The sequence below is a fragment of the Rana temporaria genome, chromosome 1, assembly GCF_905171775.1.
Source record: "Rana temporaria chromosome 1, aRanTem1.1, whole genome shotgun sequence".
In the NCBI taxonomy this organism is placed as follows: Eukaryota; Metazoa; Chordata; class Amphibia; order Anura; family Ranidae; genus Rana; species Rana temporaria.
In genome coordinates this window covers 206,001,778-206,062,725 of record NC_053489.1, presented here as the reverse complement: position 1 = coordinate 206,062,725, position 60,948 = coordinate 206,001,778, and the positions used below count along the sequence as shown (strand labels likewise).

Genomic DNA, 60,948 nt, shown 5'->3' with positions numbered 1-60,948 from the left:
CTCTATCTTTATCTTATCTATATACTCTTTTCCTCCTTTTTGTGTCTCCCCTTCTTTTTTTTTACCTACTATTTTCCTCTCTCTTATCTACACTTTCACCTCTGTTTAACGTAACCTCATCCTGGTAATACCAGTATTCTAATTATCTACCTGTGAACACGTGTTCCACCAGCCTATGCCACACAGTATGCTTCCACTGGGGTGTCTGGGCTGACAGGAATCACGCATGGAACGCTACAAGAGCTATACACTGAACCACAGGGCATTGAATTGTTCTCCTAGTACTCATGTATAAAATTTTGAATACATTTTTGACTATACAATCCAAGCTTGTTACACCAGAGTGCCCACTGACCTGCACCTGCCAGACGAAGGGGCCCTGCGTGGCTCCGAAACATTGCACTTTCTTTGTGTTGTGATCATGCAATAAATCATCTGCTTGGACGCTATTTACGTCGTTCCATGGTGTGATGGCAAATATCTTTACTACTACTGACCTGCACCTGGTCACGTCTTTGTTTATTTTGTGTTGATAAGACAATAAAAACCTATTGAATCTAAAATTATTGCAATGTACATTGATCATCCAGAGGGGATTTTTTCCTTTCTCAACAAAAATGGATTTACTCTTTAACATCAATAAAGTGCTACGTCAGGCCATTATCTTCTAACATTTCTAGAGACTGAGCCATTAGGAACCACTAATTAGCTACTCCATAGTTCTAACACCACCTGTAGGCCTCATTGACTGTCTCCAAAGCACTCCAATAGTTAATGAGCACCAACATTTTAGCCGGCTGAAGAGTCAGGACTAAAGACTGCTTATAACCATGTGCAAGCTATAAACCAGTTGCAAACCAGTGCAATGTTGTCACTTATAGTGCATTTAAAGGGTAAGTTAACCTTTACAGAAAAATCTGAAAGGTGAACTTACACAGGACCCCCACCTCTGACACCAGCCACCACCCATATGCAATGCGCACTCGCCAACTGATGCTGCCAGGCAAGTGTGCAGCCAAAAAGCAGATCAGTTGCAAACATGGGATGTCCCAAAGCAATGCCATCTGAGGGGAGGGAGACACAAAAACAAAGCAGACCTCCTTCAGACATGAGGACCTATACTGCCGCCTGCAAAACACTGTGCCCAAAGGCAGCATCTTCTTGTTGACCCACATCCACCTGGTAAAACTTTGTAAATATATGAACTGATGACCAATATGCGGCCTTGCACACCTGAGCTATGGAGGCTTGGTGACGTACTGCCCAAGAAGCAATAACTTCCCTGGTGGAAAGGCGGAACTTTTCCCTTTTAAATCGTAAGCCCGGGTAATGATCTGATGAACCCATCTAGAGATGGTCGATTTTGATGCTGCCGGTCTCCTCCTGGGGGCCCTTGGCAACACAAATAAAGCATCAGTTTTCCGTATCTGAGCAGTTGCTTCCAGATAGAAGCTAACTGCTCTCACTACAACAAGAGAATGTAATGACTCTTCCACTGCAGAACTTGGTTCTGGAAAAAATGAAGGCAGCAAAATATCCTAGTTCAAATGAAAACTGGATACTACCTTAGGCAGAAAAGACGAATGGGGACATAGCACCACCTTGTCCCTGTGAACCACCAGAAATGGTTCTTTACAAGATAAAGCTGCCAATTCCGAGACTCTTCTTGCGGAAGTTACCGCAACCAAAATACCAGTTTCCTTGTGACCATGGCCAACAGGGCATCACACCGGCTCAAAATGAGGCCCTTGAAGTACTGCCAAAACCAGGTTCAGATCCCATGGGCACAGAGGTGACTTAATCTGTGGATTCATATGTGTTACGCCTGGTATAAAGGCCTGAACTAGGGAATGTGAAGCAAGAGGCTTTTGGGAAAAAAAACTGACAAAGCCGAGACTTGACCCTTAATAGTACTCAAGGCTAGTTTCATCTTTACTCCCGACTGTAGGAAGTCTAAAATCCTGCTTGTTCTATACTTGCGAGGATGCCAACCCTTGTTTTCACACCAGGAAACATAGGCCTTCCTAACCCTATAGTAGATATCTCTAGAGGTCGGCTTCCTTACATTAATCAGGGTGGTTACCACTGAGCCTGAAAGCCCCTGACCTTTTAGAAGAAGGGCCTCAACAGCCAAACCGTCAAATTCAGCGTTTGTAAGGCAGGATGGAATACTGGGCCTTGTGACAGCAGATCCTGGCGGAACGATAGAGACCAAGGATCTGTTTCTGCCATCTTCACGATCTCTGCATACCAGGACCTCCTGGGCCACTCCGGGGCAACTAGGATTACCATTTTCTGTTCCCCTCTGATCCTGCTCAGCAGGCGCGGAAGCAACTGAACTGGAGGTAATGCATAAATCAGTGAAAACTGATCCCAAGGAGTTACCAAGGCATCTGTCCCGCAAGCGAGCGGGTCCCTTGTCCTGGACACAAATTTGTCCAACTTCATGTTGAACTTGGATGCAAAAAGACCTACATCCGGTGTACCCCACCTCTGGCAAATGGCCAGAAAGACATCTGGATGTAGGGACCGCTCCCCTGAGAGCAATGGCTGGCGGCTTAAGAAGTCTGCCTGCCAATTTTCTACCCCTGGGATGAACACTGCAGATAGGCAAGGAACATGTTTCTCTGCCCAAGCCAGAATATGGTTTACCTCTTTCTGGGCAGCCAGGATCCAGTCCGACAATGCCACAGCGGTGGCCTATATCAACCACCAAGGTGGCACCAAGAGACGCCACCTTGGTGGTTGATATAGGCCACCGCCGTGGCATTGTCGGACTGGATCCTGACAGAATATCCCCGCAGTCTGCCTGTCCAGGCCCTTAGGGCCAGACGAGCTGCCCGAATCTCTAAAATGGTGATGGGTAAGACCTTCTCGGACTCTGTCCACTCCCCCTGAACAATATTCACCTCTAGTATTGCTCCCCAGCTTAACCCTTTCCCGCCGAGCGTACGCATATATGCGTCCTTGGCTTTCGGGGGTTATACCGGGATGATGCCCGCAGCTGCAGGCATCATCCCGGTACCGTTGTTTAGAGCCGGCGATTGGCTATCCAGGCATAACAACCGATGTGGCTAAAAGCTGCTCGGTTGTTAAGCCGGAGGAGCGGGAGTGGACATCCCCCCTCCCACCACCTCTCGCCGCTCTGACCGGTCCTCCCATCCCACCGGGAGACCCGATCCTCGATCCGGCACCTCCAGTGTCCAGGCGCAGACTTCAGTCTCCTCAATGTAAACACGGAAGCGACGTCATGACGTCACTTCCGGGGTTCTAGGCTGCCAATGGCACCGGATTTAAAAAAATACACAGTATTCAGAATCGCTGTTTTTTTCTTTTAGACCCCCGATCCCTCCATAAAGAGTACCTGTCACTACCTGTTACTGTCACAAGGGATGTTTACATTCCTTGTGACAGCAATAAAAGTGATCAAAATGTAAAAAAAAAAAAAAAACACAATTTTAATATTATAAAAAAAATAATAATAAGAAAAAATAAAAAATTTAAAGCGCCCCCCTCCCCACAACAAAGAAAGCGCATACGGAAGTTCAAATCACACATGTGAGGTATCGTCAGAGCGAGAGCAATAATTCTAGAACTAGACCTCCTCTGTAACTCTAACCTGGTAACCTTAAAAAAAGTTTAAAGCGTTGTCGCCTATGAAGAATTTTAGGTATCGTAGTTTGTCGCCATTCCACGAGTGCGTGCAATTATAAAGCGTGACATCTTTGGTATCTATTTACTCGGCGTAACTTTTACTTTCACATTATATAAAAAAATTGGGTAACTTTACTTTTTCATTTTCTTTAAATTCATGAAAGTTCATTTTTCCCAAAAAGTTGCGTTTAAAACCCCGCCGCACAAATACCGTCCAACATAAAATATTGCAACAATCGCCATTTTATTCTGTAGATTCTCTGCTAAAATATATATATATATATATATATATATATATATATATAATGTTTGGGGGTTCTAAGTAATTTTCTAGCAAAAAATATGGAATGTAACTTGTAAACACCAAGGGCCAGATTCACAAAGGAGATACGACGGAGTATCTCAGATACTCCGTTGTATCTCAGATACTCCGTCGTATCTCAGATACTCCGTCGTATCTCAGATACTCCGTCGTATCTCTCAGAGTATCTATGCGACTGATTCATAGAATCAGTTACACATAGATATCCCTAAGATCCGACAGGTGTAATTGTTTTACACTGTCAGATCTTAGAATGCAGTACCGCGGCCGCCGCTGGGGGGAGTTCACGTCGTAAACCAGCGTCGGGTATGCAAATTAGGAGTTACGGCGATCCACAACGGATTTTCGCGTTCGCTACGTCGCCGCTAGTCTAGTTTCCCGTCGCAAAGTTAGTCGTCGTTTTTGGTGCCTTAACTTTACACAGCAATCGTATTGCTGTATAAAGTATGGCCGTCGTTCCCGCGTCGAAATTTAAAAATTAACGTCGTTTGCGTAAGCCGTCCGGGAATACGGAATTACGCTACGCGCGTCGCTGTTCTAAAAAATGACGTCACTGCGCTCAAAGCACGGTGGGAATTCCGAAACGGAGCATGCGCAGTAGGTCGGGCGCGGGAGCGCGCCTAATTTAAATGGCACACGCCCATTTAAATTCCACGGGCTTACGCCGGAGGCCACCGGCGTAGTTTTCATCGCAAGTGCTTTGTGAATCAGGCACTTGCGATGAAAACTTGCGGCGGTGTAACGTATCTACGATACGTTACGCCACCGCACTTCTACCTGAATCTGGCCCCAAATGTCAGAAATAGACTTATTCATGAAAGGGTTAAAAGACTGGCATCGTTGTTACTATCTTCCAAGTGATCGGTACGAAGGTTTTCCCCTTCTGTAAATTCTCGGTTATTAACCACCAATTGAGACTCTGGCGTATGCTTGGAGTTAAACGCATTGAACTATCCAAGTCCTGGCTTCTCTTGCTCCAGGCAGACAGGATACTGTTTTGCAACAGTCTTGAATGGAACTGAGCATAGGGAACTGCTTCGAATGCTACCATCTTCCCTAACAATCTCATACACAGGCGGACGGGAGACCTCTGCCTTGTCCCGACCATGTGAACCAGATCTCTTATCATGCAGAACTTTGCTTGGGGTAAGAACACCTTCTTGTGGGCTGTGTTAACAACCAGACCCAAGTTCTCCAGCCTTTTCACTGGTGGCAAGGATGATTTTTCTAGGTTGATTATCCAACCCAGATGCTCCAGATATCTGACCGTGCTGGCTACACTCAGGTCTAGCCCCATTACGGACTGGTCAATCAGTAATAGGTCGTCTAGTTATGCCCTTACCGCTATACCCTAGGCTCTCAGTCTTGCTAAAAGTAGAGCCAGGACTTTTGTAAACACTCGTGGTGTGGTGGTGTGATGGATCTGGATAAAATTTATATTTTGTTTCCCAGGTGGTAGAAGATATCATGGCCTGTTTATATGTATGTTAAATCTGATGTTGCCTGCCCGGCACAGGGCCTTTTATGTATCAAATGTGTGATTTGTACTTTGGTGGTCCCCGCGGACTGGCCTTTTTGATGATAAATAAAAAAAAAAAAAAAAAAAATTATATTTTGAATTCTTTTATTAGAACCACTAAAATGTTTTAATGTCTTTTATATTTTCATATTGTTTCTATATTGTTGTTTTTTTATATTTCTTTTTATATATGCATATGTATGTATGAGAATGATCAATATTGCTTATTTTCCTTGATAAGATTAGTCAGATATGTTTTTAAAGTATATTTCAACTAAGATGGACATACAAAAGGACTTTTATCAAGAGCAGATGTCATCCTCCATTTTCCCCTCATGTTACAAATGTGTTCAAGCCTTCCCCTCGCCCTCCTTCTCACTCGGACCTCTTGGAAAGGAGCTGAATGAACTTGTTTACACTGGATGATGTGGGCAGCATGCCCAAACATGGACTTCCATTTCTTTCCCTTTGCTCCTGGAGTTTGGAATGTGTGTGTCATATGCTACAGACGTCACAAGGGGGTGGGTGACACTGAGGATGGAGTAGGTGTATCTGTATGATGTGAACCAATCAATGTATGCTTTGTGATTTCATATGGTTAATAAAACTAAAGTGAGGAGGGCTTCCTCTTGCTGTTGGGACTGAGCTGAGAAAAGGTGAGGATGTGAATCTTTGTCTGGTCCACATATTTCACCATATTAATTTGAATCAAATGGCAGAATGGAGTTAACCCTGAGGTTGTATCAGGGGCCTCATCTACATCAGTGGCTAACCCGAAGGGCAAGGCCACAAACTGAAAGTGTTGCTGCTTTACCACGAATCGCAGGAATTTAGGATGAGCAGGGAATATTGGAACATGGAGATATGTGTCCTTGATGACTATTGACGCTACGAATTCTCCTCCCTGAAGGGAGGACACCACTGACCGAATTGATTCCATGCAAAAGGAGCGGATGTTTAGAAATTGGTTCAGACCCCTGAGATCTAAAATGGGTCTAACATCTCCATTTGGTTTGGATACTGTAAAGAGATTTGAATAAAATCTCATTCCCCGTTCCCCTAAGAGGGTCTCTATGATCACCCCTTGAGACAGTAACCGGTCTAGTGCCTGAACTGCAGAAGCCTTCCCCCCACTCGCGCAAGCGGGGGTGCCCCTTCATAAGGAGGCCTTGGGACTCTTGCTTTGCAGATTTTTGCCCCAGGACTTCTTTTGGCCCTGAGCCTGGCTTTGGGGCCTTCCTCTTGGGGCTGATGGCGCTGGCTGTCACGACTGCCTGGAGGCTGATGCTCCAGGCGATGGAGAGGCAGAATGTTTAAATGAAGGATGCTTACTTCTTCTCTTTACTGGTAGAAGGGTACTCTTTCCCCCCGAGATCTTCTTGATGTACTTATCAAAGTCATCCCCAAATAAACATTCTCCATGAAAGGGAAACCCAGTCAGCAGTTTCTTACAAGGGAATTCTGCTGACCAATGCTTAAGCCATAGCACTCTTCGCATGTGTACCAACAGACGAGCGAGACGTGACGTCTGATGAATGGAATCCTTAATGGCGTCAACTGCAAAACAAAAAGCCTTGGGAAGCTCCAGAAGGTCTGGGAACTCTTCCCCTCTGATGGCCTGTTTCACCTTATTTTAAGGGGTTGTAAAGGTACAATTTGTTTTCCTGAATAGCTTCCTTTACCTTAGTGCAGTCCTCCTTCACTTACCTCATCCTTCGATTTTGCTTTTAAATGTCCTTATTTCTTCTGAGAAATCCTCACTTTATGTTCTTCTGTCTGTAACTCCACACAGTAATGCAAGGCTTTCTCCCTGGTGTGGAGTGTCATGCTCGCCCCCTCCCTTGGACTACAGGAGAGTCACGACGCCAACTAACACACAGCTCCTTTCTCTATCAGCAATGTAGAGAGCGTAGTGTAACGTAGAGAACGTAGTGTACACTGCTGGCACACTCCATTTCTTAGTGAATTTCGCCTCCAAATCTGAGAGAATCTCTTAGGAGGAATAAAATGCCTGTCTGGGTATTCCCAGTCAGCATAAATAAGCTGTTCCAGCAATGGGTGCATAGGAAAAGCATGTGCCCCTTGAGGAGGTCTTAGAGAACCCAGAGAGGAAAAGGGGGCCTCAGCCAACTCAGTTAGGGGCAACTTATAACCAATACGCACTGTCTCAGTGAGTGATTGAATTAACAACCTTTGAGACTGTGAGGTTGTGAAGGCCTCCTCCGGGGCTGAGTCCTCTAATCAAGAACCATCCTCATGCCCTTCCTATGGGTCCTCTAAAGGCACCTTCAAATCTTCTACCCACTCCTGATCCACAGACGACGAGCCAGGAGCAGGGGAAGGGGACCTGTCGCATTTTTTCCCAGTCTGGGAGGAGGACGCGATCAAACTAGCCAATTTCCGCTCCAAACCAGCCAGAGCCCTAGCCAAGTCATCTTTAGTGACATATGCAGAGGCTGGAGTGTTGGTGGTAGCTACAATGCCAGACAAAGGTTCAGCTTGATCAACTGTATCAGGTCTTACAGGGGAAGAAGGTGCCGTGGAGGCGAGACTAGGGTTCCCAGGACCTGACTGCTGTGCTTTTGTGCCTCTTCTCCCTGTTTTTGCCCCTCTGCTTTGGAAATACATAGTCCTAGGCACAAAACAAAGTTACTAATTACTATGCATCTATTGCTGAGCTCAGTCTTAGCAATTTAATATGCCGCTATCAAATGCCACAGCTAGATGCTGAACAGATGAGTTTTGCAAATGCCTGTCCCCAGCACTGCAATGCTTATGTGCTCTGTAAATAGTGTCTGTGTCTCTCTGCCAGCACCATAAGGTAATGTGCACGCTGATCAACATGCATGTGACGTCCTCTCATGTGCATGAAAGAGGATTATCCTCGCGCGCACAACGATCCACGACGATCCCGGGGGGAGGGGGGAAACGGGTCCCACTCACAGCAGGTGGAATCTCCCAAACCCATCCCCCCTTTTGGAGAGGGAGAGGCAGAACTCCTCCACAAGTGCTGCTGACAGACATCTACCCAGGCAGGCATGGGATGCTGACACCAGGTATGTTACTTTACACCCTCTAGTGGTAGGAGAAAATACAGGCAAGACATTACTATTCATTAAAAAAAGCCCACTTCTTAACTTACCATTCCCGCCGCAGGGTACTACTGGAATTAACACAGTGACCCATCATGGTGGGCTTGGAGTCATGCCAGATCTTCAAGGACAGGGTCCCCTTTAATTTATTAGGGTACACTGCCTTGGACTTGTATAGCGACCCCCCCCCCCCCAGAGAAAACCTGTAGTATAGCAATGTGACCAAGGTGCTGGATACCAGGGCCCCTCTCCTAAGAGAAGCTTTACTGGAAAAACCATGTTCCTCCATATCGAGGCTCGGGTACCATCCACTTTTGTCTTTGTTTTCTGGCTTTTTGAATGGATCCGATTGTATGGCTCTTTGGCCCTGGCTAGGGTCATCTAAGAAGCGTAATCTTAAACGTGACAAACACCTTAGACACTGGCGAAAAAACTGAGGTATGCCCCATGTGGGAGGGGTTATATAGAGAGGGACTTTCGGTCTTTGATTATGTCAGTGTCCATCACCTAAAGGTGACCTATAACCCATGTAGTAATTACTAGTGCTCTGTGTCCTGTGATGTACAGTAAAGAAACAAGACTTTAGAATCACAAGAGGAACTGCAGTCTGCTTTCATAATTTGTAATAAAAACATATTTGCCAATCTGAAGCTTCCCTCCAACCACTTTGCATAATATTTTAAATATACTGTGATTCTGTACTTGCCAGATATGCTGCAGAAATCTCCCTCCACTGAGTCTGGCTGCAACCATTTTAACTGTGGGCAGCTGAAGCTGCTGCCGGGTTCACTTCCTGGATTTACACAGCCACACAGAGGCACACTTCCAGAGGCACACCTCCAGCCCTGCAGCTTTCATTTTCCTTCTTATGACTCATCCTCCCTTCCTTCTTGGCAAACTCTCACAAGAGTGAGAGAAAGCTGTGCATGATGTCATACGCCTAGGCTAATGACCAAACAAGTAAGAGGAAGTGGGAACTTACATGAAGTTCAGGGGTCAATATTGAGTAATGCATTTGGTTCAGGGGTCAGGATAAAGTAATGCAGGGAGTTCAGGGGTCAGGACCAGGGGCATCATTAGGCCTGGGCTTAGGGGGCTGGAGCCCCAAATGGTTCCCGGTAAAGCCCCGAATCCCGGGCATTTAGCTAGCCGTTGCTAGCCCCGAGTCCTGCCGAGTGCGATCTCAGGCTGTTGGTCCCGCCTTCTGGAGCCCAAGCCTATGATGGACGTCCCACTGATCCAATGCCGAGACCGCAGGACCTGTGACGTCCATCATAGGCGCCTCAAGCTTAGAAGGCGGGAATTACAATGCCGCCCGGCGCCATCCCCGCTCCCTGCTTGGTTCGGCCGGCGGCTCTCCACGGTAGGGCTCCTGACCTGAGCCTCCTATCATGGCCACGCCAGTGCCGCTCACCACGGCTGCCTGCCGCATCCCCCGCTGCTCCCTGCGGCTCTCCTCAGCGCCTAAGGGGAGGGCATATTCAACCAGGTAAAAATATATTGGATTGTCTAGGCAGGTCCTCACATTTTATAGCTGTTTTTGAAGCTAAGAGATTGTAAAGTTGGATTGTAATGTCAATTCTACAACTTACTGCAGAGCACTGGGATCATACCAAGGACATTTTCTGCATTGAGTTTGTAAACTTTCTTTGTGTTTGTATGAGTTTCCTCACACATTTCAAAAACATACTGGTAAATTTGACTTCCTCTTAAATCTGGCCCTAATGTGTATGCATATGTATTAAATTGTTCTGCTATTTTTTACATTTCTTGGAGGCGACTTAGCCAGGACAGGACAGTGTATGTTAGTCAGGACAGGTCAGTGTATGTTGGTCAGGACAGGTTTGTGTATGTTGATCAGGATAGGTCAGTGTATGTTAGTCAGGACAGGTCAGTGTATGTTGGTCAGGACAGGTTAATGTATGTTGGTCAGGATAGGTCAGTGTATGTTAGTCAGGACAGGTCGGTGTATGTTGGTCAGGACAGGTCGGTGTATGTTGGTCAGGACAGGTCGGTGTATGTAGGACAGGACAGGTCGGTTTATGTAGGACAGGACAGGTCGGTGTATGTAGGACAGGACAGGACGGTGTATGTAGGACAGGACGGTGTATGTAGGACAGGACAGGACGGTGTATGTAGGACAGGACGGTGTATGTAGGACAGGACAGGACGGTGTATGTAGGACAGGAAAGGACGGTGTATGTAGGACATGTGTCAGAAACAACCCTGAAAGACATGCTAGTGTGCCTAAGAGCTTCCTTGCATGCTGATCTCATGGAGTGTGTAACTGACTGACATACATACACACACTGATTGATTGATTGATTGATTTTAATATTTCTTTACAGCGCCACATACACCCTGAAGGGTGTGTCTAAGCGCTGGAAGGAGGTCCGCTGGTCTATTCTGGACCAAAAAGCAATCCAAGAGAAGAAAGAAAAAAGACTTCGTAGACGAACTGATGGCTCGTGTACATAAATAAAAAGAGAAACCATATAAAATATCAACAATAAAAACAAACAGTAGCAAGGGGGTTTGGAGTGAGGGGGACATAGGGTGAGGGAAGGAGGGGCCAGGTCAGTTTAATTAGGCGTGGTCATAATCAACTTGCCCCAAAGAGGAAGGTTTTTAGAGCGTGTTAGGACACACAGACTTGCATGTCTGTGTGTCCTAACACACACACGTTAGTGTGTGTACTGACACAAACAGGCGCGCGTAGGTCAGGGTATGTGTGTCAGGTAAGTTGCGTCGCCCCTGGTCTTTTTGCCACCTAGCAACGCCCCTGGTCAGGACTGAGTAATACATATTGGTTCAGTCATCAGGATAAAGTAGTGCAGGGAGTTCAGGAGTCAGGACTGAGTAATGCATATGGTTCAGGGGTCAGCAAGGCTTCACTTCCTGATTCCCTCACCGATTATGGCGGCGGCAGCATCCGAGGACCGAGCGATTGCTCGTCCTCGTCTGCCGACTTCGTGGGCGCACTAGACAGGTAAGTGTTCATTTTTTAAAAGTCAGCAGCTGCAGTGTAGCTGCTGGCTTTTTTAAAAAAAATTGGGGGTCCTCTGCTTTAAACAATTGCAGCAAAGAGGGATTTTTTAAATTAAGCATATACTGTACAGTACATTAAGTACATAAATTAAGCATATACTGTACAGCTCATAACATTTATCACTTTCCTGTTTTGCACATCCATGTTGTGCAGCAAATTTGGTGAACATCTCCCAGAGATTATACTAGTATGCAAAAACTAAATTAGTATTTGTTTAATACAACAATTGTACTGTAATGTGCCAATAAGATCTTCAAATATATGTTCACTTCTATTTACTACAACACATTCACTTTCCTGTTATACTGCATGCTTTCATCGGTGACCTGCTTAGTGACTTACTTAACATAGTAATTATAATAAATAGGTGGAGATTCAACTGTGCCCCAGGCCCCCAAAAAGAAAGTCTTGCTGCATACCAATGAGTTCACACCCAATGAGGCATGTGTAATTTAACACTGTGCTAGCATCACCCTGAAGGTTTAAGGATAGGTGTTATATCACATTTTCATTGGGGTCTACACTTCCAGAAGTGCACGTGGCTGCTTGGGTGAGTAATGAAACTGTGATCTTTTCTGTAATGTTTTTATTTGTATTATTTATTGCAGGTATTTGTATAAAACCAACCATGTATACAGCAATTTACATACATTCATATCATTACCTGTCCTCAGAGAGCTTACAATCTAAGGTCCCGGTCTCACATACATACACACACATACTAGGGCCAAGTTGGACAGGAGTCAATTGACCTACCAGACTATCTTTAAAACCCACACAAGCACAGAAAGATTAAGATCTTGTCTGTAAGAGGTAAGCTATCTATAATAAAAAAAAACAAAAAAACATGCACTGCAGAAAAACACTGAACAGCCAGGGTTGCTGTATTTTGTGCATCTACGATGCTAGCTGACAATTCCAGAAGCAGACTGATTAACACTATAGCTACAGTGCTGTACATTTACCTCACTTGACCTCATTTAGTATTTGTCTTACATAAGAACTGCTCTGTGCTACCCACAGCCACCAATCAGGCTCAATCTGACCTTGGAAAATGATAATATATTTGATTTTCAGAGTTTAAATGGTTTAATGTGGCTAAAATGTATATGGTATTTGCACAAAGAACACTGTGGTTGCTAAAGAAATAAAGGTTAATATCCATATTGAGAATCGGAAGCAGCAAAAGATTTACATGACACTGTACTTACTGTATGAAGGAAACTGAGGGACTGATGAATTAACTGTGCAGACATTGTCGGGATGGGACATATTTTGACTGTATTTACAAAGAGTTAACGGTATATTTTGTATGCAGTAAAGTAATATTTTTTTTGAAGAATAATCTAGATCAGGCATGGCAGATAGTTTTTTGTGGGCCACGTGCGTTCCTCTCACTTCTTCTCTGTGGCCTGTAATTTGAGGACAAACAATATAAATGTATCCACAGCTATTCTACACCTCATACATACTTTTGTAGCGTAAATGTTTCAGGAAATGTGTTATGGCCTCTTTCTATGTGATTAAATATTGTATGAATGTGTGTTAGGGGCCTTAGGTTGTAAGCTCCTTGAGGGTAGTGACTGATGTGAATGTACAATGTATATGTAAAGCTCTGCGTAAATTGACGGGGCTATATAAGTACCTGAAATAAATAAATAAATACACAATTGTAATTTTTACTATAATGTTAAACCCTTGTTTTTTTGTTGTTGTTTGTTTAAAATAACAAACATATCATACTTACCTTCATTGCGCAGTTTGTTTTGAACTCCACCGTGGGAACGAATGGGCTCAGGTGAGTAAAACGGGGGGGGGGGGGGGGGCTGCTCAGTGTCAGAAGCCTTTTCACCTGATGCATTAAAGTGAAAAAATAAAGGCGAAAATATTCCAAAGTGGCATAGGGGGGAGATTTACTAAAACAGGTGCACTCTGAATCTGGTGCAGCTTTGCATGCTAGCCAATCAGCTTCTAATTTCAGCTTGTACAGTTAAGCTTTGACAATAAAACCTGGACGCTGATTGGTTTTTATCAAGAGCTGATCCAGGTTTTGCACTCTTTAGTTTTAGTAAATAACCCGCATAGTGTTTTTCTGACATTAAGAAGGTGCAGCCCACAACAGGCAAAAGATTGAGCATTTAGGACCAGATCCACAGCCAGCCGCCGTAACTTATCTTTTCCCATTTAAGTTACACTGCCGGAAAATTTCTACCTAAGTGCCCGATCCACAAAGCACTTACCTAGAAATTTTCGGGTGTGTAACTTAAATTCCGCCGGCGCAAGGCGTTCCTATTCAAATGGGGGCGAGTCCCATTTAAATTAGGCGCGCTCCCGTGCCGGACGTACTGCGCATGCTCGTGACGTAATTTTGCCGACGTGCATAGCGCAAAATTACGTTACGCCGAGCTTCGTGAATCGCGCCGGGTCAAAAAAGTTGCGTCGGGGAAAAAACAAGATACGGCGGGAAAAAAAAAATTAAAAAATAACAGCGTCGCGGGTAAGAAGGGTCTACTTTTACAAGGTGTAAACAGTTTACACTTTGTAAAAGCAGCCCTAATTTTACACATGCAACTTAATACTTACGGAGAAAAAACGAAGCGTAAAAGCTTTGTGGATCTCCGTAAGTGCTAATTTGCATACCCGAAGCGGCATTTCGACTCAAAATGCCCCCAGCGGCGGATGCGGTACTGCATCCTAAGATCCGGCAGTGTAAGTCCCTTACACATGTCGGATCTTCTGCCTATCTTTTGGAAACTGATTCTGTGGATCAGTTCCAAAGATAGAAACAGGGATACGACAGCGTATCAGTAGATACGCCGGCGTATCCCTTTTGACGATCTGGCCCTAAGTCCTCTCAATTCATCCCACTGATTTATCAGAATTTGACATGCCTGCCCTTGATGGACTGGCATCCATCTCTCAGTCACTCAGAGACATAGAACAGTTCATAGCTTTGATTTGTTTTTTATTTGAGGGGATTCAACTTGGATGAGAAATTGGGAATTATGGGATGCCCAGGAATATTCAGTGAAAACTTGCTTGGGACTTCTATATACACTCCAATCTTCTCTCCAGCACAAACACTTGCTGCACACAGTTTCTCCTCCTGTACTTCATTTGCTGCAGACTGTTACTCCACCAGCACTTCCCTTGCTGCAGACTGTTACACCTCCAGACTAGCTAGCACTGCATGGGTAGGCCTGAAATTACTTCAGCCAGGACCCAGTGAACTGCCTTTTGCGGGCAGGGACATCAGGCCCATATGGTTTAGAAATAGTTCATGTGCTAACTGTCCTCTATTCAGCTACCAATCCTAGATAGCTCTCTTCAGGCCCTGCCAGCCAGAATGGCTGCAAAGACCTCTTTCCACTGCCCTTCCCACAGTCCTCTCTTCTGGTTCTGCACCCATCTCGAAACGGCAATCTTATAGTTCCCTTAAGGCGTGTCTCCCTAGTCCTCCCGACTGTGCTCACTCACCAGCCCTCCCGGCTGCGATCGGTTGTCTTCCCTGGAGACTCTGAGGCCTCGTACACACGGCCGAGTTTCTCGGCAAAAAACAGCAAGAAGCTTGCTGGGTCTTTTTTTTTGCCGAGGAAACCGGTCGTGTGTACACTTTTCGACGAGGAAACCGACGAGGATCTCGTCGGGCCAAAAAGAGAACATGTTCTCTATTTCCTTGATGGCAATGGGAAAATTTGGTTTGCCGAGATCCTCGGCGGCTTCACATGGAACTCGACGAGCAAAACTATGTGTTTTGCCCGTCGAGTTTCTCGGCCGTGTGTACGCGGCCTGAGAAGTGTTCTCTCCCACTGTCCTCTCCCTGCTCTCTCATGTGCCTCTCCTTCCAGGATCTCGTCACTCCTCCTGGATGCACCCGAGCCCCAGCCCAGGGTCACCCCCCCAGACTGCTAGAAAATCCTCAGTCTAGCACCTACCTAACCAGGGGGGGCTACAGGTACAGTATACCGACTTTCTACATCAAAGCAATGGTGTTGTGCAAATTGCAGTAACCCATAGCATTTAATCAGATTTCTATATATTTTTTTTCAATTTACAGCAGTCAGTACTAGAGTTAAGCACATTCAAAGTAATGACACAGGGTTCAAGCCTCACTGATACATTTAAAGTATAACTGTACATGTTTGTGCCCCCACCCAGAACTCTTGCCTTACGTGTACTTTATGGCAGAATTACATGACTTCCTCTAGCAATGTAAGGTTGGCCTTCCTTCTTGTGGCTCCATCACCACTGTTGCCATCTTCTCCTGGGCTTCTTTCAATCAAATAAACCCCTTCCAATACATTTTTAAAAATCCCCATCTAAGCTACTCTTTATAAATATTAAAATGCATGAACTGAAAATGTGTAATAACCAAACAGGACTTTCCTTTTTGCAAAATGAAATGATATTAAATATATGAAAATCAACTGTATAAAGGTCTTACAACCAGTATAAATATAGGTCCTACTTGGGTTTCTTTACTAAAATTGGAGAGTGCAAAATGTGGTGCAGCTCTGAATAGAAACCAATCAGCTTCCATTTTATTTTTGTCAAGCTTAATTGAACAAGCTGAAGTTTGAAGCTGATTGGCTACAATGCACAGCTGCACCAGGCTTTGCACTCTCCAGTTTTAGTAAATCAACCCCTATGTGACTCTAGGTTAGGATGAAGGAAAAAAGCTGGGACAGCCGCACTCCAAAAAAAAACTCCTCCTTTAATTAAAAATCACAAAACACATGCCACAGCAAAAAACAGCACAACAAAAGAAAAGCTGACGTTTCGCACTATGCCTTAGTGCTTTTTCATAGCTAGTGTGTAAGCAGTAAAATGAGTGAATATATACCTTACAACCCAATGAGTGGGAGGGGGCTCTGGAAACAATTAAGTTAAACAGGGTCCCCTGTGAAGTTTGGGTGTGTCTCGACAGACAATCAGAGAGATACAAAAAACAAAAATAATATAACAATAATCATAAAAATAATAAAAAACACAAGTTAATATACTATAAAACAAATAAGACCATTAGAATTAAGGTGCACCTTTTCACTATGCTCAATCTTTAGGCATTTTTTGTTCACTACATTACACCATATTATTTTATGGTCTATGCATCGTCCTTCATATGGTTCACCGTCATATTCACCCCCATTTTTTTCCCTTTTTTTTTTTTTTTTTTTTCCCATTTCACTTTTCATTTGTTTTTCTTTCTTCTTCTTTTTTAATTCATTTCACTTTACTTTATTGCACTTCAATTCATATCATATTTTTTGTTTTCTTCATTTCATTTTATTTGTTACTTATACATAATTGGTATGATCTAATCAGTAACTCAAACAGGGGCTGCTTGCGGCCTAGTTGATTAACTATAGATCAAAAGAGGGGGGGGGGGGGGGGGGGGAGTTTGTTTGGGATTTTTGAGGCACTGATATACAACAATATAAAAAGTAGTATAAATATTTATTTAACAGATTATACAAAAAATATACAAAGCATTTGGGACAAACCCCACTAATCAGATAGATCAGAAGACCGTTGGTCTGATCGGTGGAGTCGTGGTCTCGACCGGTTTCGCAGTATACAACTGCTTCTTCAGGAGAAATGTCTACAAGTATACAAATAAAATATAATAAAGCAACAAGCAATTGTGTACAATACTTTGATAAGAAAGAAAGATACATAGGGTCAATATTGTGCTTTTGTAGGAGAGTCACAAGACTACTCACCTTGGTGCCAGAGTGATCATGGAAAAAAGCTCGGGCAAGAAAACCCCCTAGGGCGCACGTGGGGGATGATAAGGACAGGCTCTGGTGGAAAAGGTTAATAAGTTATTCCTAATGGTTAATATACTTAGGGACGGTTGTGCAGGGATAAGCCGGGATAAAAAACCGTGAAGGGAAGGGAAAATTGGGACAAGGGGGGGAGGGGGGGGGGGGGAGAAAAAGAAAAGAAAGAGGAAGAAGGGAAAAGAAGAGGGTTGGTAATGGGGGAGGAAGAACATGGAGGGAAAAGAGAGAGAAAAGACATGGTTGATTGAAGCAGAAGGGAAAAACAAGAGGAAAAAGGGAAAGCAAAAGAAAGAAAAAACAAAGGTAAAGCTAAACAAAAATTAAATAAAAATAGACCAGAATATTTGAAAAAGGATGAAAGTGGAAAAAAGGAAAAGGGGCTGGGAGAAAAGAAGGCAAAAGTAAGAGAGAATAAAAAAGGGGGAGAGGGGAAAGGATTAGGGAGAAAGGGGAGAAAAGGAAAGGGTGAAAAATAAAAGGAGAAAGAAAGGAGTGACTGACATACGGGAGGGAAAGGGGGGGGGAATAGCATGGGGAAGGGAAAAGTGAATGATGACAGTTCCAAAGTAACCAAATGAAAATTGGTTAGAACAACCAGTAGTGCTACTAAGTGAGTAGATGGGACACCGGGAAGTGACATTAAGTGCTGGAGTGGGATGGATTAATGTTAAACTAGCTTACCGTCCAGGATAAAACAATCACTATAAATGATGCTGGGGCAGGTGACACAAACTTATAGGCAAGCTGACATGAACGCCAGTGTGGTTGAACACAAGCAGAAGCCAATCTAAAAAGAGACACGATACCACACAAATAGTTGGGCATAAATGTCACTAATGATAGAGAGGCATAAAAGTATAAGGTACAGATTCAGCATGGGCAGTGTGTACTTACAGGGTTCTCTGAAGTGTCAGCGCGTCCCCAGGGAGAGCTCCGTGCATCTCATTCAGCTAGCTCATAGAGCAGCTTAAATGGGATATCCCAAGTCACGTCATAGGTCACGTGACCGCGACGTAGACGTGACTCACCAATCAGACGGCCGCGCATTCGGTGATGCGCGGCCTTGCAGTCCTGAGACCCAATGACCATAGGCCTATGGTCATTGGGTCTCAGGACTGCAAGGCCGCGCATCACCGAATGCGCGGCCGTCTGATTGGTGAGTCACGTCTACGTCGCGGTCACGTGACCTATGACGTGACTTGGGATATCCCATTTAAGCTGCTCTATGAGCTAGCTGAATGAGATGCACGGAGCTCTCCCTGGGGACGCGCTGACACTTCAGAGAACCCTGTAAGTACACACTGCCCATGCTGAATCTGTACCTTATACTTTTATGCCTCTCTATCATTAGTGACATTTATGCCCAACTATTTGTGTGGTATCGTGTCTCTTTTTAGATTGGCTTCTGCTTGTGTTCAACCACACTGGCGTTCATGTCAGCTTGCCTATAAGTTTGTGTCACCTGCCCCAGCATCATTTATAGTGATTGTTTTATCCTGGACGGTAAGCTAGTTTAACATTAATCCATCCCACTCCAGCACTTAATGTCACTTCCCGGTGTCCCATCTACTCACTTAGTAGCACTACTGGTTGTTCTAACCAATTTTCATTTGGTTACTTTGGAACTGTCATCATTCACTTTTCCCTTCCCCATGCTATTCCCCCCCCCTTTCCCTCCCGTATGTCAGTCACTCCTTTCTTTCTCCTTTTATTTTTCACCCTTTCCTTTTCTCCCCTTTCTCCCTAATCCTTTCCCCTCTCCCCCTTTTTTATTCTCTCTTACTTTTGCCTTCTTTTCTCCCAGCCCCTTTTCCTTTTTTCCACTTTCATCCTTTTTCAAATATTCTGGTCTATTTTTATTTAATTTTTGTTTAGCTTTACCTTTGTTTTTTCTTTCTTTTGCTTTCCCTTTTTCCTCTTGTTTTTCCCTTCTGCTTCAATCAACCATGTCTTTTCTCTCTCTTTTCCCTCCATGTTCTTCCTCCCCCATTACCAACCCTCTTCTTTTCCCTTCTTCCTCTTTCTTTTCTTTTTCTCCCCCTCCCCCCCCCCCCCCCTTGTCCCAATTTTCCCTTCCCTTCACGGTTTTTTATCCCGGCTTATCCCTGCACAACCGTCCCTAAGTATATTAACCATTAGGAATAACTTATTAACCTTTTCCACCAGAGCCTGTCCTTATCATCCCCCACGTGCGCCCTAGGGGGTTTTCTTGCCCGAGCTTTTTTCCATGATCACTCTGGCACCAAGGTGAGTAGTCTTGTGACTCTCCTACAAAAGCACAATATTGACCCTATGTATCTTTCTTTCTTATCAAAGTATTGTACACAATTGCTTGTTGCTTTATTATATTTTATTTGTATACTTGTAGACATTTCTCCTGAAGAAGCAGTTGTATACTGCGAAACCGGTCGAGACCACGACTCCACCGATCAGACCAACGGTCTTCTGATCTATCTGATTAGTGGGGTTTGTCCCAAATGCTTTGTATATTTTTTGTATAATCTGTTAAATAAATATTTATACTACTTTTTATATTGTTGTATATCAGTGCCTCAAAAATCCCAAACAAACTCCCCCTCCCCCCCCCCCTCTTTTGATCTATAGTTAATCAACTAGGCCGCAAGCAGCCCCTGTTTGAGTTACTGATTAGATCATACCAATTATAATCAATAGGGATGTTGGCACATTTTATTGATATTACTATCAAAAACTAAAAGAGGCAATACTCGCACTTTCTACTGTTACTTATACATGTTATACATGTTTTACACATATCATTCCATTTCCTGTCCTCTTTAATTCACTTCTCTTACACTCAAATATATTTCTTCACACTTACACACACTCCTACACTCTCTTTCACATTTTTCTGCACCCCACTTCTCTATTGGGTCAACACATCATTTTATCCAATGTTCACTATTCACTATGAATTTGTATGAGACATAGTCCACATGAGACACTCTCTGATTGTCTGTCGAGACACACCCAAACTTCACAGGGGACCCTGTTTAACTTAATTGTTTCCAGAGCCCCCTCCCACTCATTGGGTTGTAAGGTATATATTCACTCATTTTACTACTTACACACTAGCTATGAAGAAGCACTAAGGCATAGTGCGAAACGTCAGCTTTTCGTTTGTTGTGCTGTTTTTTGCTGTGGCATGTATTTTGTGATTTTTAATTAAAGGAGGAGTTTTTTTTGGAGTGCGGCTGTCCCAGCTTTTTTCCTTCATCCTAACCTGCATTTTGATTGCACTGCCTGCACCCTTGGCTCGGACCACAGGAATCAGATTACCTGGTTCTCTTTGAGCGGTTACCCACTCTCTCACCCTATGTGACTCTAAATCATAATTTCACTCCAAGCACCAATGGTAAAAAAAAGTCTGCGACTTCATTACTCCATGTAACTTCTCCCTTATAATTCAATGGACACTACACAAAAGGTAGAGGAGTTCTGATATCCTATAGTATGGTACTGAAATAATATAAAATCATAACACATACAGTATAAACCAACATTTCAATTTATATTCAGCTTTATAACATATTTCACAACATCTATCGTTTGCAGTATTCACTATTGGTAGAAATTTATTTGGTGGGTGAAACAATCAACTATGGAAAATAATATGAAGGAACACAGAATGTTGAAGTTTGCCCTGGAAACCGCAGTAGGTGGAGACCCTCAGAGTGTTGTGGACAACATAGACAATTACTGCAGACACAAAGAATGGGCCATGAACGTTGGCGATGAGAAGGGTAAGGAACCAATACACCTTCAGGCTTTGCTCTTAATTTTATTATAAATGTTTTCCTACTCTTCCAAGTTCTAGTATGTTTGTGGTGAGTCAATCATGTAAGTAAACATAATTTAGAAATGTACAAATTTGTTACATTGGTTGAGCATGCCTTCAAAAATGCCCTACAGCCCATTGGTGCTCGCATGAACACCTTACATGAGCACAAAAAGGAACAACAACAAAGGTTAAAGAGGGCTATGGCATTAACAAACAGTCTTTACTTCATTGATTGCTCGTATATATAGAATATGGGATCTGCGTAGAAAATGGTTGAATTATATTTGTAAGAGACTTATAAAGGAGGTCATAATGTGTATATTTAGTACCACATAATGGTAAAGAATAAAGAATTCTGATGTCATCATTTTGCTTAATGGAAAACTCATTCTGGATAGCTGTAGTATTTTAAATCTATGTAGTGTATATAGAATACAGATGGATGTTAGCAACAGTTGAGCATTCCAGAAAAGCATTTAAGGTGTTGGCAAACACGCTCAATTTCAAATGGAATTCAGGTGGGAGAGGTTAAGTTGTAAATTTAGCGTTAAAAAAATGTTACAATTGTTTCTACATATTTCATTCACCAGATACTAATCCCTTTTTATGCTTAGTCACAATAAAATACACGCAGCTCATATTTTGTATGTCCCTGCAATGTTTTCTCGGTCTTTAATCCTAAATTAGAGTCTACAATAAAACAAAAACTGCTGAATGCACATACATGTGTGTTTTACCTACCAACATATTTCTAATTTTGTTCAGCCATTCTTGTTATTTACACATCCCTACCACAATGACACCATTGTGCACTAAGGCTAGGTTGTGGTGGTTGTGGGTGCAGGACAAAGTGTAAACCACACCTGTTTCTGCACCTGCAACCACACGCAGCCAAAATGCTGTTCTTTTGTAGATGTGCAGGGTGGCCACAGTGCGTTTTGTGCAGCCCTCCATAGTCCATAAAGAATGGGAGGGCTGGTGGCAAGCTTCTACAGCACATTCACTTATAAAGATTTCCTCATGAGGACAGCGTGCCTCTAGGTCCCTCCAATTATACCTGCAGCAATTTTTTTCTCTTTACAGAAACTTCAGAGCAACTTTTAAGTTCTGCAGTCTACAAAACAAATTTGAGAAAACCCCACTAATATGTTTGTTATGTGTTCCCACTCACACAACTACGGTGATCACATTTCCAAACTGCCATTCAGGGTCAGCCCCGCCCCAAAAAAAGATGATTTTTGATACTTTTTTTGCCAATTTTTGGAAAAACAAAAGCAATAAGCATTAGGCCTCGTACACACGGCCGAGGAACTCGACGTGCCAAACACATCGAGTTCCTCGGCCAGTTCAGCACTGAAGCCGCCGAGGAGCTCGGCGGGGCGAGAGCTCCCATAGAACAACGAGGAAATAGAGAACATGTTCTCTATTTCCTCGCCAAGCTCCTCATCGGCTTCCTCGGCCGAAAGTGTACACACGGCCGGGTTTCTCGGCAGAATTCAGCCAGAAACTCGGTCGGAAGCTGAATTCTGCAGAGGAAACTGGTCGTGTGTACGAGGCCTGAGTGTTCACTCAGTTCTCTTTGTCTGCTTAATCAATTTCCTCTTACTTACTTGTTTGTCACCTTTATAAACCACTTGCCTACTGGGCACTTTCACCCCCTTCCTGCCCAAGCCATTTTTCAGTTTTTAGCGCTGTCACACTTTGAATGCCAATTGCGTTTTATCCCGACAAATAGAGCTTTCTATTGGTGGTATTTGATCACCTATGCGTTTTTTTTTATTGCGCTATAAACAAAAGAAGAGGGACAAGTTTGAAAAAAAAAAAACACAATATTTTTTACTTTTTGCTATAATAAATATCCATTTTTTTTTTTATTCAAATTTTTTCTCAGTTTAGACCAATACGTCATCTTCTACATATTTTTGGAGAAAAAAAACGCAATAAGCGTTTATTGATTAGTTTGCACAAAAGTTATAGGGTCTACAAAATAGGGGATAGATTTATAGCATTTTTACTAGTAATAGTGGCGATTTTTATCGTGACTGTGATGTTGCGGCGGACACATTGGACACTTTTGACACATTTTTGGGACCATTCACATTTATACAGCGATCCCTGCTATAAAAATGCATTGATTACTGTATAAATGTGACTGGCAGGGAAGGGGTTAACACTAGGGGGCGAGGAAGGGATTAATTCCCTAATGAGTGATTTATACTGTGAGGGGAGGGGAGTGACTGGGGGAGGTGACCAATGGTTGTCCCTATGTACAATGGACACACCATCGGTCCCCTCTCCCTGACAGGACGTGGTTTACCCACACTGATCCACAGTCCTGCTCAGTTACTGGGCAATCGAGGTCCCCAGTGATGCGGCGGGCGCACGCCCCCTAGTGGCTTAAAATGGCGCAACGTCATATGACGTCCACCCAGGGTCTGCCTCCCGCCGCCATTTGACGGCGGGCGGTAGATAAGTGGTTAAGGTCCCCTCAGTTCCCTGTGTCACCTTCATTACTGTTCCCTGTGTCACCTTTATTAATGTCCCCTCAGTTCCCTGTGTGTCTCCTTTATTAGTGTCCCCTCAGTTCTCTGTGTCGCCTTCATTAGTGTCTCGTCAGTTCCCTGTGTTTCACCTTTATTAATGTCTCCTCAGTTCCCTGTGTGTCTCCTTTATTAGTGTCCCCTCAGTTCTCTGTGTTGCCTTCATTAGTGTCTCCTCAGTTCCCTGTGTTTCACCTTTATTAATGTCTCCTCAGTTCCCTGTGTCGCCTTCATTAGAGCCCCCTCAGTTCCCTATTTGTCACCTTCATTACTATTCCCTCACTTCTCTGTGTCACCTTTATTACTGTCCCCTCAGTTTCCTGTGTTATTTTCATTACTGTCCCCCAGTTTCCTGTGTCACCTTCATTACTGTCCCCCACTGTGTCACCTTCTTCATTACTATTCCGTCAGTTCTGCCTCTAAGATAAGTTTCCACTGATACTCTTGGTCTTTTTATCTATCTGTAATTCTTCCCATTGACCACAAGTGTAGGGGCATTCTTCCCACTGACCATGACACTAATGTATCATTAGTTGTGGATACAGTAATTTTTAGTAGGGGTTCCCTGAGACCGTAAAGTGTTATTTTAAGGGTTCCTCTGTGTTGAAGAGGTTGAGAAAGGCTGTTCTAGATCTTCAAACCTTTGTTAAAACAGACAATGCAAAATTTGCTAAAACTGTGCTATGCTGTGCATTGTAACCAATCAGCTTCTAACTTCAGCTTGTTCAATTAAAGGGTAACTCAACTTTCGTGGGTAAAAAAAAATGCAAATATATGTTTTATTTATATGTAGCGCCCTGCTCCTGGTGACCAGGCGCTATGTTCAAATCTAGTGGGTGTCTGAGCTGATAATTATCCCAGACTTTGTTAATTAAGGCTAAATCAGCCTCTGTTCTGGCTTTGGCTGTGTTTGGAGTGATTTCCCTTTGTTTGCCTATGGGTTGCGTTGCCACCATAGGCCAATGTTGGAACTCAAGCAGGTCAGGGTGTATTGGGTGTCTTTCTCCGGGAACAGCCTAGTGGGAGTGGTCTCCCTGCTGGGCATGCTGGAGAAGATTTCCCCAAGGGGCAGACGCCATTCCTAGGGGCCCTTGTTCCGCCTCGTGGCCCTCCTGGCATGAGGTATGTGCTGCATGATTTTTGGCCTCGGGCCATTTTTGCCCGAGGCTGCGTTCCTACCAGGTAGGCCCAGTTGTCCTGACTGGGGCTTTGCTTTGAAGGTGATCCTGTGCTGTCTGTCCTGCGGGAGGAAGCCGTTTATTGGAGGAAACCAGGGGAGGACCTGTCCCAGAAAGGACCGAGCGGAAGGCTGGTACTTTGGGAGAGGCCTGGTAACTTTATTGGAGGATGCACTGTAGTCTACGAAACCTTGGCTAAAAGGCTCTAAGACTTTAAGACTGGATATCCGGGTACCAAATCCTGTGGCAGAGTATTCCGGACTGTTCATTTTTGCTTGCAACCAGTCTGTGGCAGAGACTGTTACTGATCATTGTTCATGCTTTATTCCGGCTGCTAGGCCAGGTGAGAGGGGCCTATCGGGGTGAGCAATACCCACTCGAGAGGAAGTGGTGAGTGACTAATTGGAACTTAGAAGTTTCTCCAGTGATCTGTACTATGTACCTGAACCTTCCCCTGTTCCTCCATCCTTCTACTTTCTTGCAAGTTATGAGAAAAATAAAACCTAACAGCTAAAGGTTTTACAACTTGCGTGGACATTGGAGTTCTTTACAGACTGCCTTCCCCTAGGCAACGAATGTTGAGGTAACGTGCAAGGCTCACATCTGATCCAGAAGCTCCTACGGGGGTAGTGCTACACATAGAATATACAATTGCAACACAAGTCATATTGTAATTGAATGTTATTAAAAATGACCTTTCCTTTTCAATCTGCAGTGTTGTAATTCTCTGCAAAATGCATTGCAATATGGCTACCTGTTTGAGTGATTGGCTCACTGATTTTCCCAGAAGTCAACACTAAGCTACAAGTCAGATGTCAGGCATTCCTGGAACAAAAATTCAGTTTTTGTTGAGATACTCCCAATAGGAAATCACGTCTAAAGACCCAGCACGTTTCCTGATTTATAATATATAACAATTTTTTTTTAAATCCTTGTAATGTACATTGATCTCCCAGCGTTACTCCTTAAGCTTTGGCAATAAACCCTAGAAGCTGTTTGGTTACTATGCACAACTGCACCAGATTCTTTGTGCACCAGTTTTAGTACATCTCCCCTGCAGCGCTCATCTGACAATACAGTATAGACAGTGTTAATTTTGGTAAACATGAACTTTCCAACTCATTTTGCATAGCAGACTAAAACTTCTGTTTTGGGGTTTTAAAAATGTAAATGGGGCATATAACATATGTAAAGTAGGTGTTATCCCAATATGGCTGCAAAAGCATAAAAACACTTTGGGCTGCCTTCACACCCCATTCAGCCTTCAATTAAACCTAACACTGAGCCCCAATTCACACTGCTGCAACTTGTCCTTCGTCAAAGTCGCATGTCAAGTTGCGCCCCATTAACAACAATAGAACTGTTCTAATCAGTGTGACTTATGTCGACTCAACTTAGAAAAAGGCTCCTGCACTACCTTGGGGTGGGTTCATCACGACTTGCATTGACTTCTGTTAAAGAAGTTGTATGCAAGCCACAGTGAAGTTGTGCAAGGAGGTCGGCTTCAAAGTCACCCAACTTTGAAGCTAAGCTGGTGTGAACCGGCACTTAAAGGAGTTGTAAAGGCAGAAGTTTTTTTATCTTAATGCATTCTATGCATTAGGATAAAAAACCTTCTGTGTGCAGCAGCCTCCCTCAGCACCCCTAATTACTTACTTGAGCCCCATCTCTGTCCAGAGATGTCCACAAGTGTCTTAGCTGTCCCGGACTCTCCTCCTGATTGGCTGAGACATAGCAGTGGTCCCATTGGCTCCCGCAGCTGTCAATCAAACTCAGTTTTTCAATCAGGTGAGAGAGGGGGTGCTAAGACTAAATGTGTAGCGATAAATATGAAAATAGTGAAATATGTGTAAATCACTAAATTATATATACCCAACAGGGTACAGCGGTTAAATATTATAATAATAAGTCCACGTGAAAAACAATACAAGTGAAAATGTCCATCACACTAAGATGAGGAGTATCACAGTAGAGATGTCATATAACTGTGTAGACCATCACATGGAAATTCCTTTCAAGTATGGTATAACTGAATACGCTTACCGGAACTGTTGGGTCCGTCTGTCAGCAACAACGGATCAATAAAGCATATATATTCGAATCGGCAAATGGACTCAGCTGTCTGGAGAATCTCGATGGTATTAGCCAGGATTGTAGCCCATGGACTCGACGGGTTTTAATTAAAAAAAAAAAACATTACAAGTGATCACAGTTAAATAAAAGCAATATGGGAAGTGATGTACCAAGCGTTTCGTCCAGCTAGGACTTCAAGAGAGAGGGGGAGGGGCCGGGTGAGGGCTCCATGTCTGGATGGACACAGGGAGCTGTGACTCCGGTGCCCCTATAGCAAGCTGCTTCCTGTTGGGGCACTCGACAGGAGGAAGGGACAAGGAGCAGCGAAGAGGGATCCAAAAAGAGGAGGATCCAGGCTGCTCTGTGCAAAACCATTTCACAGAGGAGGTAAGTATAACATGTTTGTTATTTTTATTTAAAACAAGACTTAACAATCACTTTAAATGCCCCAGGCGCTGCGGCTCCTCTGAAAAGACATCCATGCTCAGATTGCTTTTCAGAGGTGTTTGACAGGCAGCGAGGAGACAATATGATTTAAATCTATATTTGATGTACTACTGCATCGCACTACATGCAGTTGTGGTGTGGTTCCGGTGTGGCCCCCGTAGAACTGCATTAACCGTGCTTGGCAGCAGCACTGCCCACCAAAATCGACATGCTGTTCAACTATAAGATTGTGGAAAGGCAATTCAAAGACAGACTGCAAGCTGTTACACTGAACTGTTTTAAAATATATATTAATTTTTTCATGTATTCATAGCTAGAATAAAGAGTTCTGTTATCATTTGCATATAGTTTCTGTATAAAGGGAGTTGTATGCCAGAGCTACCATTACATTAGAATCCTTTGTGTTTTCTCAGGCCTGATCCTAGACGAAGTAGTGAAAGAGACAGATCCTTCAGTAATCCTGGAACTGGGTACATACTGTGGATATTCTGCCATACGAATTGCTCGCTTGTTGAAGCCTGGAGCTCGGTTGTTCACCGTGGAGCTGAATCCAGTTCATGCTGCTGTGGCCAAGCAGATGATTGAATTTGCAGGAGTTCAGGATACGGTATACCCAACAGATGGCTTGCAGCTAATTTCAAAGTTCAACAAACCCAGTCAGCAAAGAACCGTGATGACTTACATGTCATTCATTTGCCTAAGCACAGTTATCAAGATATGCAGCTCTGTGCTAATAACAATAATACTATTTTATAATGTAAAGATAGATCTTTTGAAATCAATGTAATGGCACTTTGATAAAAAAAATATATATATATATATATATATATATATATATATATTTATTTATTTACTGTGTGTATATATATGGAATGGCAGCTCATTTATTTCTCTTATTTCCTTTAAACCATGTCTGTAGTGAATTTCATATTGCAAAATGACTGGATTCCAACACACTGATGTGAATTTGCAATATGTGAAGCACTGCATAAAGGTTATTATAGGTATATTATTATAGGTATTTGAATACCTGTAATAAATAAATAAGTAATTAAATAAATCTCAGTTTGTTTTACTAGTGAATTTGCCTAACTACTGTTTACAAAACCAGAGTGAGATCCAAAAGAAGTGTGCGGCACCAGAATGTATCCATATACGAGGAAAAAAGGCACAACAAATTACCTAACCTTTGGTTTTAGGTGGAAATACCTTTTAGGCCTCATGCCCACTCTGTGTTTTGCCCCAGTGTATAAAGGTCCAGCGTTTAGACTTGGGTAGAAATCACTATTGGAGACTGCAGCTGGATGTGGTTGGATGGTGCACCTAGCAGTACCAATATTTAGGGCAATATGGGCAGTATGCACACAGGGGTGAATGCTTGGAATGCAGACTGCTTGCGTTGTGGGCATTCATTCCTGGGCACACACTGCCCTAAATGTTAGTAAACACGCAGTGTACATGATGCCCAGGGGAGGGCTGGCAGCCTTAGGCCTGGGGGGCAAGTCCAGTCAAGTGGCCCATAGAGCGTGGAAAAATGATGGATCGAGGAAAACAGTCTAAGATTTTTCATGATCACAAGAGTCCACACAGAGGCCCCCCTTACCTCAGAGTCCGCACAGAGGCCCCCCTTACCTCAGAGTCCGCACAGAGGCCCCCCTTACCTCAGAGTCCACACAGAGGCGCCCCTTACATCAGAGTCCGCACAGAGGCCCCCCTTACATGGTGCTTTTTTGGGTTCAAACTTCCTGTCCAGTGCTCACACATGCCCGGGGAGTGATAGGGCAGGGCAGATTTGGAAGGAGGAGGAGCAGATGAGCTCTATCTCTCCTCGTATCTGTGCAGAGAGAGAAGGGTATGTCATCGCTGGTGTGCGCTGAGGCTGAGCTATGTGTGAGACGAGACATAGCTCATCTCTGCAGCCATCTACCTCAGAGCTGACACAGGCACGGCTGCACAGTGGGAGGTGAGCAGCGGCCGTGACCTTTGTTAACAGAGCTGTAGCAGGCATATTCCTGCTCTGCAAAAACAGCATTTGGTAGTGGCGGCCGGTGGCTGTGCATAGTGTCACCAGCCCGGGGGGAGATTTCCACCCTGCCCCCCCTGCCAGCCCTCCCCTGATGATGCCTATATTAAAGATTGTTGATGTAAAGATTACATGTTTATCTGATCTTGACAAGTCTACATGGTTTTGATTTTTAGGTTTTGGTGCTGGAAGGGTCCACTACAGACATCATTCCTCAGTTAAGGCAAAAGTATAATGTGGATGCTTTGGACTTCGTGTTCTTGGACCACGCAAAGGACAGATACCGGCCAGACACCATACTGTTGGAGGTAAATACTATGCAGGAAAGAAATTTGCATGATTCCCCTATAAACACAGTTGGTGCTGACAGGGGAATCCCTCCTGATGAGACATTGTATTCTTCTGGCCGGGGGGTGGGGGAAGCTGTCTCCGCCTGGAGAAGACAGTTATTATTGCTAGCGCCCGATAATCGCAAGTGAATCTGGCAGGCTGGTTGATTGATCAACTTGATACATTCAGCCTGCGCACACATGGTTTGAAACTTAGCCGGGTCCTGCTGAACCAGCCGTCTATGGCAGGCCTTAGAGCAGGGGTGGGCAATTATTTTTTCGATGGGGCCACATGAGAAACTAAAAATATTTTGGAGGGCCGGGCCAAAAGGCTAAACTCAATACTGCATAAAATCAATTGTATTTCTTTATAAAAAGCAGTAAATATCATTGTTGGACAACTGGTACGAGTACTTGTTATAGTTAAATAATGAAAAGGTGAGGTTGCCTTACAAGAATTTTTTTTTTATTAAACAAAATTTCCCAAAACAATGAACATTTTTCACTATTTGTGACTCATATTAGTGAAAATTATGGTTTATGTATGTCTTATTGTCTTAGTGATTGATTCACATCACAACTTCATTGATAGCTTTTTTTTGTATGATTTTTTGTATGATTTTTAGTTTTGCTCATTACTGCCACACACGTGCAATGCATGGCTGCATGTGTGTGGCAGTGATGAGCAAAAGCAAAAATCATACAAAAAATAAGGGTATCAATTTCAAATCAATGAAGTTGTGATGTTAATCAATCACTAAGACATACATAAACCAGTGTGCCATCAATTGCTGCCAGTGTGCCATCAATTGCTGCCAGTGTGCCATCAATTGCTGCCAGTGTGCCATCAATTGCTGCCAGTGTGCCACCAGTGTGCCATCAATTGCTGCCAGTGTGCCATCAATTGCTGCCAGTGTGCCATCAATTGCTGCCAGTGTGCCATCAATTGCTGCCAGTGTGCCACCAGTGTGCCATCAATTGCTGCCAGTGTGCCATCAATTGCTGCAAGTGTGCCATCAATTGCTGCCAGTGTGCCACCAGTTTTTTATTTTTTTAAGTTTATTTTCATACATTTTTCTCAGTTGTACCTTATCCTCTTAATTTGTCTCCTTTTCCCACTCATTTCTTCCTTTTTTCCTATTCTCATTTCTCTATCATCTTTTTATTTTTCACTCGTATTTTTTCTCTTATTTTCCTCTGCTTTTCTGTTTTCCTTATTTTTCTCTTTATATAGTCCCCTTTTTTTTCTATCTGTTCTTCCCTCTTCTTCCCCCTTTCTTATCTCCTTTTTGCCAGTGCCACCATTCATCTTTATCGATTTACACTTTCCTGTCTCCTCCTCCATTACCCCCTTTCTCGTTTACCTGTTTTGCTTCTTCTGTGTCTCCTTTACTTGTCTCCCGATCTGATGGCTTCACTTCACACGTGTCTTCCTCCCTCCTGTTGTTTTTTGAATGGACGTAATCTGTCTGGGTGGGCGGGGTCTCCAGACGTCATACGTCATCAGCGGCCCCAGCCCTGGCAGCGTCGGCGTTGCCTAGCTACTGCAGGCAGCAGAGAGTGTGCGGGGACAGCAATAGCTGTTTTGATTGGATCCGACCTGCTTCCTAGCAACCACGGATACCTGCACAGCACTCATGCTGTTCAGTGTCTCCGGCTTCTCCCAGCCCTGCTCTGATGATAGATGACATTGGGCAGGAGAGCCTGGAGACTAGAGGAGACACAGGCACAGCCGCATAGAGGGAGGTAAGCGGTGACCACGGCCTGTGTTAACCCTCTCCAGGCCGTGGTCCCCGCTTACCTCCCGCTGTGCGGCCCGGTCATAAACAAATATCGGACTGCGGCCCCCCCGAACCTCACTCAGCTGCGGGCCCCATAGCGCCCGCGTGGGTCGCTATGGCGCTAGTTCCCGCCACGGCCATCCACTACAATGCTATTTCTAGTGATCCGCCCGGGGGCCGGATTAAAAGGTCCGCCGGGCCGTATACGGCCCGCGGGCCGTAGTTTGCCCACCTCTGCCTTAGAGTGAGGATGCCCCTGTTTATTTATTGCTGTGTCCTATTCACAGTTATTTCTACCAAGCAGCTAATATATGCTCACAATTTTGCTTGTTGACCTTTAATGCTATAGGTCTGTCACTTTGATAATTAATTTGTTGAAAAACCTTTAAGGATAGCTTTTTAAAGACCTACAGCCAGGATACAAAGACTGTTTTAGCTCATGTTGTTGGTGCAGACGTATGGCACTAATCAGAGCTAATGAAGGCCAAAATGGGACCCTAAGCAAAGTAGTAAATACTACTACCTACACACCCCCACCACAACTGCTTCATTCATCAGTTCCAATCTTAGTTGTATCACATGCACACGCTTACATATTACACATTCTCATTTGTCTGTGTGTGTTTGTGTGTATACAGTGATAGCTTTGGCTATAGTGTGAATCACAATCACTCCCTGGCACAGGCTTGATGACACATTTAATTGTACACTGCATGCCAGCCTCAGTCAGTGCCTCCAGCTCCTGATGGCTGCCATCAGAAGTTATCAGTAGCCTCACTGACTTCATGGCTGTCCATGAAATGTGATGTAAACTGGGCTCAGCACTAGATCTTCTAAAGAGTACTTTCTTTACCAGCAGGTAATCATTGCATTCTAATATATGCATTCACATATCTAATATGTCAACCCCTGGCTACTGGTATACTGCTACTATCACAGGCTTATGATTGTTGTTGCTAATGTCAGAGATAGTAGGCAGGCAAAGAATACATTACAGCCTACAACAAGGGCAAGTGCACACTGTGGGAGACCTGTGTGGCATATGCCCATTGGGTACCAGCTTCTCTTCTTGAGTATAGTGAATTTGGGGAAGCCTTGTGTAGTCAAAAATGTCCAAACCATAGATAGAGAACTAAGTGACTATTTCAGGATACAGCACTCTGCTTGGGGGTACACTTGCCTGTCAACCTTCTGCAATGTAATGGAAACTTTTGTGCATGTTTCCATATTGAAAACCACATAAGTAGTACAAATATTTTGCCTATATACCCTCTCTGTCTGTAGTTATGGAAAACAGGCACAGTAACTGCCACTTTGGAAAACATCTGCCACATTGAGGTGGACAAAAGGCAGACCTGTGCAGTTCCTGCCTATATCCAATTTTGCTAGTACAGTAAAACCTTGGTTTGAGAGTAACTTGGTTTGAGAGCGTTTTGTAAGACAAGCAAAATCTTTAAATACATTTTGACTTGATATACAAGCGATGTCTGGATATACAAGTAGCATTATGTCACAACTGAGTATAAAAGAGAAGGGATGCACCTCTAAGTGTAGTAATATGGTTACATTTAATGAAGGTACAACATTTAGTAACATATTGCTATACTTAGAGGTGCTTCTGTTCTCTTTTATAATCTGTATCTCCTGCTGGATTTTGCTTCTAATCCACTTGTGGAGGCTTCCATTTGTGGATGGACACTTTATGGTTATACAACCTATCACATTGCTGTAATCTTTTTATATGGACTATAAACTTGAAGAACTTATGAATAAATGGTTGTGGAACGAACCATTTGAGTTTCTATTATTTCTTATGGGGAAATTTGCTTTGACATACAAGTGCTTTGAATCACAAGCATGTTTCTGGAATGAATTATGCTTGCAATCCAAGGTTTTACTGTATATTATTACTGGCAAGCTCAAGTAAGTAGTTCATTTTTACCACCCCTCCTACAGTATCTAACCTAAACTACTAAGAGCACCTACTATTACACTTACCTGCTGGTGGTTCTTGGAAATCTCTGGCTCTGGACTGCACTGTGTGCATTTGTTTGCAGGAAGTGCTATAGGCACAGGCAGCTATTCTGTATGAATCAGATAAGTGTAATCATGGATGTTTGCTTAGCAATCTGGCTTAAAAATAAGAGGGAGAGTAGGTAAGACCAGGTCACACAAAATGGTTTACATTTGTCACCAAAAATATTCTTGCAAGATTGTTTTAAGGAGGTCTGTCATCTGGCTCTGTCTAGAAAAAGACACTATGTCATAGAAATGATCACTCCCAGTGATATTAGTCATAGAGGACAAACATAGAGTGCAAATTTATCCAGAAAGGAAAAAGACAACAAATATTCAGGTAGGGTAAAAAAGGTCAAGTAATATGGGTGGGGGGGGGGGGGGCTGGTGTTTGGTGACTATTTAGGTTAGTGGCATGTAGTCACACTTCATAATTTTAGCTTTTTTGTAGTGACCAAAACTACCAACACTTTAAAGTCTATAAATCGAAATGCTCAGCTCTTGTATTTCTCTCTGCATTTTTGGCTAAAATCATGGTTTTAGTCAATACGTTGTTATAAAGAGCTTGATTAAAGAACTCCCTGTAGTTTAAATTCTGAGGGAGATAAGTTTAAGGTGCATGATACTTGTTTTAATTATAGATGCTGTAAAATTTATACCCCCTGCTCTCCACCTCCATGAGAGTGTCTTATCCATTCTATTCTTTATCTTCTTTTACTTCTACTCTCAGTTCCTTTGCAGTATTGGACCAGCAAGCTAGGAACATTTTTTAAAGGCTCAGTTTACTTGAAACAAGTTATAATGTTCAGAATTTTAGGAAATTTAAGTAGTGCCTAACTTTCTTCTGGGTTGTTACAGAACTTTATTAAAGGACTGAGATTTCATGGTGACAGATACAATGCACATGTCATTTATTCCTAACTATGGTAAAGTGCTATTATGTTGACTGGAATCCTGCTGTTTTGCTGATGTGATGCTTCAAATGACTATGACGCATAATGCTAACTGTTTTGAAAACCAATAACAAAACGATTGAAAAGAAAAAATGCCATGGGTCACAGTGACCTAAAATGTTGCAGGCAGCAGGAGCACAGGGACTTATTCATTAAATATCAGATCATTTTGATTTTTTAAAAAGGTAAAGATAAATTAAGGAGCAGTGACTTCACAAACTGCCTAGTTATTTTGATTTGTATGTTGAACACAAGCATTTGTACAGTTTCACTTGTTCACCAATGTACAAAAGTACAACCCTCTCATTTGCAGAAAAATCTAGAAAAGCCTGTTAGACCATACATATATATTATGTGGCTTTCTGCAGTGGGTCATGTGCCCTTAGGTATCACATTATCAGGAAAGACAGGTTAGCTTAATGGCTTAATGGGAGTTATGCATTGTTACTGTGCAATTTAGAATTGAAGCTTGGATGCTTTGAGGTGGATTTACCAAAACTGGAACATGCAAAATCTGGTGCATAAACATCAATCAGTTTCCAGTTTTTCTTTTTGTCAATTTTTGTTAATTGAACAAGCTGAAGTTAGAAGCTGATTTGCTGCCATGCACAGCTGCACCAGAATGTTCACTCTCCAGTTTTAGTAAATAAACCCCCATTTATTCATAGTGTAGAAAGTGCTCGAAAATTGCCCTTGTACTCATGCTTAGTGAATGATAACATGACAGCAATCAGTCTCTTCTAACATGGCAACAGTCTTCTGTAAATTGAAAGCAGTCTTTAGCAGTCTCCTACAATGTGGCATCGATTTCTAATATGAAAGTCTCTTTTACAATGTATCTTTCCGTAACCCGACAGAATCTTGCATATTGACAGCTCACTATTAAAAAACGGGAGACTTGTGTAAAAACACAGGTCTCCTATCACATGGTAACTCTCTTGTAACATGGAAGCCTACCAAGGCTTCTGAGCTGTGGGCGCAAATCAGGAATAAGTAATTTGATACAAGTATGAGGGAGTTCTACAGAAATTGACCCACATAGGTTTTTGCTACAGAGGCTAGGCAAATTTAATTTGGCTTCTTTTGTAATCGGGGAAAGAGTAATTGTTTAGTCTAGCCTGTTCAGGGTCTCACAGGCTGGGAGTTTCATTGCTTCCCCCTGCCTCTGGAAAAAGCTTCTAGAGCTTAAAGCAAATTGCTCAGCCTGAATATTTATAAGGTTCCAGCCAATCTCTGGAGGTGAAGTTTCCAAAAGGGGCCTTGAGTGTATATAAATAGCCTGAGACCCTGGAGAGCAGGGTTCCTTCTGCCTAGAAGGGTTCCAGAAGTGCAGGGGATGCGGCCTCCCGGCAGCCCATGGACTGAACAATTGCTGAAGGAGAAAATAAAGGTGCTAGGATCCAAGGCTCAAGTGGACTTTTGCTTATAGCTGACTGCAGAACCACATCACAAGGGTTCCAGTCCTGAGAGACACCACCTCAATCACTGGGTTGTGTCTGGAGGAAGCTGGAAGTAGGCACCTGTCCTTTGAACTTGTGAGTATTGACTTTAAGCTGATTCCTGAGGCCCCCGTACACACGACCAGTTTCCTCGGCAGAATTCAGCTTCCGACCGAGTTTCTGGCTGAATTCTGCCGAGAAACCCGGCCGTGTGTACACTTTCGGCCGAGGAAGCCAACGAGCACCTCGGCGAGGAAATAGAGAACATGTTCTCTATTTCCTCGTTGTTCTATGGGAGCTCTCGGCCCGCCGAGCTCCTCGGCGGCTTCAGGGCTGAACTGGCCGAGGAACTCGATGTGTTTGGCACGTCGAGTTCCTCGGCCGTGTGTACGAGGCTTCAGACTGTGTGCTGGACTCTGAATTGGGTATCGGTAGTTGCAGACTATGCATGGTAACCAGATGCCCAAAATTTGCCACTGTCTTCCGCCTCTGGTCCCTGGGCTGTTCTCAACCAGTACCACTACTGTTAAGAAAAACTGTCGTCTAAACACTACTGCTTCTGAATGTTTCGAGGTATCCCATGCCAATTTCCTCCCCTTTGAAATTCTGCAAGTAATAATCTTTAAAAAGACATCCCCTGACTGTTTATTGGAGCCAATTTGAATGGACTGTTGCTGGACTGGATGGGCAGCCTGTGTACTTATTGAGGAAGAACCAGTTAAATCAGTGGCCCTTTTAGGGGTTGCACTACACCAGCCTTGAAACCATTGAATGTTTGTAGATGTGTATGTAGAACCCTCCTAGATAGGTTGCTATAAAAGGTAGGTAAATATAGTCCTTTTTTGCTCCTCTGTAATCAGTGGAGCAGTGTTTTGACTGCTTTGGGCTGTTCTAGACTTCACTGAGTGATGGTTCGACTGCTTCCCCCTGCCTTATGGAGTATTCTAAAATATAGTGGGTTGAAAGAGGCAAATCAACAGCCTGAATAATTATGTTGTCTCAGTCAATCGCTGGGGGTGGGGTGCTCAGTAGAAGGCTGGGAAATAAATTGCCTGGGTCTTGAGGTAGCCCTGTTCTTGTCCAGGAAGAGACGTTCCCAGCCTGAAGGGCTGCTGTCCCTCTGGGCAGCTCAGCTGTAGTTCTATATATGCTCGTCGAGGTCCCAGTTATGCTAGAGCTGGGGGGGCCTATCTTGCTGAAAACATTCTGGAACTGATTAAGAGATTTCACAGAGGATCTGGTCTGGAGAGTTCACAGGAGAATTGTCTGCCTGATATTGGAAGGAGGCATCCAAGTATCCAGGGAAATTGTAGGTACTGACATTGAGTGTAGGATCCTAGTACGGGTTTGCTGCTACATATCCCATCATTCTCTGATCCCTTTGGCATCAGTGCAAGAGCTTTCTTAAATTGGGACATTTCTTATGGTATCTCAAGGTTTCTCATTTCCTTAGTTGCTACTAGAAAGACTGAATTAGAAAGCTGTGACAAAGTGAAGAGTGTCCTCTTATTGCTTTCCAATGTTGCTCCCTGCACCCTATCCAAGTTTAATTTTGCAAAATAGCATCAAAAAAAGCATGTAAGGGATAGGGTGATGGGGTGGTTGTCACGTCCTCCATATTTCCCTCCTCGTTGGGTGCCAAGCAAGGGTCACATGAGAGGCCTACTCAGGGTTTTTTTTTTCTGGGATATGCTAGGAACTTTATACAAGGTTACTACCTTACAAATAGGATACTATTACTTTGAACAGACGATTAAACTTGATCAAACTCTCTCAATGTACTAAACATCACCACGGTTACTTGTGCATTTAGGAAGGACACACAGAGCCCTTGCCCTCTCCACCTGTCCAGCGTATCACCGTGACCTCACTTCCAGCGATGGTATGAGGTCCCGCTGCGCACGTTGTATGGACTCCCTGCTTGCACTTCACTTAACTCTTCTTCCTCCATACCTGTGCACAGACTGAGGGTCATAGAGTTGCAGATCTGCTCTAGTTGCTATGGGAGATAGATCACTGCTGAAGGAGTTCCGACAACATCTCCCTCGCTGAAAGAGGCTATCTCACCTGCCACATGTACACGATAAACGACAGGCTGCTAGAGAAACCTTTGTTACCCTTGGTACACCCTTGTAGCTTCACACTCTTGTACCGCTGATGTTTTCATATCCCAATGTGCTTAGTGAAATTAAGATTATGTGTGTTGGTTACTTACTTTGCACCCCTGTAAATAACTTCAGACTAGGCAGAGCAAAGTTTTAAACTTTTTACTTGAAGAATAAATCAAAATGATGATAATGACAGACAAAAGTCCAAAGAAATGCAATCAATCCCTTAACACCCCTAGTCCTTACCTCAGGCTTGTGGCTGCCCCAGCATACCTGCATAGGAAGGAGTGCATTCTTGGCAAAGTCCACGGATGATATTTTCAAGAAGAACTGAAAATCCCAGCGATCTACCTGGGCAGTGGAAACTTCATCTTCGGCACATCACTGGGTTTCTAGACTCCGGCAGAACTGCATCAAGAATCCCCTAGGCCCCCTGGGCTCGAACCCGCTCTTCCTTTTATACCACACGGAACCAGTAGGTTCCGTGTGGTATGCAAAAGCCCACCAAAATAAAACCCAGGAACATAATTATCTCCCACCTTCCTGGCTGGGGCAGCGTTAACCATTACCTGCCTACAAGCACCCCTAGACTGTTCATTGAGCCAGAAAGAGTGACTGTTGCTGGGTGCGTTGCTGCTGCTACACCAACTGGGGAGAAGTACCTGGGAAAAATCAGCAAGTCCTTTGGGAGGTGAATGATACGTATGTATGAAGATGTATGGATGTGCAGGTTAATAAAGTTTGTCATTATATATCCTTTTAATTATGGGATCCATCAATATAAAGCAAGCTTAAAGCATAACTCAAGCTTTTGCTCCCCAAAACAACAGATGCATTGTGCATGTAAATAAATCACAATCCCATTGTCACTTTATCTGTATCTTACCTACTTTAACTGTAAAAGGCATGTTTATCTGTCTGTGATGTCACTCCTTCTCCTGTTTCAAAGTTCTCTGACTTCCTGTTTCCTTCCTTTACCAGTCCTGATACTACATAGGCCATCATGCTCTGAGCCTCTGCAGTTTCAGGGAGGGTTCAGGCTCTGGGAGGATGTGATTCGTGAGGTGGGATTTGGGAGGTTTGGACTCACCCACCATCAGAGCTGTGAAAGAAGTTACATCATTTGCACAGTCTGACAGACTACAGAGGGTGTGTTTTAGGCTAGAGATGTAGCAGGAAGCAGCTATAAAGCCCTCAGCCTACATGCAGACTATACAGAATGTCACATGGTACAAAGCCTCAACTAAACCCAGAATATCAAAGGATTTGCAGACATCAGAGCAACATGGTACAGAGATATGGTCTATGTTGGGATTGATGATTCCATTCAGTTTTAGTGAAAAGAAAGTTGGAGTTCAGCTTTAAAAATGTATTTGGTAGTCAACTGCTCGACAAATCCTAAACTTGTTTTTAACCAAGGCGTTAAGTAATTGTCCAAAATTACACCAAGGCTTCACCTGTTTTATATGTCATTTGAAACAATAATACCAATGCAAGGGGAGACACTGAATATAAAAGTTATGCACGTTAGACTCACCATATGCAGTATGTTCCATTAGCATATTAACCACTTAAGGACCGCCTAATGCCGATATACGTCGGCAGAATGTCACGGCTGGGCACAATCACGTACCTGTACGTGATTGTTAAATGCCCAGCCATGGGTCGCGGGTCCGAAGCTCCGTGGCCGCGGGACCCGCGGGCTTGATCGCCGCTGGAGTCCCGCGATCGGTCACAGGAGCTGAAGAACGGAGTGAGGTGTGGGTAAACACACCTTCCCCGTTCTTCACAGTGGCGCTGTCATTGATCGTCTGTTCCCTAATATAGGGAAAGGCGATCAATGACGTCACACGTCCAGCCCCGCCCCCCCTACAGTTAGAAACACATATGAGGTCACACTTAACCCCTACAGCGCTCCCTAGTGGTTAACTCCCAAACTGCAATTGACATTTTCACAGTAAACAATGCATTTTTATAGCACTTTTTGCTGTGAAAATGACAATGGTCCCAAAAATGTGTCAAAATTGTCCGATGTGTCCGCCATAATGTCGCAGTCATGAAAATAATCGCTGATCGCTGATTAGTAGTAAAAAATAAATATTAATAAAAATGCAATAAAACTATTTTGTAAACGCTATAAATTTTGCGCATCGGCCTAAACTGAGGGAAAAAAAAAGTTGTTTTTATATATTTTTGGGGGATATTTATTATAGCAAAAAGTTAAAAATATTGCATTTTTTTCAAAATTGTCGCTCTATTTTTGTTTATAGCGCAAAAAATAAAACCCGCAGAGGTGATCAAATACCACCAAAGAAAGCTCTATTTGTGGAAAAAAAAGGACGCCAATTTTGTTTGGGAGCCACCTCGCACGACCGCGCAATTGTCAGTTAAAGCGACCAGGGTCGGCGCAACCACCAGGCGGACCAAGCGGCCGCTTGGGGCGGGCAGGTCCGCAGCCTGGGATGGGGCGGAAAGATGATTTTTTTTTTTTTATTGTCCGGACTCCCGCAGACTCGCAAGCGGCGGGCGCGCTGCACACAGCCGCAGAGTCCGGTCCGCGGCGGCGGCGATCTATAGTAGTGGTAGGCACGGCTCAGGCTGCCTGCGTCCAATAGCAGGCTCCACCGCTGCGGCGCCGTCCTCCTAGCCTTTCCCCTAAAGAAGGCGACGGCAGCCCCAGAGCATGGCGGGAGTTGTAGTTCTCCAACAGAGCACAGGCACACAGACTTCACTTGGCCCTCTGGTGCCTGTGCTCTGCAGTGACTACAACTCCCAGATTGCACTGCAGGGCACTCAGAGAGAGGGAGAACGTCACATGTTGCTTCTCCTGCTGCAAGTAGGGAACCAAGTCACCGAGGCGAGGAGCAGGTAAGTACATTTACTACACACATGCTGTCTGTCTGTACTGTGCCTAATCTCTCTATTGCTCTCATCATCATTGTCTGTACCCTGTCAGTGGCAACTTTTGATGGGCACAGTGGCTGCAGTTGATAGGCACAGTGGCAGAATTTGATGGGGCACTGTTGCTGCCTTTGGGCACAGTGGGGGCATTTGATGGGCACAGTGGTTGCGTTTGGTCACGGTGGCGGCGTTTGCTGGGGCACAGTGGCGGCGTTTGCTGGGCACAGTGGCTGCGTTTGATAGGCTCTGTGGCGGTATTTGATGGGGCACTGTGGTGGCATTTGATGGGGCACAGTGGCAGCATTTGATGGGCACAGTGGCTGTGTTTGGGCACAGTGGCAGCATTTGATGATGGGGCACAGTGGCGGCGTTTGCTGGGGCACAGTGGCGGCGTTTGCTGGGGCACAGTGGCGGCGTTTGCTGGGGCACAGTGGCGGCGTTTGTTGGGGCACAGTGGCAGCGTTTGTTGGGGCACAGTGGCGGCGTTTGCTGGGGCACAGTGGCTGCGTTTGCTGGGCACAGTGGCTGCGTTTGATAGGCTCTGTGGTGGTATTTGATGGGGCACTGTGGTGGCATTTGATGGGGCACAGTGGCAGCATTTGATGGAGCACAGTGGCAGTATTTGATGGGCACAGTGGCTGCGTTTGGGCACAGTGGCAGCATTTGATGGGGCACAGTGGCGGCGTTTGCTGGGGCACAGTGGCGGCGTTTGCTGGGGCACAGTGGCGGCATTTGATGGGGCACAGTGGCAGAATTTGATTGGCGTTTGCTGGGGCACAGTGGCGGCGTTTGCTGGGGCACAGTGGTGGCATTTGCTGGGCACAGTGGCTGCGTTTGATAGGCTCTGTGGCGGCATTTGATGGGGTACTGTGGTGGCATTTGATGGGGCACTGTGGCGGCATTTGATGGGGCACAGTGGCAGAATTTGATTGGCAAAATGACAGCGTTTGCTGGGGCACAGTGGCGGCGTTTGCTGGGGCACAGTGGCGGCGTTTGCTGGGGCACAGTGGCGGCGTTTGCTGGGCACAGTGGCTGCGTTTGCTGGGGCACAGTGGCTGCGTTTGCTGGGGCACAGTGGCTGCGTTTGCTGGGGCACAGTGGCTGCATTTGCTGGGCACAGTGGCTGCGTTTGCTGGGGTACAGTGGCTGCGTTTGCTGGGGTACAGTGGCTGCGTTTGGTCACGGTGGCGGCGTTTTCTGGGGCACAGTGGCGGCGCAGAGGGAGAACGTCACATGTTGCTTCTCCTGCTGCAAGTAGGGAACCAAGTCACCGAGGCGAGGAGCAGGTAAGTACATTTACTACACACATGCTGTCTGTCTGTACTGTGCCTAATCTCTCTATTGCTCTCATCATCATTGTCTGTACCCTGTCAGTGGCAACTTTTGATGGGCACAGTGGCTGCAGTTGATAGGCACAGTGGCAGAATTTGATGGGGCACTGTTGCTGCCTTTGGGCACAGTGGGGGCATTTGATGGGCACAGTGGTTGCGTTTGGTCACGGTGGCGGCGTTTGCTGGGGCACAGTGGCGGCGTTTGCTGGGCACAGTGGCTGCGTTTGATAGGCTCTGTGGCGGTATTTGATGGGGCACTGTGGTGGCATTTGATGGGGCACAGTGGCAGCATTTGATGGGCACAGTGGCTGCGTTTGGGCACAGTGGCAGCATTTGATGATGGGGCACAGTGGCGGCGTTTGCTGGGGCACAGTGGCGGCGTTTGCTGGGGCACAGTGGCGGCGTTTGCTGGGGCACAGTGGCGGCGTTTGTTGGGGCACAGTGGCGGCATTTGTTGGGGCACAGTGGCGGCGTTTGCTGGGGCACAGTGGCTGCGTTTGCTGGGGCACAGTGGCTGCGTTTGATAGGCTCTGTGGTGGTATTTGATGGGGCACTGTGGTGGCATTTGATGGGGCACAGTGGCAGCATTTGATGGAGCACAGTGGCAGTATTTGATGGGCACAGTGGCTGCGTTTGGGCACAGTGGCAGCATTTGATGGGGCACAGTGGCGGTGTTTGCTGGGGCACAGTGGCGGCATTTGCTGGGGCACAGTGGCGGCGTTTGCTGGGGCACAGTGGCGGCATTTGCTGGGCACAGTGGCTGCGTTTGATAGGCTCTGTGGCGGCATTTGATGGGGTACTGTGGTGGCATTTGATGGGGCACTGTGGCGGCATTTGATGGGGCACAGTGGCAGAATTTGATTGGCAAAATGACAGCGTTTGCTGGGGCACAGTGGCGGCGTTTGCTGGGGCACAGTGGCGGCGTTTGCTGGGGCACAGTGGCGGCGTTTGCTGGGCACAGTGGCTGCGTTTGCTGGGGCACAGTGGCTGCGTTTGCTGGGGCACAGTGGCTGCGTTTGCTGGGGCACAGTGGCTGCATTTGCTGGGCACAGTGGCTGCGTTTGCTGGGGCACAGTGGCTGCGTTTGCTGGGGCACAGTGGCTGCGTTTGCTGGGCACAGTGGCTGCGTTTGCTGGGCACAGTGGCTGCGTTTGATGGGGCTCTGTGGTGGCATTTGATGGGGCACTGTGGCGGCATTTGATGGGGCACAGTGGCAGAATTTGATTGGCAAAATGACAGCGTTTGATGGGGCACAGTGGCTGCGTTTGATGGGGCACAACTGCTGCGTTTGATGGGGCACAGTGGCTGCGTTTGATGGGGCACAGTGGCTGCGTTTGATGGGCACAGTGGCTGCGTTTGATGGGCACAGTGAGGCTGCAATTGATGTGTTTTTTTCAGAATCTTTCAATTTGTTTGCGCCCCCCCCCCCCCAAAAAAATTTTAACACCAGCCGCCACTGGATGGGATCATCATTGTGCCGCTTCTCCTTACGTGTTGAATGACAAGGCTTGTACATTCCAGTGTGGGCTTAGAGAAGACCATTGAATGAGGCTGACTAACGTTCAAACTGGAGGGCTTATTTTATTTTAAATTTAAATTATTTATCTTGCTGCAGTTCTGCTTTCAAAATGAATGCCAGGCAAACAGCTATTCACACACATATGTGAAATGTTTCATCTACCCAAAGATTTATAATTCTGTGCAGCGATTTTTGTGATTTCATATTCCTCTGCCAGACAGTACAGCCAGAATGGTGCACCACCTTCTCTATTACCGTTAAGTAATACAGAAGTGTTATTTACCCTTTCCCTAAACCTGCAGACAATGAAGTAGCATTACACTGATAAGTTATTAATTGCGTTCATTCTGTTCTTTTCATGGCCGCGCAGTCTCTGACCATCGCCTGTATCATTGTCCGCACACATTCTCTGACCGTCTGCTGTATCATTGTCCGCACATAGTCTCTGACCATTTCCTGTATCTTTGTCCGCATACAGTCTCTGACCATCTCCTATATCATGGCCGCACAGTCTCTGACCATCTCCTGTATCATTTTCCGCACAGTCTATGACCGTCTCCTCTTTATGGCATGATTGTCTGTCAGCACCCTGTCTGTGGCTCCAACGCTTGATACCGTGTTAGCCAGTCATTACCATTATAAAACAATCTCCTGTGTAAATGTCTGCACAGTCTCTGACCATCGCCTGTATCATTGTCCGCACACAGTCTCTGACCATTTCCTGTATCATTGTCCGCACACATTCTCTGACCGTCTCCTGTAGCATGGCCAACAGTCTCTGACCATCTCCTGTATCATGGCCGCACAGTCTCTGACCATCTCCTGTATCATGGCCGCACAGTCTCTGACCATCTCCTGTATCATGGCCGCACAGTCTCTGACCATCTCCTGTATCATGGCAGCACAGTCTCTGACCATCTCCTGTATCATGGCCGCACAGTCTCTGACCATCTCCTGTATCATGGCCGCACAGTCTCTAACAATCTCATGTATCATGGCCACACAGTCTCTGACCATCTCCTGTATCATGGCCGCACAGTCTCTGACCATCTCCTGTATCATGACCACACAGTCTCTGACCATCTCCTGTATCATGACCACACAGTCTCTGACCATCTCTTGTATCATGACCACACAGTCTCTGACCATCTCCTGTATCATGACCACACAGTCTCTGACCATCTCTTGTATCATGACCACACAGTCTCTGACCATCTCCTGTATCATGGCCGCACAGTCTATGACCGTCTCCTGTATCTTTATGACAGCGGGGGGCGGGACAATTCTGGACTGCCTGTCACGTTAATCAGGATATGATTGGCTGCTAGGAGGCGGTCCTAGCAGCCAATCACCAGTTCACAGAAAATTCAACCCGGCAGCTCCCGCGCCCCTGTGCCTTCGGTTCACGATTGTCCCGCCTCCTGCTCTCCGCTCTGTGAAAGATAGGAGTGGAGAGGGAAGGGAGGAAAATATATGAAAATGTGATGGATGGGGTGTGGGGGGCAGTGCTGTGTGTGTGGGGGGGGGGCAGTGCTGTGTGTGTGGGGGGGCAGTGCTGTGCTGTGTGTGGGGGGGCAGTGCTGTGTGTGTGGGGGGTAGTGCTGTGTGTGTGTGTGGGGGGGGGGGGGGGGGTAGTGCTGTGTGTGTGTGGGGGGGCAGTGCTGTGGGGGAACAGTGCTGTGTGTGTGAGGGCAGTGCTGTGTGGGGGGGGCAGTGCTGTGGGGGGACAGTGCTGTGTGTGTGGGGGGCAGTGCTGTGTGTGGGGGTGGGGGGTTAGCGCTGTGGGGGGGGCAGTGCTGTGTGTGTGTGGGGGGTAGTGCTGTGTGTGTGGGGGGGGGGGGGTAGCGCTGTGGGGGACAGTGCTGTGTGTGTGTGTGGGGGGGACAGTGCTGTGTGTGTGTGGGGGACAGTGCTGTGTGTGTGTGGGGGACAGTGCTGTGTGTGGGGGGGGACAGTGCTGTGTGTGGGGGGGCAGCGCTGTGGGGGGGGTAGCGCTGTGGGGGGACAGTGCTGTGTGTGGGGGGGGGCAGTGCTGTGTGTGTGTGGGGGGCAGTGCTGTGTGTGGGGGGGTAGCGCTGTGGGGGGACAGTGCTGTGTGTGGGGGGCAGTGCTGTGTGTGGGGGGGGTAGTGCTGTGTGTGTGTGTGGGGGGGGGGGATGTGTGATGGGGAAATACTGTGTGGGGGGGGGTATGTGATGGGGGGCAATAATGTGTGGGGGGATATGTGAAGGGGGGTGCATTACTGTGTGGGGGGGATATGTGAAGGGGGGCATTACTGTGTGGGGGGATGTGTGAAGGGGGGGCATTACTGTGTGGGGGGATATGTGAAGGGGGGTAATACTGTGTGGGGGGGATGTGAAGGGGGGGCAATACTGTGTGGGGGGGATATGTGAAGGGGGGGCAATACTGTGTGGGGGGATATGTGAAGGGGGGCATTACTGTGTGGGGGAATATGTGAAGGGGGGGGCATTACTGTGTGGGGGGATATGTGAAGGGGGGTAATTATTGAAAGAAATATTTTTGCAAGGGAGGTGGGTGGCCGTTGGGGGGGGGGGGCGCCAAAATGGAGCTTCGCTTGTGTAGGCAGAAATCCTTGCACCGGCCCTGAAAGCGACACAGTGCCGAATCGCAAAAAGGGGCCTGGTCCTTTACCTGCATATTGGTCCGTGTCTTAAGTGGTTAAGTACATAAAGTAGAAAATGAGTTTAAAATTAGAAAAAAATGGTTTGGAATATAAAGCCTACAAGGCCTCATCAAGGTGCATGAACATTTTGACTTGGTAACCTTAGAACATTGTATGTGAGATTTGCCTTTGTTTAAGGGCAAACATTTGTGAATATTGTTGTTGATGTATTGTTTTCCTTTATTCCTTATTCTTCAGGAATGTCGCTTGCTGAAGGAAGGCTCTGTTTTGCTGGCTGACAATGTTGTTTATCCAGGGATTCCAGACTTTCTTGAACACGTCAGAACCTGTGGCCGCTATAACTGCACTAATTACCCCTCACATGCACAATATATGAATGTAGATGATGCTTTAGAGAAAGCTGTGTTTAGAGGTTACTTATAATTTCTCAGATGGGCACTGTGTTGCTAATTCAATGTTATAAAGAGAGGGGAGAAATACCCTTTGTTATTATTTTTATTAAATGTACATTTGTTTAATAAAAAGCACCATTTTCTTAGCAAAATTTGAATTCGTCCGTGCTCATGACTACTCCTTTTCTTCCCACAAACCTCTCAATCATCACATTTTCATCAGGCTGACCAGGTGGTAAGGTCCCATAAAGAAAATGTTTTTCAAAAGGTATGATTTAATCAAATATAGCCAAACAAGGCACACAGATGTATTCAGAACAGAGATTTTATATTTTTATATTTATATTTTGAAGGTTTGAAATCTATTAGATACACATTGCTAGCTAAATAGAAAATAGGATTATGATTGTGAGATAATCCCCCAAAAGACTTTTATAAAAGTGACACACACTGTCAGAATATAATGTCCTGGTAGAGAGATTCCTCTATCTAGCATGTTTGTGTGGATGAATGAATCTGCTATTTTTTTCTGTTAAGCCCGCAGGTTGTATGGGTTAGCTTTGAGGTGTACAAACCGGTATACTTATGAACTAGTATGCTGTTCAAAAACCACTGGAGGGGTTCTATTAACCATCTTATAGAACAACTAGCTGTTTGTAAATTGACAGATTTTAACACTAAAATGAATAACTGCAAAGTATATTTTATATACAAATTGACTAATGACAGTTTTTTTATTGAATTTTCAGATTCAAAATTGAATGAATGAATGAATGAATGACTTGTATAGCGCAACGCATGCGAACTGAATCGCCTCTGGGCGCTTTATCCAGCCAGTATCTGCTTGGCTGGTGCGGTCATTTTTACCCCGTAGGATCATGACACGCTAGGGACACACAGTCATACACACATATATACTTGGGCCAATTTGGATGAGATCCAATTTACCTACCAGCATGTCTTTGGAGTGTGGGAGGAAACCGGAGTACCCGGAGGAAACCCACGCAGACACAGGGAGAACATGCAAACTCCAGGCAGATGGTGTCCTGGTTGGAATTCGAACCAGCGAACCTTTTGCTGCTAGGCGAAAGTGCTACTCACTGCACCACTGTGCTGCACAAAAGAAATGAATTAATAACAGTTTTATGTGGCTCGATATATGCTTATTTAGACCATAGTTACTTTGGCGACATATTTTTTTCTATCTACAAATAAAAGTGGCACATTTAAAAAAAAATATATTATAAAACAGCCAACCATACAGTTTAAATCAGTTTAAATCAGGTAGGAGAAATCCAGTATTTTGATTTCTGGAATCTCTCGAAGCAGACAGTTGACATGCTCTTCTGCCTGATGAGGATCCTCTGGTTCTGATGTGTTGGTTGGTTGGTTCCTCTCAATACCAGGATCTGATGTGATGTCATTTCTGACCTCCTGTAGCAGCAGCTGACCTGCTATTATAAAATCTGAAACTTCTCTCACTTCCACTTCCTTCAATCTAAAAACATACAACTCTATGAACATAGGAAGAAATGATAGTAAATAGAGTAAATAGATACCAAACATGTCACACTTTAAAATTGTGCACACCCTCACAATGGCGACAAATGACGTAAATGTTACTATACATACTATACATAGGCACTGCTTTAAAAGTCTTTAGCTTACCACTTTAGATGTACAGAAGAGGTCTAGTGCTAGAATTACTATACATAGGCAATGCTTTAAAAGTCATTAGGTTACCACTTTAGATGTACAGAAAAGGTCTAGTGCTAGAATTACTGCCCATGATCTGACATTCACGGTGGGACAATCGCAGTTTGCATGCGTTCCGGACGGAGGGGACGGGGGTACTTAACTTTTTTTTTATTATTATTTTTTATTATTAATTTATATATATATATATATTTTTTCATCTTTACATTGTTGCTTTAATTATTTATTTATTTTATCACTTTTATTACTGTCACAAGGAATCACTAGTGACAGCAATAGGCACGTGACAGGTACTCTTATGGAGGGATCTGGGGACCATAAGATCAGGATCAGCATTTTTTAATGCTTTCGTTTTTTTAAAACTGGCGCCTTTAACCACTTTAATACCGGGCTTTTATACACACCTCAATACCGGGCCTATTCTGGCACTTCTCTCCTACATGTACAAATCATCATTATTTTGCTAGAAAATTACGCAGAACCCCCAAATATTATATATTTTTTTTAGGAGACACCATAGGGAATAAAATGGCGGTCATTGCAATGTTTTATCTTGCACGGTATTTGCGCAATAATTTTTCAAAAGCCTTTTTTTTTGCAAAAAAAATAGTTTCATGAATTAAAAAAATAACAAAACAGTAAAGTTAGCCGAATTTTTTTGTAAAATATGAAAGATTATGTTACACCGAGTAAATCGATACCTAACATGTCACGCTTTAAAATTGCACACACTCATGGAATGGCGCCAAACTTCGGTACTTAAAAATCTCCATAGGCAACGCTTTGAAAATGTTTACAGGTTACTAGTTTAGATTTACAGAGGGGATCTAGTGCTAGAATTGTTGCTGGCACTCTAACGCACGCGGCGATACCTCACATATGTGGTTTAAACAGCGTTTACATATGTCGGCGGGACTTACGTGTGCGTTTGCGTTTTACAAAAAAATTGGACTAACTTTACTGTTTTGTGTATTTGTGAAGTGAATTGCGCTAACTTATATTTATATAAACATTTTACCACGACTGATCCTGTGAACTTGTTACTCAAAAAACAAAAAGTATGTACATGTGTCTATGGTTGTTAATTAATGTGCAAACAATCATCAAATAATGTGCAATAAATACCAATACAGTGCCCTGTGCCAAACTATAACATATGGATTTCTCAATCCATCAAAAAAAATGTGAAATAAATCCCCCAAAAAAATATACTACTATTACAATCCACAGATTGAATGTGCTCCAAAAAAGCAAGAAAAATGTATTGTATACGAAAAAAAATATATAAAAAGTAAAAAGATATATATGTGCTAAGAAAGTCCTTGATAGATAATTTCTTGCAATGATGCCCAGCTATGTTTCCACCTTCACCCCAAATAGTGTTTACACCGTCACCGGATAAAATGGCCACTCACCAGATGGACCCAAAAATCTGCCTTTGGTTCATATGGATAACCACTCCCTCTCTCAAGTGTATCAGCAATCACTCCCAATGCTTTGGCTGTAGTCTTGTTCTTTCAGCACCAGTGAAGGAACAAATTCTAAAATTAAAGTCTAAAGTGGTTGAACACCCCTCTATAGTAGCTGTTGTCACTTTACTGTTTTGTTATTTTTTTAATTCATAAACAATTTTTTTTCCAAAAAAAAGGCGTTTGAAAAATGATTGCGCAAATACCGGAGACGGGCGTTTTGATTTTTTTTTTATTGTTTTTTTTTTTTTACTTATTTTTTTTTTTTTTACACTTTTTTATTTTATTTTTTATTTTGTTATCGCTTTTATTCCTATTACAAGGAATGTAAACATCCCTTGTAATAGGAAATGTGTGTGACAGTACCTCATCCATCTTCTTTGACATCATAGAATCCCAGGCTTCCTTCCCTCCCTTGCTATCTATGAAGCATTTGATTCGCTCTCATGGGATTATCTTCACTAGGTTTTACAATGATGGAGCTTTGGGCCAACCCTTATTGCATGCATCTCAGTATTATATTTCTACCCATCTTGCATGATTCGGTACGCAGGATAATGATTTCAAGCTTTTAGTATCTCTCGTGGAACACACCAGGGCTGTCCTCTGTCCCCCATTCTTTTTATTCTGACTATAGAACCACTCACCATGTAAATCAGAGCTAACCTTAACATCGTACATAGCAACATCTCGTATGCTAGGTTGCATTTTAAACTATATTTCTTTGTCGATGGTGCACTCCTGGTTCTCACCAATACTCTTAAATCTCCAACAGATTCTCTCTCACTTTGCAGATATCTCTGGCCTAAAAGGTAATCCCTTCCCCAGGCGATGGTAACGCACATTCAATCCAACTTTCCACACCATTGGTCAGCTTCTACTTTAGACTGGGGATCAAACTTACTCCTGACTAGGACTCTTTGGGCCAAATCCACAGCCAGCGGCAAAAAATAAGTTTTTCCAAACTTATGTCATTTAAGTTACGGCGCCCTAAGTTGGTGTCGTAAGTGCCGTATCCACAGCGCATTTGCGCAGAAAATTGCGCTTACGTAACTTAAATTCCGAGGCGTAAGGCGGGGTTATTGCAAGTGGGAAGGAAGTGGGCGTGCTTCATTGTAATGAGCCGTGACCCCATGCAAATGAAGGGCCGGCCGTACTGCGCATGCGCGCACGAATCTGCTGCTCACTGGGCATGTGCAGAACTTTGCTCGGCGCAATCAGTGAGATAGGTAAAAGGCCAAGCATACTTAGTTTGAGGATCGCCCTGTGTGTAAATAGCCCCAGTCAAACACACTTCCCTTGCAAAAGTATTTCCCTGTGTTCCCTTCCAAGAGCAAGTTGCTTCTGCTCTGAACGTTTGTCAGTGTTTGTTGGTGAGTTGTGTGTGATAGAGAAGTTTTGGAGGAGTATTAGATTGTAGTTGTTGTTTGTTTCTGATAAGTGTATTTTTTGTTTGATTGTTTCTGCTAAGTGTTTTTTTTTTTCTGCTTGGATTTTGTGTTTGTTTTTTGGGTGTTTGTTTTTGACTTTGTAGTAGCTGTCTGCTTGTGTGTTTTGATTTTTGTTTGTTTGTTGTGTGTGTATTTTTGTTTGTTTGTCCTGTGAGTTTTCTTGTTGCTGGGTGGTGTCTGTGATGGCTCCCAAGCGCAGGAAGCTTAATTTTACACATGTGGAGAAGCAAATCCTTGCCAGGTATATCATCCAATATGGGCGATATTTACATGGGCCTGAGAGCCGGAACACCTCCCCGGCCCAAAGGAAGAAGATATATAAAAAAAATTATGGATCACATAAATGCGGCGGGGGGGGGGGGGGGGACGAGGACCCCCGCTGGCATCCAGAAAAGGATCAATGATCTGAGGAGCGTGGTCCGCAATAAGGTGGCAAAGCTCACTGCCCATAGGAGGGGCACTGGAGGAGGGGGACCATGCCCCATCTGGCTGACTGAGGAGGAATGGGCAGTGGCCCGGTGTTTCCAGCCAGAGCAGGTGGTGGGCCTGCGTGGCTTTGACTCTGATGTTCCTGTGAGGCCAGGTACGTTTTTGGATTTTCTATCTGGTGATTAGCATGTGTGGGTGGGGGAAGGGAAGATGTGCCAAGTGTGTGGATCCTCAAACCTGTGATTGTTTGGTGTCCTCCACAGATGACCAGGAGGTTGCAGGCCCATCAGCCCAGGAGGTTGCAGGCCCATCAGCCCAGGAGGTTGCAGGCCCATCAGCCCAGGAGGATGCTGGGCCATCAGGCCAGGCTGCTGCACCACCCCAAGGACAACAGGCTGCTGAGGAGTCCCCAGGGGAGGGGAGTGGCCAAACCTCCCCTCATGAGGAGGATGAGGGGGAGGAGGATGAGGGGGTGGAAGAAGAAGATCTGCAGCTTGGCAGGGAAATCCTTCTGGCCTCTGATCTAATGACATTTGAGGATACCCCTGAGGCTACCCCAGAGGCTGGCAGCAGTCAGTCCACCATCAGGGGTAGCCCCTCCCACTCCTCCCCCAACAGGCTGCAAACCCCTCCTCCAGAGCCACAAGCCTCAGGGGCAGGCAGGATGGCGACCCAGGAGACCAGGGGGGTGTTTGAGCGTCTGCCGGCCAGTCTGCAGAAGGACAATGTCCGGCAGACCCGCACTCTGGGTGAGATTAAAAAAACTCTGACCAAGATGGAGCACAGCCTGGGTGCAATGAGGGAGTCACTTGGTGATGTGGACACAAACTCTTTGGGGGTCATCACATGTTTGTGGTCCCTGAAGACTGCCACAACAGGCGTGGCCCAGGAGGTGACTGCCCTGACCCAGGCTGTGCAGGACAATACCCGGGCTGTGCAGGACAAAAACCGGGCTGGCCAGGCCAATACGGCTGCCATCACTGGCTGTCTGAACAGGATAGCAGTGGCCTTGGAGGGCAGGCCAGCAGGAGGACAGACACCAGGGGAGGCTCCTTCTTCCCCTGCTCACTCACCCCCCCATGAAGATACTCCCTCCCCTGCTAACACCCCCCCCGTGAAGATCCTCCAGTTGGCCGTGCCCGTGGCCGTGCCCGTGCCCTTGGGCAGCCCAGACGGAGCACTCGCCGCTGGAATTAATTTGCAGGGGTACTTTTGATCAATTTTTTTTATTTATTTTTTTATGATTTTGTTTATTATACTGTACTTATGATTTGGTTTATGTGTGTGAATGATGTGTGAATGTGGGGGGGGTGGCATTCCTGATAAAATAAGGGTGTCACCCTCAGTTTTGGTGGAGAAGGGATCCCCAGGACCAGGGAGAAGTGATCCCAGGTTCCTGAATGGTGTATGAATGCACAGTGACATAATTGGAGCCGTGGCGTGGCGTTACTGCTCCCAAGTACCAAAGGGGGGGGGGTAATAATCCAATTCGATGTGCATGTGATATGTCTGTGCTAGGGACCACAGTGGTGTGCATTCATGCATTCTCATTGTGACATTATTCATGTGCGTTTACTGTGAAAAGAAACATTCTCATTGTGACATTATTCATGTGCGTTTACTGTGAAAATAAACATTCTCATTGTGACATTATTCATGTGCGTTTACTGTGAAAAGAAACATTCTCATTGTGACATTATTCATGTGCGTTTACTGTGAAAAGATGCCTTCTGCGAGGCGTCTCCGGGCTGCTGTGCCCTCAGCAGACCGGGTAGAGTGGGTTAGGGGGGATTGCCTGGGTCGGGGGTCAGGTCAGCACGTATGTCAATCTCCAGTCCCCTTCTCATGGCAAAGTTGTGCAGAATACAACATGCACCGATGATCTGGCACACAAAGTCTGGGGAATAAAACAATGTACCCCCAGACTTATCCAGGCATCTGAAGCGGGACTTCAGCAGCCCAAATGTGCGTTCCACAACTGCCCGGGTGCGTATGTGAGCCTCGTTGTAGCGTTGCTCTCCTGGGGTTTGGGGGTTCCTGAATGGGGTCATCATATGTGGTCCCAGGGCATATCCAGAGTCACCTGGAAGGGAAAAGACAGGAGGATGTTAGTCATGCATGTGCCCCTCGTGATGTCAGCATCATGGGGGGGGGGACATACCTGACACCCATGTCACTCACCAATCAGCCAGCTGTCTCCATACAGGTTCAGCTTCAAATCTCTGGAGATGTTGGTCTGCCGGAATATATAGCTGTCATGGCAGGATCCAGGGAATTTTGCACAGACGTGCCAGATGAGGCCATGGGCATCTACGATTACCTGGACATTTATGGAATGCCAGTGCTTCCGATTTCGGAACAGGTGCTCTGTCTCATGGGGGGGCTGTAGTGCCACATGGGTACAATCAATGGCCCCGATGGTCCGTGGGAATCGGGCAATGTAGTAAAAGTCCGTCATGGTTTTCAATCGCTGGTCCTCCTGGGTGGGTTTTTGAAATTGATTGGCCATGCGTCTCAGTATTGCAGGGACTACTTGATGGACACACCTGCTCATGAAGGACTGTGCCATCCCAGCCAGACCTCCACATGTTCGTTGGAAAGAGCCAGTGGCAAGGAAATGGAGTGTTGCCATTACTTTGATGAAAGGTAGCAGGGCATGGGATCGTTGGGTTGGGGTGGTGAGATCATCCTGCAGGATTCGGGTTAATTCAAGGATGGCTTCCCGGTTGAAACGGAAGTTGCCATAGACCTCAGAAGCAGGCATGCCAAAGAGATCTCGGCGTGGGCGGTATACCCTCTCCTGTGCCCTCCTCCTCCTCCTCTGTGCCCTCCTCCTTCTTTGCAGCTCCAGCAAATATGTGTTCTCAGCTCTTCCTCAATGCTGTTGCTTCAGCAGACCATTACACAGCATGTGTAAAATTAGGGCTGCTTTTATAACGTGTAAATTTGCGCAGGGAAACTAACAGGTGCGCACAGGGCGTAATCTACGGCGCACACACTTAATTATGTGGATCGCCCTATCTCCCTCATTTGCATCTTTGCCTATCAAAAACAGCGGCGTGACTAGCGTAATTTGCGTCCGAGGATGCGCCGGTGTAATTATTTTAGGTAGGACGGAAAATCCGGATTTTAAGGCGTATCTCGTTTTGAGGATCGGGGCGCAAAGATACGCGCGGTGTAAAATTAGAAACCTCGAGTTAAGTCGGCGCATCTGCTTTGTGGATTTGGCCCTTTGTTTTCAGAAAACTATTATCCTCTTTTGTGCTCCATCTACTGTCTCCTACAAAGTTGGAAATTCCCATCTCTCTCATGCATAGGATGGGGCAATGCAACAAAACTGACCATTCTCCCAAAAGTCTTGAAGTATTTCCGGACTCTATTGGTCAAAGTCCCTGCATTTTTTTCTCTGCTTGCTACAATATCCAGGGCCGGTGCTACCACTAGGCAAACTAGGCAGCCGCCTAGGGTGCACTGCTGCCTAGGGGGCGCCCGGCCACTGGTGCTCCTACTCTTTTCTTTTCTCAAGCAACTAAGTCTCAGCAACAGCAGGCAGCCACCACTCTGTTCGTACATAGTGTCAGCCCTCTTTTTGAAATCATTAGTAACCAGAAGTTACTTTACCACTTTTATACAGATGACACACAACTATATTTTCGCATCTGCAACAAAAAGGATCATTATCTCGGACTAGAGAAGTGCCTTACTTTGATAGAAAATTGGATGACGTAGAGTTACCTTAAACTCAACGGTTCGAAAACAGAACTTCTCCTGTTTCACGCCAATCAAAACAAACATCCCGCAACAACATGGACACCCCCGTCCATTCTGGGTAAAACCATCACCCCTAGCACCAAAGTCATTTTTGACACCTACATGACAATGGATGCACAAATAGGTTCAGTAGTCAGCGGACGCATTGGTGCGCGGAGGACTGTGTCCCGACTTCTGAATGAATGGAAGCAAGCAAACATTCATTGATGGGCACTGGTAAGGCTGCATTTTATGGGCACTGGTGAGGCTGCATTTGATGGGCATTGGTGAAGCTGCATTTGATGGGCCCTGGTGAGGCTGCATTTGATGGGCATTGGTGAGGCTGCATTTGATGGGCGCTGGTGAGGCTGCATTTGATGGGCGCTGGTGAGGCTGCATTTGATGGGCACTGGTGAGGCTGCATTTGATTGGTGCTTCATTAAAAAGGTGGGGTATACATGGGCAGGACAAGGGGGGTGGAATCAGGGGTGGAGCCAAGAAGGGGGTGGCAAAATGAGGCTTTGCCTAGGGTGTCAAAAATCCTTGCACCAGACCTGACAATATCTTACATTCTCATTTATCTGTGCCTATAAACATCCAAGCATAGAATGAAGAACCCTATATGTTCATAGCGAAGAATGTGAATTGGGATACCCCAGCCTTGACTGCTATTACAAATGCAAATATCTCAGTTGTCTCTCCTTCATGCTAAGGTGGATGTTCCCTTGTGAGTCTTCCTGGAGATGCCTGAGGCCTCGTACACACGGCCGAGAAACTCGACGGGCAAAACACATCGTTTTGCTCGTCGAGTTCCTTGTGAAGCCGCCGAGGATCTCGGCGAGCCAAATTTTCCCATTGCCGTCAAGGAAATAGAGAACATGTTCTCTTTTTGGCCCGACGAGATCCCCGTCGGGTTTCCTCGTCGAAAAGTGTACACACGACCGATTTCCTCGGCAAAAAAAAAAAAACAGCAAGCTTCTTGCTGGTTTTTGCAGAGAAACTCGGCCGTGTGTACGAGGCCTGACTGTGGCTCACTCACCATAACGGCTCTGCTGTGTCTCCCCCACAATTCTTGTGCACCTTCCCTGAATCCACTGATGGCTTACAGTCTGAAAGTGTGGGATTCAGTTCGCTACACAAGTCAACGTATGTCTCTGTTCTATAACTCTATACCTATTCTCCATACCCCTCACTTTCCCCAGAGAAGATCTTGCAGGGTTCTTAAGATGGTGGACATCCCACGGCTTCACCCATGTCTGACATGTTTTTACGTCACAATCCTTTCCCACCTGGTCATCCCTAGAGGAACATCACCTGGCACCCAAATTGGAATTCTTCTGGTACTTTCAGTTATGCCATTAACGTCATCATGGAAAATGGGCAACACGGGAGATCAGTTCCAGTAATTTTCCCCTCCGCATTGATCATCCTCTCATGTCCACAATTTAATACTTTCTGCCCAGGCCATCCTATGTGCCCTTTTTCCCTGCAGTGCTACCAGCAACCTCTTCTCTTCCTCTTGCTGGCTTTCAGATGCTGCAGGGAGAAACTACAGGGGATCAGTTTCTGTAATTGCGCCCCCCTGCTACACTGATCACCCCCTCCTGTCCACGTCCCCTTCCCTCTGCTGCCCAGACAGGCTGTGTGGGGATGTGATATCTAACAGCAACCCTGGAAACCTATACATCAGACCAAAAGTGGGACAACTGAGGTTGCACAAGGGGCAGAGGGACAGTCCCTCAAAATAAGGGACTGTTGGCAGGAATGTAGTACATCAATGTGCATCACAAAACATATTAAACTAATGCTGGCCACAGATCGAACCAATTCCCTCATCCACACATTCGAGGTGAATGGGGAAATCTCCCGCTGTTCTATTATAATCTGGCAGCAGGGACTTCTCTGCTGCCAGAATACATTGATCAGCACTGCATACTATTGACTGCAAGTGGCGATTGAGCAAAAATATACAGACAGACCTATTTCTGAGGAAATTATCACTAGATCAACTCCTCTTAAACAGGAATGGCCATACGTGGATCGAAATCTGGCTGGTGCCTGCTGAACTGGACGCATTTTAATCCATATATGGCCATCTATACAGTAGTTTTCACTTTTTGGCTTTATCCGTAACGTGCCACAAACTTTCTAATGCCTTTATTCAGCATAATCCGTTTGGCAGGCCTTCCTAACATGTAATCTAGTTAAATTCTTCTCAAAGCCCTGTTCAGAACAGCCCTGTATGAAATGGCAAGATTTTACAGACAAAAAAAATAATTTATTTGCCTAGCTCAGTTCTGATTACACATTCTGTGAGGGAGACTGAATTGACGGATTTGTATTAAGCAGAATGTTATGTGTTGAACACTGATAAATTGTGAAACTCATTCTTTGTCTGCCATGTGGACAAATCCAGTGGGCGTATGTGTCTACTTTCATCCTGCCAGGGATAGCAAGCGTTTTGCAATGTCATTGCTTAATTTTTCCTTACTGCAGATTGGCCAGGTCTAAAAAACAATAGAAAAAATAGCATGTGATTTGAGTCACTTCCTGACTGAGCGCTGAGACGTGTACATACATATACACTGTGAGTATGATTTATGGTAAATACTGCACTTGGGATAAACAAATGTCAGGAAACATAGGATGCTTGAAAATAATAATTTACTTTTACTTGAAAAACCATAGGCTTGTGTACTACAAATCTGTAAAAACATTAACATGCATTAGCGAAAAATCTTGTAGTTAAGTCAGGCAGACCAGAAGTGTAGACTGGGAGAGGAACATATTCAGAAACTCATTGCTTAAGCACTCTATATCTGAGCTGTAGTGTCTTTGATTGCTGTTCAGCCAACATCAGCTGGGCCTAAAACAAAGAGCCATTCATTCATGTGGTAACTGTACCAGGACTATACACATAACAGTGCAAGGTGTGCTGTGTCCAGTGCTTACCCTGCAGTGTCCCCATGGCTTTGTCAATGGAATTTACTAAGACTGGTGCACACAGAATCTGAAGTTGAACCAGCTGAAGTGAGAAGCTGATTGGTCACTATGCACAGCTGTGCTAGATTTTGCGCGCACCAGTTTTAGTAAATCTCCCTCATATTGTTATCTTTCAACAACTGTTGTTTTAAAGCTAAACTCCAAGCACAACGACTCTAGAGCAGTCGTAATTTTTTCCTGAAATAATAAACATGTTATATTTACCTGTTCTGTGCAATAGTTTTACACAGGGTTTACTTCCTCTTTAAGGATTGCGCAGTCTTCATTCTGATCCCTGCAAGGGGGGTTTGGAATTGATAACACAGTAGCTTGCAGGTTGGTTTGTATTCATGGGAACACATTTTGGCTTCACAGGTGATCAGTCAATGTATCAATGATGAAACATACAAGTGGTCAACACAGCCCAGAGATCAGGGTAGGCAACTGATGATCTTCATCGAAGAAACAGGCAGCTCTGGCCAAGCAATACACAGGTGACAGCAGGGCTGCTGTAAGAAATTATGGAGCCCCTTACAACCTACCTCACAGAGCCACCTGCAACCCCATCCAGTGGTGTCCCATACATTAAGGGTGCACAAGCACCACCCTCTCTGTCACGCCACCCCTTATGCATAAATCTATCCATGGCCACCGCAGCAACCCCCTATGTTTTTTTTATGTACCTGATTAGAGCCATAGGCTGTAATAGGCTTCAAAATAGGGTGGACTCGGAGCGCAAAGGCATTGCACTTGGAGCTCACCCCATCCCACCCAAAATGAATATTCGCTTTTCTAACACTGAACTGCCTCTCTGTCAATCAGGAAGAGCGGGTCTAATACCCATCACCTAGTTGGATGAAAGGACAGGTGCTCCTATTGGACGCCTAGCAGGAAGAAAGAAGAGATGCATGGAAATCATAGCTCGCCACTGCCTGACCCACTGCCCATCCCACAGCTTGCCGCTGTCACATGCTGAGCGGACACGCTACCAAGATGGGGTAAGTGCCGGTCAGACAGTGGGCAGGAACAGTTGCAATTCATGGCACAGTGGCTGCATTTGATGGGCACAGTGGTGGCAATTTATGAGCACATTGGCTGCATTTGATGGGCATAGTGGCTGCAATTTTTGGGCACAGTGGCTGATTTTGATGGTACAGTGGCTGCAATTGATGGACACAGTGGCTGCAATTGATGGTACAGTGGCTGCAATTGATGGCACAGTGGCTGCATATGATGGGCATAGTGGCTGCAATTGATGGCATAGTGGCTGCAATTTATGGCATAGTGGCAGCATTTGATGGGCACAGTGGCTGCATATGATGGGCACATTGGCTGCATTTAATGGCACAGTGAGGCGGCAATTGATGTTTTTTTTTCTGTACTTCTTAAAAAAAATTGCGCCCCCCCCCAAAAAAAAATTTGAGCACCAGCCGCCTCTGGCCCCGCCTCAAAACAAACTGCAGGTTTGTCACCGTTTACATATGCGTGTGAGACCAACGTGCGTGTTCACAATTGGGCATGAGCACGGGGGGACAGGGGGCTTTAAAAAAAAAAATTATTTTATTTATTTTATTAAATTTTATTTACACCGTGTCGTTAAATGTTTTTTTAACTCTCTTTTATTGCTATCAGATGAACACAGCTCAGCTGCAAACCCAAGTGTAAAGTAAAATCGGACGATTGTTTGCCTGATTTTCGTATACTGTGTACACCACTTTAGACTTACACCACAGACACAGGGACATTTTTGCTTCCAGTGATACAGGGGCATCTTTTTCTTCTAGTGACAACACCAACATGCAGGCATTTTTCCTCACACAGATGTATTTCTTTCCACATTACTGTTACCCCAATATTTTACTATTGCATAGGATGGCATGTCTACTGCTATTAAACGCATTTGTTACATATGTTTCGATAAGGCGTGCTGCACGTGTCGCTACAAACTGCATCCCACCCCCTACTCCACCAGTTTGACATCTTCGCCCTGGGCACTGGATGACCTTGTCCCAGCACTGGTTCCCACTATCATGTTATAAAAGTTGTCCTGGTGTTTTTTCTGCCCCCAGCCTCTATCCCCTGTTCATACATCTTCAGTGCAGCTGAGGCTGCAGAGAAAGGGACTGGGGAATCTGTGTCTTCAGTCCCTTTCCCAGGGAGATGTCAGGGGATCTATTTAGACCCCTAATATCTCACCAAAGCCCCTCAACAGAGCTGATATAAAAAAAAAAAAAGCATTGTGAAAAACAATTAAAA

The 60,948-nt window shown here is 45.0% G+C and overlaps 2 protein-coding genes across 2 annotated transcripts in view; both read left to right on the top strand.

The window, feature by feature from the left end:
* The first annotated feature begins 12,071 nt into the window (after positions 1-12,071).
* On the top strand, positions 12,072-47,053 carry LOC120935934 (catechol O-methyltransferase-like). The gene is made up of 5 exons (XM_040347963.1): positions 12,072-12,186; positions 20,996-21,183; positions 27,873-28,066; positions 29,659-29,790; positions 46,741-47,053. The coding sequence occupies exons 2-5, from the start codon at positions 21,042-21,044 to the stop codon at positions 46,924-46,926; spliced, it is 654 nt and encodes a 217-aa protein (XP_040203897.1). The 5' UTR covers positions 12,072-12,186; positions 20,996-21,041; the 3' UTR covers positions 46,927-47,053.
* An 11,137-nt stretch (positions 47,054-58,190) lies between these two features.
* LOC120935924 (catechol O-methyltransferase-like) overlaps positions 58,191-60,948 on the top strand; it is a 15,440-nt gene continuing 12,682 nt past the window's right edge. The window contains exon 1 of the mRNA XM_040347957.1: positions 58,191-58,297. The gene's annotated coding sequence lies outside the window, so the exon portion shown is untranslated. The remainder of the gene's footprint in view (positions 58,298-60,948) is intronic.

Coding starts and splice junctions, on each gene's coding strand:
- LOC120935934 (XM_040347963.1), top strand. CDS start 21,042: ATGGAAAATAATATGAAGGAACACAGAATGTTGAAGTTTGCCCTGGAA. Junction 21,184..27,872: donor GAACGTTGGCGATGAGAAGG/GTAAGGAACCAA, acceptor GTGTTTTCTCAG/GCCTGATCCTAGACGAAGTA. Junction 28,067..29,658: donor TTGCAGGAGTTCAGGATACG/GTATACCCAACA, acceptor TTTGATTTTTAG/GTTTTGGTGCTGGAAGGGTC.